Source organism: Salmo salar, chromosome ssa03, assembly GCF_905237065.1.
Source record: "Salmo salar chromosome ssa03, Ssal_v3.1, whole genome shotgun sequence".
In the NCBI taxonomy this organism is placed as follows: domain Eukaryota; kingdom Metazoa; phylum Chordata; class Actinopteri; order Salmoniformes; family Salmonidae; genus Salmo; species Salmo salar.
The window spans coordinates 54,641,417-54,702,750 of NC_059444.1; the positions used below are offsets into that span (position 1 = coordinate 54,641,417).

Here is a 61,334-nt window from a genome sequence, read left to right on the forward strand (position 1 = left end):
ATCCTAGATCTGAATGAATGAAATAATCTTATTAAATACTTTTTTCTTTACATAGTTGAATGTGCTGACAACAAAATCACACAAAAATAATCAATGGAAATCCAATTGATCAACCCATGGAGGTCTGGATTTGGAGTCACACTCAAAATTAAAGTGGAAAACCACACTACAGGCTGATCCAACTTTGATGTAATGTCCTTAAAACAAGTCAAAATGAGGCTCAGTAGTGTGTGTGGCCTCCACGTGCCTGTATGAGCTCCCTACAACGCCTGGGCATGCTCCTGATGAGGTGGCGGATGGTCTCCTGAGGGATCTCCTCCCAGATCTGGACTAAAGCATCCGCCAACTCCTGGACAGTCTGTGGTGCAACGTGGCGTTGGTGGATGGAGCGAGACAAGATGTCCCAGATGTGCTCAATTGGATTCAGGGCTGGGGAACTGGCGGGCCAGTCCATAGCATAAATGCCTTCCTCTTGCAGGAACTGCTGACACACTCCAGCCAGATGAGGTCTAGCATTGTCTTGCATTAGGAGGAACCCAGGGCCAACCGCACCAGCATATGGTCTCACAAGGGGTCTGAGGATCTCATCTCGGTACCTAATGGCAGTCAGGCTACCTCTGGCAAGCACATGGAGGGCTGTGCGGCCCCTCAAAGAAATGCCACCCCACACCATGACTGACCCACCGCCAAACCGGTTATGCTGGAGGATGTTGCAGGCAGCAGAACGTTCTCCACGGTGTCTCCAGACTCTGTCACGTCTGTCACATGTGCTCAGTGTGAACCTGCTTTCATCTGTGAAGAGCACAGGGCGCCAGTGGCGAATTTGCCAATCTTGGTGTTCTCTGGCAAATGCCAAACGTCCTGCACGGTGTTGGGCTGTAAGCACAACCCCCACCTGTGGACGTCGGGCCCTCATACCACCCTCATGGAGTCTGTTTCTGACCGTTTGAGCAGACACATGCACATTTGTGGCCTGCTGGAGGTCATTTTGCAGGGCTCTGGCAGTGCTCCTCCTGCTCCTCCTTGCACAAAGGTGGAGGTAGCGGTCCTGCTGCTGTGTTGTTGCCCTCCTACGGCCTCCTCCACGTCTACTGATGTACTGGCCTGTCTCCTGGTAGCGCCTCCATGCTCTGGACACTACGCTGACAGACACAGCAAACCTTCTTGCCACAGCTCGCATTGATGTGCCATCCTGGATGAGCTGCACTACCTGAGCCACTTTTGTGGGTTGTAGACTCCGTCTCATGCTACCACTAGAGTGAAAGCACCGCCAGCATTCAAAAGTGACCAAAACATCAGCCAGGAAGCATAGGAACTGAGAGGTGGTCTGTAGAACCACCTGCAGAACCACTCCTTTATTGGGGGTGTCTTGCTAATTGCCTATAATTTCCACCTGTTGTCTATTCCATTTGCACAACAGCATGTGACATTTATTGTCAATCAGGTTTGCTTCCTAAGTGGACAGTTTGATTTCACAGAAGTGTGATTGACTTGGACTTACATTGTGTTGTTTAAGTGTTCCCTTTATTTTTTTGAGCAGTGTATATATCTTGTATTGTAATTTGCACTGTACTATGAATTAGACCAACATATTGTGTGTATGTACTGATATGTAGGCTGTGTGTGACGTTTTAAATGTATTTATTTCAGTCCTTGACTAATAATGTTCCGTACATTGTAGTATGCCATGTTTCATGTGGACCCCAGGAAGAGCAGCTGATGCTTTTGCAGCGGCTTATGGGGATCATAAAACTGTAAATACCAAATTGTACTCTATGTATAAACAATAGAAGAAAAGTGACATTATACATAGGGACTCCCTCTACAGGTGATTTGTTGGACATGCAGGGGTGAAAGTGAAGTTGCCTGCATAAAATGGGTCAGAAAAAACACTAAACATGCAATATTGCATTATGTTATTAAGAAATGTGCAGATTTTGATAAATAGCTGGAAATCATGACCCATTCTGTCTCATAATTGTGTGGAAAAAGTGGAACAATATTAGACTTCAAATCAAAATGGTACACGTTTACAGTTCCACAAATGACCTACAGAATGAAGGGCCAGTGAAAGCTAATGAAGGTTCATACTGGTATCACGTGCATGCATCAAATTGCGTAATAGTTCAGAGAAGGGTTGCCATGATCTTAGTTTTCTTGTCAAATATGGAAACTTTGAAAATGTATTCGTCGCTAGCCGCTGGTTTTTGGCTGCAATGGCAATTCATAAAAAATATATATTTCACTGTGACCTGCTGCTGCTGACTATCAGGCAGTGAGGCAGCCTATTTCTGACAGAGAGAGTGGTTGGGAAAGAGCAGCAAGAGCGCACATCGTGACAACTTTTAACCAGTTGTACGTAGTGCTATTTAGATTATTATTATGGAGACACCTATTTCCAACCTCTTTTCCATAAAACATATTAACACGCTAAAACTGATGCGCATCAACAAATAACGATGACAAAGCACAGGAAAACTACTTCAGGCGCTCTAGAGCGCATTAGATAAATTCGCTCGGAAGGTGGTTTAAACTGCATTCTAATGTCGATTTTGCTTACAGAAAACCATATCAAGCGAAGGACTATATTTGGCTCAGCTCTTGGGTCTCGAGTGCTAAGTGGACATTTGAAATGGAAGTTGTGGAACGGGAAAAAGTCCACAGCAAAACTGACAATGATACACTTGCATCTATTGGTCATCAATTAGCCTATTCATTTACATGCCTATGTAGGCTACTGTAGCCTACCATTTTATACAATAAATATGTTGAAATTACAATATCACTGGAATCACTGCAAATCAATTTGTGCCACTTGTGTAGCCTACCTTGAGTTGGCAAACTGATTTAATCACTAGCCTATAACTTCAGTTTATTGTTGTTGTAGACTTGTGTTATTAGATCTTGTTCCAAGATGGCGTAGCAGTTGGACGTGTGTTTTGTCTTGTCCCGTCCCGTCCTGTCCTGTCCCGTGTATATATCGTTTTCTTCGTATATATTTAGTATATATTTTAATCTCACTTTCCATCTACGGACCAAATATACTCTCCTGCAACCAGTCTCACCCAATGAGGTAAGGATCTGCTATTTTTATACTTTAGAACCGGAACCCCCTTCAGAAGCTAGCCAGCTAACTAGCTACTAGCTAGTAGTCAGTTAGCCACTGCTAGCGGTCCTCACCATTAACTCGGACATCAGCCAGCCTCAGCCCGGTCAATTCCTGCCAGTCTGCACAGCGCGATATCAACCCAGAGCATATCGGACTGCTTTTTCTCTACCACATCTCCGGATTCCTACCGCAAGCTCTGAACCTTTACACCAGATCATCGCAGCTAGCTAGCTGCTATCCGAGTGGCTACTCCTGGCTAACGTCTCTGTCCCAAAGCAAGCACCAGTTAGTCTGGAGCTAGCCTCGAGCTAGGCCCTTCTCCTGGCTAGCCAAAGAGGTCCACCAGCCAATTATTGGGCTACAATACCTCTTTTGCCAATTGGCCTGGACCCTTTCCTGCCGACACGGAGCCCCGCCGATCCATCATGACTGGTCTGCCGACATAACCGTCCAAGGTGGTCTCAACAGGCTCTTCTGTTGCGACGTCGCCGGATGCCCACCTTCTAGCCCCGGCCCGCTAGCTGTCTGAATCGCCGTGTCTCCAGTTCGCCTAGCATAGCAGCGACTACGAAATTGGCTCCCTGACTCATCTTGTGCTACTCATTGGACCCTATGATCACTCGGCAACACATGCCTCTCCCGAATGTTAATATGCCTGGTCTATTGCTGTTTTGGTTTGTGATTATTGTCTTATTTCACTGTAGAGCCCCTAGCCCTGCCCAATATGCCTTAGATAGCCCTTTTGTTCCACCCCCCACACATGCGGTGACCTCTCCTGGCTTAACTGGTGCCACTTGTGACAAAACCTCTCTCATCGTCACTCAATGCCTAGGTTTACCTCCACTGTACTCACATCCTACCATACCCTTGTCTGTACATTATGCCTTGAATCTATTCTTCCTCGCCCAGAAATCTGCTCCTTTTACTCTCTGTTCTGAATGCACTAGACGACCAGTTCTTATAGCCTTTAGCCGTACCCTTATCCTACTCCTCCTCTGTTCCTCTGGTGATGTAGAGGTTAACCCAGACCCTGCAGCCCCCAGCACCACTCCCATTCCCCAGGCTCTCTCATTTGTTGACTTCTGTAACCGTAAAAGCCTTGGTGTCATGCATGTTAACATTAGAAGCCTCCTCCCTAAGTTAGTTTTATTCACTGCTTTAGCACACTCCACCAACCCTGATGTCCTAGCCGTGTCTGAATCATGGCTTAGGAAGACCACCAAAAATCCTGAAATTTCCATCCCTAACTATAACATCTTCCGACAAGATAGAACTGCCAAAGGGGGTGGAGTTGCAATCTACTGCAGAGATAGCCTGCAGAGTTCTGTCATACTATCCAGGTCTGTGCCCAAACAATTCGAGCTTCTACTTTTAAAAATCCATCTTTCCAGAAACAAGTCTCTCACAATTTCCGCTTGTTATAGAACGCCTTCAGCCCCCAGCTGTGCCCTGGACACCATATGTGAATTGATTGCCCCCCAACTATCTTCAGAGTTCCTACTGTTAGGTGACCTAAATTGGGATATGCTTAACATCCCGGCCGTCCTACAATCTAAGCTAGATGCGCTCAATCTCACACAAATTATTAAGGAACCTACCAGGTACAACCCTAAATCCGGAACCATGGGCACCCTCTTAGATATCATCCTGACCAACTTGCCCTCTAAATACACCTCTGCTGTCTTCAACCAGGATACAGCGATCACTGCCTCATTGCCTGCGTGTGGGATGGGTCCGGGGTCAAACGTCCACCCCTCGTCATTGTCAAATGCTCCCTAAAACACTTCAGCTAGCAGGCCTTTCTAATCGACCTGGTCCGGGTATCCTGGAAGGATATTGACCTAATCTCGTCAGTAGAGGATGCCTGGTTGCTCTTTAAAAGTGCTTCCAGACGCCATCTTAAATAAGCATGCCCCATTCAAAAAATGTAGAACTAAGAAGTGATATAGCCCTTGGTTCACCCAAGACTTGACTGCCCTTGACCAGCACAAAAACATCCTGTGGCGTTCTGTATTAGCATCGAACAGCCCCTGCGATATGCAACTTTTCAGGGAAGTCAGGAACCATATACTCAGTCAGTTAGGAAAGCTAAGGCTAGCTTTTTCAAACAGAAATTTGCATCCTGTAGCACTAATTCCAAAAGGTTTTGGGACACAAGTCCATGTAGAATAAGAGCACCTTCTCCCAGCTGCCCACTGCACTGAGGCTAGGAAACACTGTCACCACCGATAAATCTACGATAATCGATCATTTCAATAAGCATTTTTCAACAGCTGGCCTTGCTTTCCACCTGGCTACCCCTACCCCGGCCAACAGCTCAGCACCCCCTGCAGAAACTTGCCCAAGCCCCCCTCCCGCTTCTCCTTCACTCAAATCCAGAAATCTGATGTTCTGAAAGGGCTGCAATATCTGGATCCCTACAAATCTTCCTTAAATTATCCGCCAAAATTGTTGCAACCCCAATTACTAGCCTGTTCAACCTCTCATATCGTCTGAGATCCCCAAAGATTGGAAAGCTGCCGCGGCCATCCCCCTCTTCAAAAGGGAAGAGGGCCATCCCCCTCTTCAAAACTGTTATAGACCTGTATCTGTCCTGCCTTGCCTTCTAAAATCTTTGAAAACTAAGTTAACAAACAGATCACCGACCATTTTGAATCCCACCGTACTTCTCCACTATGCAATCTGGTTTCCGAGCTAGTCATGGGTGCACCTCAGCCACGCTCAAGGTCCTAAGCGATATCATAACCACCATCGATAAAATACAGTACTGTGAAGCCGTCTTCATCGACCTGGCCAAGGCTTTCGACTCTGTCAATCACCACATTCTTATCGGCAGACTCAACAGCCTTGGTTTCTCAAATGACTGCCTCACCTGGTTCACCAACTACTTCTCAGAGAGAGTTCAGTGTGTCAAATTGGAGGGCCTGTTGTCTGGACCTCTGGCAGTCTCTATGGGGGTGCCACAGGGTTCAATTCTCGGGCCGACTATTTTCTCTGTATATGACTTCGGCGATGTCATTTACAAAATAGCCTCCAACACTCTACTCAACAAACTGGATGTAGTCTATCATAGTGCTGCGACCACTGCGACCTGTTTGCTCTCGTTGGCTGGCCCTCACTACTTATTCGTCGCCAAACCCACTGGCTACAGGTCATCTATAAGTCTTTGCTTGGTAAAGCCCCTCCTTATCTCAGCTCACTGGTCACCATAGCAACACCCACCCATAGCACACGCTCCAGCAGATATATTTCACTGGTCATCCCCAAAGCCAACACTTCCTTTGGCCGCCTTTCCTTCCAGTTCTCGGCTGACAATGACTGGAACGAATTGCAAAATAAATAAATAAATAAAATCACTGAAGCTGGAGTCTTATATCTCCTTCACAAACTTTAAGCATCAGCTATCAGAGCAGCTTACCAATCACTGTACCTGTACACGACCAATCTGTAAATAGCACACCCAACTACCTCATCCTCATATTCTTATTTATCATCTTGCTCTTTTGCACCCCAGTATCTATATTTGCACATCATCATCTGCACATCTATCACACCAGTGTTAATGCTAAATTGTAATTATTTTGCCTCTATGGCCTATTTATTGCCTTACCTCCCTACTCTTCAACATTTGCACACACTGTACATTGATTTTTCTATTGTGTTATTGATTGTACGTTTGTTTATGTGTAACTCTGTGTTGTTGTTTTTGTCGCACTGCTTTGCTTTATCTTGGCCAGGTCCTAGTTGTAAATGAGAACTTGTTCTCAACTGGCCTACCTGGTTAAATAAAGGTGAAATACAAAAATAAAAAATGTAATTATTAATGTCCATGTTTAGTTCATGAAATTGGAAGTTATCAATTGTGATCATGGTCACAGTTCTATCGTAATTGCCGATCAGCTGTTAGAATGCATTAGATTGAAGGTAACAGTCAGCTAGATTAGGCTACAGATTTTTAAAAACCATGGCTGTTGTTGACAAGCATAGGCCTATTCAGTTCATATCCATATTATTAAAATTTGATTCAGTTATTGAAATTACGATCCCATTCTCAGTAGCCTATAATTGGGCAACAGAAGCATTTCTCACCTTGAAATCACCTCACTATTCATGTTGAGTAAATTACTGTCAATTTGAATTAAGCAAGCTGCTAAATTGTTCATTTTACATCTTGCCTCTTACATTTTACATCTGGCACATACAGCAGTCAAAACTTTGGACACACTTACTCATTCCAGGGTTTTTCTTTATTTTTACTATTTTCTACATTGTAGAATAATAGTGAAGAAGTGTGCAAAGCTGTCATCAAGGCAAAGGGTAGCTACTTTGAAGAATCTCAATATAAATTATATTTTGATTTGTTTCACACTTTTTTGGTTACTCCATGATTCCATATGTGTTATTTCATAGTTTTGACCGTCTTCACTATTATTCTACAACGTAGAAAATAGTAAAATATAGAAAAACCCTTGAATGAGTAGGTGTGTCCAAACTTTTCACTGGTACTGTATATGAAAATATACAAAGGTATCATTGATTGGAAAACTTTTTACTGGTACTGTAATAACGGCACAATTGTCAGAAATGTGTAAAAAGGGCGAATTATATTTTCTCTTGCGACATATTCCAATTCCTTTATTTAGTCACATTAGCTTGCAAGAATTATTATTTTGATGGAAAACCCAATTTTGCTTCTAAAGTTGTTAGAAGTTAAATCGAGATTCCTTCTTCGCTCGATGAAGTTGTAGGAAAATGGGTTTATTGGCTAAATGTGGCAACTCCTCTCTTTCTGGGACTACTTTTCAGGCCTTATGAGCGGGTTTTAACACGTCATAAACCAGATTTTGAAGCAGACCTGGCAACCCTGATTCAGAGTGCAAGATAAGGACAATCATGGCGGCGCAAATCCGGACGCTTGTTTCAGCCAAATGGCTTGCAGATGCGATAAAAAGCAACCTTATTGGACCGAATCTTCGAATTCTGGATACGTCCTGGTATCTAGCGAAATTAAAACGCGATGCAAATTCGGAATTTAACCAACAGCACATACCTGGAACTTCGTTCTTTGATATTGACAAATGCTCCGACAAAACTTCCTCAATGGATCATATGCTCCCAACTGCAAGCTACTTTGCAGAGTATGTGGGGGGTTTAGGTATAGGGAACGATACACATGTAGTAGTGTACGATACCAGCGATTTTGGGTCATACAGCGCACCCCGGGTGTGGTGGATGTTCCGATTATTTGGGCACAATTCTGTATCGGTACTGGACGGGGGTATGAAGAATTGGCTGGCCGAGGGGCATCCGGTCACTGCAGAATACACCAAGCCAGGACGTGCGGATTTCAAGGCGACCGCCAATCATTCTTGGGTCAAGTCGTATGAAGATGTGCTGAAAAACATCGAGACCAAACAGGTGCAAGTGATTGACGCAAGATCCCCCGGCAGGTTCCGGGGAACCGAACCAGAACCAAGAGATGGTCAGTGGGAGCACATGCAAAGATTTATTTTGGCCTCCTAGAATTGATTACATTTGATGGTATTATACATTTTTGCTAATATGATTTTTTAAATGTCAGGACATCACATTTTGCCCAAATGATTTTTTTAAAATAAAATCTCCCTTCCCTCTTTCTCTATCCCCTCTCTTTACCGCTCTTCTTATCATTTTCTTTCTTTCTCTCACACAGACATTGAGCCTGGCCACATTCCTGGTACTATCAACATGCCTTTTGCCAAGTTCATGGATGCCTCAGGCAAGGAGTTGGAGCTTGAAGTGCTGGCAAAAATGTTCAGAGAGGCAGGGGTGGACTTGGAGAAACCTTTCTGGGTAACCTGTGGGTCAGGGGTCACTGCATGCCACGTGGTTCTGGCTGCTCACCTGCTGGGACATTCAGGGTCAGTGTCTGTGTATGACGGGTCATGGTCTGAATGGTTCAAAAGAGCTGCCCCGGAGCATGTCATCTCTGAGGGCAAGGGGAAGCAAGTGTGATGTGGAGAGACGGGTAGAGATGAGCACTAAGGGAAATACTGTTGAATGAGTTGCTGATCAATAGCAGGGAGGGGACACTATGAATCACAAAGGAAGCTACAGATTGCAAAAAATATGGAGGGTTTTACTGATTTTGACTGAAGATTTTTGCAGAGTTGGATTAATGTGTCATTGTGAAAGAGGTCACCGTTCAAGAGTCCCATGAATACAGTATGCCTATGTTTATATTCAAGATGTCCAATAAAGGTGTTACAAACTATGCTATATTAATCTATTAAAAAGATTAGAAGGATAGAATGTTTGAGGTATTCGGGTTAGAATTGGATTATGGTTGAGTTGTATGCTCCTACTTAGGGGATTGCAGCCTGGCAACATTGTCTTGTAGATGTTGCCACTGCCAGACATTTTCTAAGGGACTTTTAAAACAATGAAACTTGCTCTTAATGCACCATGAAAATGTAAGGAAAATGTCATTTTCATGTAGTTGTAGTTGCCTTGGTGTGACGTTGTTATGAGATGTAGGCCCACGAAATGTCAAGGGGTTTTTCTAAGTGCAGTTCGGTTTTAGTGTTAACAGAAGTTTCTGTCAGTTCGATTGCAGGATGTCACTTTGTTTAATTTTTACAATAAAAATATGGCATCTACTGTACAAAGTTCGCAGTATTGTTTTTTTTTTTCAAAGTATAACAATTTTTACCATATACAGTAGTCCTTTGTACAGCTTTTTCTTATTCAGGGTCAATTTTTAACTTTGGTTAGACAATAAGTAAATGTGAAGACTTCAATGTCCAACATGTCTACTTTTTACATAGATGGTCATAAATCTAGTATGTGTTAGCCATATTTATGGTAACAGCATTTTAGGTTATACCACCTTTTTCTTTTCTTAACTTATTTTGGTTAGGCATTTCATGTGAGAATTCATGTGTAATTGTCAGGGGCATGTTGTGACTTCTAATTCGTATTGTCCTCACAGTTTGGGCTGGATCTTTGAACACTGTGTCCTTATGTGAATGTGACAACACTAAACCCTCACATCAGAAGAAAAAACAGACAACTGCCAAAGTAATTCAAAACACAGTTGCTGCACTGTTTAAAATTAAGTGAATCATATATAACATATAGGGTACATACACTACTGTTCAAAAGTTTGGGGTCACTTAGAAATGTCCTTGTTTTTTAAAAAGCAATTTTTTTTTGTCCATTAAAATAATTGACCAGAAGTACAGTGTAGACATTAATGTTGTAAATTACTATTGTAGTTGGAAACGGCAGATTTTTTTTAATGGAATATCTAAACTTAGCAAAAAAGAAACTGTCAACTGCGTCCTCTCACTGTCAACTGCGTTTATTTTCAGCAAACTTAACATGTGTAAATATTTGTATGAACTTAAGATTCAACAACTGAGACATAAACTGAACAAGTTCCACAGACATATGACTAACAGAAATCGAATAGTTGACCCCCCCTGAACAAAGGGGGGGTCAAAATAAAAAGTAACAGTCAGTATCTGGTGTGGCCACCAGCTGCATTAAGTACTGCAGTGCATCTCCTCCTCATGGACTGCACTAGATTTACCAGTTCTTGCTGTGAGATGTTACCCCACTCTTCCACCAAAGCACCTGCAAGTTCCCGGACATTTCTGGGGGGAATGGCCCTAGCCCTCACCCTCAGATCCAACAGGTCCCAGACGTGCTCAATGGGTTTGAGATCCGGGCTCTTCGCTGGCCATGGCAGAACACTGACATTCCTGTCTTGCAGGAAATCATGCACAGAACGAGCAGTATGGCTGGTGGCATTGTCATGCTGGAGGGTCATGTCAGGATGAGCCTGCAGGAAGGGTACCACATGAGGGAGGAGGATGTCTTCCCTGTAACACACAGTGCTGAGATTGCCTGCAATGACAACAAGCTCAGTCCGATGATGCTGTGACACATCGCCCCAGACCATGAAGGACCCTCCATCTCCAAATCGATCCTGCTCCAGAGTACAGGCCTCGGTGTAACACTCATTCCTTCGACGATAAACGCGAATCCGACCATCACCCCTGGTGAGACAAAACCGTGACTTGTCAGTGAAGAGCACTTTTTGCCTGTCCTGTCTTGTCCAGCGATGGTGGGTTTGTGCCCATTGGCGACGTTGTTGTCAGTGATGTCTGGTGAGGACCTGCCTTACAACAGGCCTACAAGCCCTCAGTCCAGCCTCTCTCAGCCTATTGCGGAGAGTCTGAGCACTGATGGAGGGATTGTGCGTTCCTGGTGTAACTCGGGCAGTTGTTGTTGCCATCCTGTACCTGTCCCGCAGGTGTGATCTTCAGATGTACCGATCCTGTGCAGGTGTTGTTACACGTGGTCTGCCACTGCGAGGATGATCAGCTGTCCATCCTGTCTCCCTGTAGCGCTGTCTTAGGCGTCTCACAGTACGGACATTCCTAAGGCACGTTCACGCAGATGAGCAGGGACCCTGGGCATCTTTCTTTTGGTGTTTTTCAGAGTCAGTAGAAAGGACTCTTTAGTGTCCTAAGTTTTCATAACCGTGGCCTTAATTGCCTACCGTCTGTAAGCTGTTAGTGTCTTAACGACCGTTCCACAGGTGCATGTTCATTAATTGTTTATGGTTCATTGAACAAGCATGGGAAACAGTGTTTAAACCCTTTACAATGAAGATCTGGGAAGTTATTTGGATTATTACAAATTATCTTTGAAAGACAGGGTCCTGAAAAGGGATGTTTCTTTTTTTGCTGAGTTAACATAGGCGTACAGAGGCCCATTATCAGAAACCATCACTCCTGTGTTCCAATGGCACGTTGTGTTAGCTAATCCAAGTTTATCATTTTAAAAGGCTAATTGATCATTAGAAAACCCTTTTGCAATTATGTTAGCACAGCTGAAAACTGTTGTTCTAATTAAAGAAGCAATAAAACTGGCCTTCTTTAGACTAGTTGAGTATCTGGAGTATCAGCATTTGTGGGTTGGATTACAGGCTCAAAATGGCCAGAAACAAAGACTTTCTTCTGAAACTCGTCAGTCTGTTCTTGTTCTGACAAATGAAGGCTATTCCTTGCGAGAAATTGCCAAGACACTGAAGATCTCGTACAACGCTGTGTACTACTCCCTTCACAGAGCAGCGTAGACTGGCTCTAACCAGACTAGAAAGAGGAGTGGGAGGCCCCGGTGCACAACTCAAGAACTGTCCCTGCCAAGAATAGACTGACGAGTTTCAGAAGAAAGATTTTGTTTCTGGCCATGAATTCAAGGCACACTTAACCAGCATAGCTACCACACCATAGTATTCTGCAGCGATACGCCATCCCATCTAGTTGGCACTTAGTGGGACTATCATTTGTTTTTCAACAGGACAATGACCCAACACACCTCCAGGCTGTGTAAGGGCTATTTGATCAAGAAGGAGAGTGATGGAGTGCTGTATCAGATGACCTGGTCTCCACAATCACCCGACCTCAACCCAATTAAGATGGTTTGGGATGAGTTGGACCGCAGAGTGAAGTAAAAGCAGCCAAAAGTGCTCAGCATATGTGGGAACTCCTTCAGGACTGTTGGAAAAGCATTCCAGGTGAAGCTGGTTGAGAAAATGCCAAGAGTGTGCATAGCTGTCATCAAGGCAAAGGGTGACTACTTTGAAGAATCTAAAATATTAAATATATTTTGATTTGTGTAACACTTTTTTGGTTACTACATGAGTCCATTTGTGTTATTTCATAGTTTATGTCTTCAACATTATTCTACAATGTAGAAAATAGTAAAAATCCTTGAATGGATAGGTGTGTCCAAACTTTTGACTGGTACTGTACAAAGAAACGAAACAAAGTTCAGCTAGTTTGCAGTGTTTCCATCTTCAGTTTGAAGAGATTGTGTTAGCTGTGTTGTTGGCTAGCTCCTCCGCTCTGAACAACAGTGTCCTGACGAGTGAGCACATTTTCAAGGAAGGGATAAGAATGATGCCAGCCAGTATGGCAATGGAACATTGAGAATGAACGACTGGGTCTCGTCCTTAGATACAGAACAAAAAGACTGAACAACTCAGTTGCGTCTCTAGCAACCGAACCGATAGAACGAACGACTAAATCCTAGATTTGTGTCCACACTACATCTTGTGGAAAGATGAAATAGTGTGGGGGCAGCCAAACCATGGCAATATATATCCTACAAACACTGGTTTTGAGGGCATTATCACTTTAATACAATGGGTTACCAACATAGTCAAATAATAATTGACATATTTTCATTAAAAACTTTATTTTGATGAACAGGTATTTTCAGGTCTCTCCAGAGATGTTAGATCGGGATCATGTCTGGGCTGTGGCTGGGCCACTCAAGGATTATCCAGAGACTTGTCCTGAAGCGCTGTCTTGGCTGTGTGCTTAGTGTCATTGTTTTGGGTCGTTGTCCTGTAGGAAGGTGAACCTTCACCCCAGTCTGAGGTGCTGAGCGCTCTGGAGAAGGTTTTCATCAAGGATCTCTCTGTACTTTTCTCCATTCATCTTTCCCTCGATCCTGACTAGTCTCCCAGTCCCTGCCACTGAAAAACATCCCCACAGTATGATGCTGCCACCACCACCATGCTTCACTGTAGGCCAAAGAGTTCAGTCTTGGTTTCATCAGACCTGAGAATCTTGTTTCTAATGGTCTAATAGTTCTTTAGGTGCCTTTGGCAAACTCCAAGCGGGCTATCATGTTCCTTTTACTGAGGAGTGACTTCCGTATGGCCACTCCACCATAAATGCCTGGTTGGTAGAGTGCTGCAGGTTCTCTGGAAGGTTCTCCCATCTTCACAGCAGAATTCTGCTCTGTCAGAGTGACCATCGGGTTCTTGGTCACCTCCCTGACCAAGGCCCTTCTCCCCCGATTGCTCAGTTTGGCCGGGCGGCCAGCTCTAGGAAGAGTCTTGGTGGTTCCAAACTTCTTCCATTTAAGAATGATGGCGGCCACTGTGACCTTCAATGCTGCAGACATTTCTTTGGTACCCTTGCTTTCAGCATTTGTTGTTTGCATATCATACCTAAGTTTGTGTTATACAGATTATCTGGTCTATAAAACATATCTGTATTTCTGCTTCTGTCTAGACAGGGAGAAGATTATCCATGCCATACTACTTCGATACATGCAATGCTGGCTTGGCTTCGGATGATGCCCATTCTACCTGTATGATGTGCCTAGGTTTAGAGCATGCCATTCAGGCTGTGGATTCCCCCTTCAGCAGCATGTATTGTGCTACTCGAAGCACGATTAGCTATAATGAATGAGACAAATGCTAGAGGTTCCGGGAGCTGCTTCAAGCATTAACAACCCTACTCAGCGGTGGGATTTCTGGATTTCAATCCACACCTACCTAAACAGCAGCCCGGGCAGAGTGTACATTCCTCAGTGCCCCAAGTTCTCCTATGAACTGCATCAATCTTGGGCTAAGGTGAACTCAAGGTTCCATGTCTCAAGCCAGTGCAAGCCTTGGACCTTCATGGCTTTTCCCGAGGAGTTGGGACTGGACCAGTACCCCATCATGGACCCCATTGTTGCAGCCATGGTCCTCCCAGACAAGGAAATCATTGGTAGGTCTCCCCGCTGTCCTCCGGGACCTCATCGGGCTGCTGACAACCACTTAAAGGACACCTTCCTGACCTTGGCCATGGTGCCTCACCTCATGAATGCGACCACTCTGCTGCAGGCATACCTGCACGGTCTGATAGCTCGTCTGTCCACTGACGGTGACCCTGAGCTGACGGCTGAAATGACTCAGGTGTCCACACTCCTCTCCCTCTTAAAACGCTGAGATGTCACGTGCTAATGGCAAAGCCTTGTCTATGGTTATCTCGTCACGCAAACCACTTTGGCTCTCACAGACAAATATGTAGGCCTCCATGAAGAAACTCTTTATGGAGCTCCCCATCTCCCCAGGTCAAGTTTTTGGTCCTGGTGTGGACGCCATTTTGGGACAAACGGCAAAGCTGCAGTCTTTCATGAGTCACACTGCCCCACGTTACCCTACCCAGAGACTATTGCAGTCTAGACCTCAGTTCTCCCCTTCCTTGAAAGGCTGCTTGAGCCCTCCCCCAAACCAGCCATGCCCTGATCAGCCACATCAACAGGCTCCGGATCAGAGTGGCGCCACCACCAGCACAGGCAGCGGCATAACAAGCACCGTCCCTCTGCTCCGAAGAAGGTCGGGCCCCCTCAGTCATCCTGATGGGTGTGGCCCCGGCGTCGGCCACATCTTCCACATCCATCAGGCAACGTGGGAGGAGCTTGTGGAGTTCCCCTGGGTGTCGGATACAAAACTACAGGGGCACAAACTCCAGTTCTGATGCCGGCCACCACAGATCAGAGGGGTTTGGTCAACTGCAACAGCCTACCCCATGAAAAGAGAAGCTCTCCAACTGGAGATTGCCTCCCTGCTTGAGAATAATTAAATCAGTCAACTTGAATCATCAGAATAGCACAGTGGGTTCTATGGAGTATTTTTCCTATAGTCCCAAAGATGGATGGCAGCTTTCGCCCCATTCTGGACTTGAGGCCTCTCAACCGGTGCTTGAAAACCCTCCCCTTCAAGATGCTATCTGTGGCCAGTGTTTCACCACTGTTGCACTAAAAGAAGCCTACTTCCATGTACCAATCCACCCAGCTCACAGGAATTTCCTACGCTGTAGCATTCAACGGGATAGCATACCAAGTGTTACCTTTCTGCCTCTCCCTGGCACCAAGAACATATACAAAACGCATGGATGGCACTCTAGCAACCCTAACATCACAAGGGATGATAGTATTAAATTGCCTAGACAATTGGCTAATCTGCACTCAGTCACGAGAACAGGCAGCAGACATAACATTTCTCCTGAAGAACATCTCAAAGATTGGCCTCAGGTTGAACATGCAAAAAAGCCACCTGGTCCCCACACAAAGTGTAATGTTTGTGGGCATGCGGACAACTCGTCTCTAATGAGGGCTCACCTCACCGAAGAGCGAGTCCAGAAAATTGTAGTTCACCTCAATCCTTTGGTCCAAAACCAGAAGGTGACTGTTCTTCAGTGTCAGAGACTGAAGGGTCTCTTCTCTTCAGCCTCTATTTTGACCCCATTGGGCCTTCTAAACTTGAGACCCCTGCAGAGGTGGTTCAATGCTCAGGGTTTACATCCCAAGGAACACAGGTATTGTCGCCTGACGGTGTCCAAGGAATGCACAAGTGCACTGGCAAGATGGCGATCCCTGAAATTCCTTTCAGGCGGGATACGCCTGGGCAAAGTCTAATGGAGGGAACAGGTTCAAACAAAAGCCTCCTTGACAGGTTGGGGAGCAGTATTGAGGGGGAGGGCGGGCAGCGGGACATGGAGCCCCAGCTGGTCCAAACTCCACATCAACATGCTGATGTTGAGCAGTCCGGCTAGCACTACTCAAATTTCTCCCACAAAGGCGGGACAAACATGTGCTGGTACAGACAGACAGCACCACAGTGGTAGCATACATTAACCACCAAGGGGGTCTGGGTTCCATCCGCCTCCTCGAGATGGCACATACAATTATTTTGTGGTCACAGAAGAATCTGGAGTCACTAAAAGCTGTACACCTTCCAGGGATCCTGAACACTGTGGTGGACATGCTGTCCAGAAAAGGCCATCCGGAAGGGGAGAAGAGACTACATCCATGAATATGAGTTGTATGTGAGGATTCTTTAGGGAAGTGGATCTGTTTGCCTAAGAGAGGAACACACAGTGCCCCCTCTGGTTCTCAATATCCAACCCCCCCGAGCCACTTGGCCTAGGTGCCCTGGCCCATGAGTGGCTGAGGAAGAGGCTATACGCCTTCCCCCCTGATCCTGCTGATTCCAGCGACTTTGGACAGAATCAGGGAAGCGGGCCACCAGGTCCTTCTACTTGCCCTGAGATAGACGAGATGCCACTGGTTAAGCACAATTCTGTCACTCTTAGCGGGGACATCATGGGAAATACCTCGGAGGCCGGACCTATTGTCACAGGTGGAGGGCACATTGTGGCATCCAAATCCCTCCCGCCTACAGCTGTGGGTCTGGCCACTAAACAGCGAAAATGGTCTGGTTTAGATCTTGAGCTCTCTGTTGTTAACAGAGAGCTCAAGAGCCCGTCTACCACGCCAACCTATGGCACAAGGTGGCGCATGTTGTGCCAGTGGTGTGGGGAGCAGGGGGTTGCTCCAAAATCTTACAGCATAAAAACTGTGATCCAGTTCTTGAGGTCTTTGGTCAATGCTGGCAGGCCTGCATCCACACACAGCAGCCATTTCAGCAGGCCACGATGAAGAGCAGAATGGTCCACTTGGCAGCCATCCGCTCATGGCAAGGTTTCTCATCAAATCAATTATATTGGTCACATACACATGATTAGCAGATGTTATTGCGAGTGTAGCGAAATGCTTGTGCTTCTAGTTCCAACAGTGCACTTTAACAGTCTGATGGTCTTGAGATATAAGCTATTTTTCAGTCTCTCTGTCCCAGCTTTGATGGACCTGTACTGACCTCACCTTCTGGATGGTAGCGGGGTGAACAGGCAGTGGCTCGGTTGGTTGTTGTCCCTGATGATCTTTTTGGCCTTCCTGTGACATCGGGTGCTGTAGGTGTCCTGGAGGGCAGGTAGTTTGCCCCCGGTGATGCGTTGTGCGGACCGCACTACCCTCTGGAGAGCCTTGCGGTTGAGGGTGGTGCAGTTGCCGTACCAGGTGGTGATACAGGCCGACAGGATGCTCTCAATTGTGCATCTGTAAAAGTTTCAGGGTTTTAGGTGACAGGCCAAATTTCTTCAGCCTCCTGAGGTTGAAGAGGCACTGTTGCGCCTTCTTCACCACACTGTCTGTGTGGGTGGACCATTTCACTTTGTCTGTGATGTGTATGCCGAGGAACTTAAAACCTTCTCCACTACTGTCCCGTCGATGTTGGTAGGGGGGTGCTCCCTCTGCTGTTTCCTGCAGTCCACAATTATATTCTTTGTTTGTTGACGTTGAGTGAGAGGCCGGTTTCCTGACACCACACGCCGAGTGCCCTCACCTCCTCCCTGTAGGCTGTCTTGTCGCAGTTGGTAATCAAGCCCACTACTGTTGTGTCATCAGCAAACTTGATGATTGTGTTGGAGGCGTGCATGGCCACGCAGTCATGGGTGAACAGGGAGTACAGCAGGGGGCTGAGCACGCACCCTTGTGGGACCCCAGTGTTGAGGATTAAAAGTGGAGATGTTCTTTCCTACCTTTACCACCTAGGGGCGGCCCCTCAGAAAGTCCAGTACCCAATTGCACAGGGCGGGGTTGAGATCCAGGGTCCCAAGCTTAATGATGAGCTTGAAGGGTACTATGGTTTTGAATGTTAAGCTGTAGTCAATGAACACCATTCTTACATAGGTATTCCTCTTGTCCAGATGGGATAATGCAGTGCAATGGCGATTGCGTCGTCTGTGGACTGTTGGGGCGGTATGAAAACTGAAGTGGGTCTAGGGTGGCAGGTAAGGTGGAGGTGATATGATCCTTGACTAGTCTCTCAAAGCACTTCATGATGACAGAAGTAAGTGCTACGGGGCGATAGTCATTTAGATTAAATATATTTGCCTTTTTAGGTACAGGAACAATGGTGGCCATCTTGAAGCAAGTGGGGATAGCAGACTGGGATAGGGAGCGATTGAATATGTCCGCAAACACACCAACCAGCTGGTCTGCGCATGCTCTGAGGACACGGATAAGGATGCCATCTGGGCCAACAGCCTTGTGAGGGTTAACACGTTTAAATGTCTTACTCACATTAGCCACGGAGAAGGAGAGGTGGGGCCCGCAGTCCTTGGTAGCGGGCCACGTCTGTGGCAATGTATTATCCTCAAAGCGGGCAAAGAAGGTGTTTAGTTTGTCTGGAAGCAAGACGCCGGTGTCCGTGACGTGGCTGGTTTTCTTTTTGTAGTCCGTAATTTCCTGTAGACCCTGCCACATATGTCTCATGTCTGAGCCATTGAATTGCGATTCCACTTTGTCCCTATACCGACATTTCTCTTGTTTGATTGCCTTGTGGAGGGAAAAACTATTCTGTTTATATTTGGCCATATTCCCAGTCATCTTTCCATGGTTAAATGCATTAGTTCGTGCTTTCAGTTTTGCGCGAATGCCACCATCTATCCACGGATTCTGATTAGGGTAGGTTTTAATAGTCACAGTGGGTACAACATATCCAATGCACTTCCTTATAAACTCACTCACCGAGTCAGCGTATAAATCGATGTGATTCTCTGAGGTTGCCCGGAACATTTCCCAGTCTGCGTGAACAAAACAATCTTGAAGCGTGGATTCCGATAGGTCAGACCAGCGTTGAATGGTTCTAGTCACGGGTACATCCTGTTTCAGTTTCTGCCTATAGGACGGTAGGAGCAAAATGGAGTTGTGGTCGGATTTGCCGAAGGGAGGGTGGGGGAGGGCCTTGTATGCATTGCGGAAGTTAGAGTAGCAGTGGTCCAGTGTATTGCCTGATCGAGTGCTGCAATCAATATGCTGATAGAATTTTGGTAGCCTTGCTCTGAAATTTGCTTTGTTAAAATCCCCAGCTACAATGCAGCGTCCTAGAGTCCAGTGAAGTTCCGTGAGGGCCGTCGTGGTATCTGCATGAAGGGGGATATACACAGCTGTGAAAATAACCAACGAGAATTCTCTTGGGAGATAATATGGTCGGCACTTGATTGTAAGGAATTCTATGTCAGGTGAACAGAAGGACTTGAGTTCCTGTATGTTGTTATGATTACACCATGAGTCGTTAATCATGAAGCATACAGCCCCGCCCTTCTTCCCAGAGAGATGTTTATTTCTGTCGGCGCGACGCATGAACAAACCCGGTGGCTGTACCGACTCCGACAACATATCCCGAGAGAGCCATGTTACTGTGAAACAGAGATTGTTACAATCTCTGATGTCTCTCTGGAAGGCAACACTTTCCCTAGTTTCTTTCACCTTTTTGTCTAGAGACTGGACATTGGTGAGTAATATACTCGGAAGCGGTGGGTGGTGTGCACGCCTTTCGAAGTCTGACCAGGAGGCCGCTCCGTCTTCCTCTTTTTCCGGCGACGTTGTTTTGGGTCAGCCTCTGGGATTTGATCCAATGTCCTGGGTGGTGGTCCGAACAAAGGATCCGCTTCGGGCAAGTCGTATTCCTGGTCATATTGTTGGTAAGTTGATGCCGCTCTTATATCCAATAGTTCTTCCTGGCCATATGTAAGAACACTTAAGATTTTCTGGAATAACCATGTAAGAAATAATACATAAAAAAACAAAATACTGCATAGTTTCCTAAGGACTCGAAGCGAGGCGACCATCTCTGTCGGCGCCATATTGCATGATCAGCGAAGGGAAGGAAGGCGGAGTGATGGTGAATCGGGTGTGAGGCAGCCTCACCGTTGCTTCCTCCTTCTCCTCAGACTGACCATAAGATGCAGACCATCAGTCCAGAAGGGAAAAAAAGCCAATTGTTATGCTCACTTAAATGTTCTGATAAGAACAACATTGGCAGGGCAATTCAAGCGTAGCCAATATGCAGTGACAATGAATTTGGCATATAGCCTACTGCACAAACCTCATTGTTAAATAACTGTTTTTAATTGGTTAATTTTGCATTGGCATACGTTTAAATAATGTTTTTTTATTTTTATTATCTGAGCTGTAGATCACGGCTTTCAAAAGGTGGGTGACCACTGCTTTAACTGATAAAAAGCTTCGATATATATCTCCCAAAAAATTGTACAACACCAGATGAAGCCAACACGACGCCACACCAAAGATGGCCGAAAAGAAAGTCCATCAAAGGTGCCCTGCGAAGTGCCTGTGGGTTATGTCGAGATAAACAAATTGAGGTCCTCTTTCTTTAGCGAGCTAACTAGCTGAATGCTATCGTTCAGGTATTCACATATGCGGTAACAGGTAAGGAAATCTCTCAATCTATAGATTTATGTAAGGGGAAATAACTTGGTCAAATTATTAGCACGAAAGTATCGTCATTAGTAAGCTGCTTTAGCTAGTTTTAATAGTAAAAAAATAAATAGGCGACGCAGCTCATTGTTTTTAGCCACCCCCTAGCTAATTTTAGGTAGCTAACGTTAGCAAACACCAACAAGCGAACGCCATCTAGACAGTATCAATTGAATTGTAAGGTAAGCAACTAACCATTTACCTATAAACGAACTTCATTATATTAGCAAACTAGGCTTACAGGTGGGTGGATGTAAGTTGGTTGGCAAGTTTGATGATTTGTTGCTAATTAGACTGCTAGCAGGGTACCTAGCCAGCTAGCTACTGGCAATATCAATAACCAGAGCCATATGTAAGGGATAATCAACTAGGGGCTATGCGTCCAATGGATAATAATGAACAAATCAAATTGTATTTGTCACATGCGTCGAATACAACAGGTGTAGACCTTACAGTGAAATGCTTACTTACAAGCCATTAACCAACAATACTTTAAGAAGTTAAGTAAAACATAGAAAATAAAAGTAACATAATTAAACTGCAGCAGTAAAATAACAGCGAGGCTATACACAGGGGGTACCGGTACAGAGTCAACGTGGAAGGTGTGTTCCGCGGTGTGGAAGTAACCTTCCTTGGAGTTGCATTATTTTCCAGAGAACGCATAGAGCTCCTAGTTGATTATCCCTGTTATACCATGGCTATAAATGAACACATTAGCTGCTAGAAATGTGTTCATTCGCAGATAGAAATGTGTTCAACACCACTGAAGTAGTTAGCAAGTTTACTTCATAGCTACTTCATAGTTTACTTCATAGCTGCCTTGGTAAATAAACAAAACAGATTTGCTAGTTTAGCTAACCTAACCATCAGTTCTAGCTTGCTAATATGGAAATCGAATTCAGCAATGCCAATAATGTTTTCAATTCGACTTTTGCTTTCAAAAGCAGCTCAAACATAACATGTAAGATTGAAATAGCCGTTTAATTCTACCATGCAATTTCGGGAAATATTACACGCTCAATACCCTTCAAGCCAATCAGAAACTAGTATTCAACAACGCCGTTGTATATATTTGGTTATAAAGTGTTCGAGCCCTGAATGTTGATTGGCTGAATGACGTGATTTTATCAGACTATTTAGTGGTTTAATTATGTTGGTAACCAGTTTATAATAGTATTTGTGGTATATGGCCAATGCAGCATCCACGTCATTGCTATCTTAAATTAATAAGGGAAAATTTGTATAGCTAGTGAAGAGGTTAATTAGCTTTCAAGTTAACTTCATGTCATAAGAATCATGGCAAGTCAACATTTTACACTTACATTTTAGTCATTTTCAGATACTCTTATCCGGAGCGATCTACACAAGCAATTGGTGTCTTGCCCAAGTGACAGATTTGTTTCACCTAGTCTTGCCCAAGTGACAGATTTTTTTCACCTAGTCTGCTCTGGGATTTGAACCAGCAACCTTTTGGTTACTGTCCCAAGGCTCTTAACCACTAGGCTACCTGACAGGCACTTTCTAAATGTAATCTGTGAATTACTAGTCCAAAATTGGAATCAGTAAAGTAACTTTTGGATTACCTAGAATCAGTAATGTAATCTGATTACTTTCAGTTTCTTTTGGATTAAGAGACATTAGAAGAAGACAAAAAGAATCCATCAAAGACATTTGGTGTGTCATCATACACATTTGGTGGGTCATAGTGGTCTCTGACTTGTGGTCAGACACGTTCAGGTGGAACAAACTAAAACTAAATTGAAAACCAAGGAGTTATAATATATTTTTTCGCAAACAATCCATCTAGTTTCAAATGTATCTGTAATCTGATTACTATATTTTCGGCTTGTAATGTAACTGATTAGTGAGTTTTTTTGTAATAGTTTTACATGTAACTGATTACATGTTATCAGTTACTCCCCAACCCTTAACCCAACTATAGTATATCTTGGACATTTCTAATAAAAATGTTAGTTAGCAAAACCACTAGAGAACAAGGATGTGTAGCTATCTAGCCATGTTAATTGAGTGTTTTTATGTCTCCCCACAGGACTGTGTTAATGAGTAGAAATGTCTGGTATCGCTCTTAGTAGACTGTCACAGGAGCGCAAAGCATGGAGGAAAGACCACCCATTTGTGAGGAGCTACCATACAAACAATGAAAATAAAATTGTTATGATGATTTGCAGAAGGCAAACTTGTTCCTCAAAACGTATTTCCTCCCTCTCTCTCTCAGGGTTTTGTTGCTGTGCCTACCAAAAATCCTGATGGCACTATGAACCTTATGAACTGGGAATGCGCCATTCCAGGGAAGAAGGGGGTATGTCAACTTACACATTCTGTAGTTTTTATTCTAACAAGACCCAACAACCACTAGCAGTCTGTCAGAATGAGTAAACAGATACCATAGTGTTTCTTATAGTACATCAAAAAATGGCCAACACAAATGCAAACTGATGTATTCTCAGTTAAAGGTGTTTTTTTTTTTTTATAGTGTGTAGGCACTCCCTCGTGAGCTGGAACAATTAATGGATGTAATGACTATATTCTTCAATTATCTAGACACTGTGGGAGGGAGGCCAATACAAACTCCGAATGCTGTTCAAAGATGACTATCCTTCCTCGCCGCCAAAATGTGAGTAATCCTGCACATGGTTACCTCAATAGGAAAGTGTTGATCGATTTCCATTTGTTGGTTGATAGATATTATGTAATAATCTTATGTGCAACAAGGAAGTGACAAATGGAAAAAAAATCTTAACATTTAAACAGCCATTTGGGGTGGGGCTTCTGTTATAAGAAAAATGCATAAAATTCGATGTGAATTCAGATGGTCTACATCGCGCTCCCTGTGGGTGGGGGAGTTGTATCATGCTGCTCTTGCTTTCAGGAGAGTGATGGTGTAGCTTGTTTTTGACCAATAGAGCTACAGCCTCCGTGTGGCAAGTTATTAGGAGATATCTAGGCTAATCAGTGGAAGATGGAATTAAAATTACATAACTAAAAGTTAAGAGAGGGACCGACTACAACACCAAGAGCCAACAGGTAGGCTGGTACTTAATAATCTGAATAGTTGCAAGGGGAGAAAGCACTGTTATGTAGTCTCAATTAGCCAAGCTACTGTTAGCTAGCTGGCTTAACTTGTTTATCTAATTTTGATGCAGTCAAGACAGGTACTATGTAATCAGATGAGGTGAAAAATAACTAGCAATAAGTTAGCAACCAAGTCGACTCGTGCTGGTAAACTCTCTCTCCCCTCCCTGTTCCCCTCGTCACTCAGACTCACACCGCAGGTCCCCTCGCCGCTGCCTGCTTGAGCTGCTACTCTCATACTGTATATACAGTCATTGATAACAGCTCCGGTTAATAAAGTAGCTTAAAAATTGTTACAGCATTGTTGCATTAGGTATTTCTTTAATATTTCTTTAATCCTCTTTGAGGATGATCGGGACCTATTAGTGGTAGTTTTGTGATAACTGCACTTTGATTAAAATTTTGTGAAAAACAAAACGGTTAAGGATTATTTTCTAAACTTTAACAATCCCAATTTAATTTTAACACCCCTGATGTGCAGTGTTTTGTTCCTAGTCATTTTTGATATCGATGATAAGGAAGTCAACAGAAATACTTTTTAATAGAAATCATCTATTCTATATCCTCTCAGGCAAGTTTGAACCGCCCATTTTCCACCCCAATGTCTACCCATCTGGCACGGTGTGTCTTTCCATCCTGGAGGAGGAGAAGGACTGGAGGCCAGCCATCACCATCAAACAGGCACACACACACACACACACACACACACACACACACACACACACACACACACAAATACATAAAGAATGGGAGAGGCATCAGTGATTTCACCGGTTTGGAGGAATGTACGACATTGGCTCAACAGGCATAAAATATACAGTAATTTGATGTGGATCAATGCATGGTATTCCCTGGTCGAGTGATTGTCTTCTCATCTACATTGTTTTGTATTTCAATCCATTCTAAAAGCTGACTTCATCTGTTTTGTATTCACAGATCCTGTTGGGTATCCAAGAGCTACTCAATGAACCCAACATCCAAGACCCAGCACAAGCAGAAGCCTATACAATTTACTGGTGAGTTTCGGTTGAGATACTTTTGTCTCTTTTTGAACGTTGTACTGTATAATTGATACAGGCAAAGGGACTCTTAGTGTGCTTTATAAGACACTTGCAAACATACACAATCCCACTTCGTTAAACTGAAAAGTATAGCCTTGTTGAGTGATACTCCATTTTATAATGGACAATTCCCCCTTTGTTTCCACTTTTAGTCAGAACAGAATGGACTATGAGAAGAGGGTGAGGGCGCAGGCCAAGAAGTTTGCCCCCACATAAAGCTCAGCTGAACATCTGCCTGAGAAGCCTGATACAACACCTGGGTACTGAACAGCAAGCAGCACTTAGAGGACCAATCCAATGATCAATCTACAATTTGATATGTTCTTCTTTACATGAGAGAAATGTAATGTAGCCTACATGAGAGCCAATTTAAAACAAGAAATAATATTTTTGTCCAAATTTCTTTTTGCCTAGTTCACTTCTAAAGCATGCTTAAATCACATGCCTAAAACACTTTCATATAATTTAATAAGACGCCGTTTGCATTTGTGATCTGTAAATCAGGAAGCTACTTTGCCTGATATTTAGTCTTATCAAATATCACTTATTTAATAACAAATCATTTGAAATTGTAGTGTCTGATACATCATTTTGAAACTGAATCTGTACTTAAATAAATTACCCCCCAAAAAGCAGACAGAAAATCACCCAAACGTAAGTGAGCCTTATTTTTCGAAATGTCTGGTCACATTGAATTTAATTGTAGATTTTTATTGGGATGCCCCTTTAATAAGATGAATGTCAGAGCTGAGAGTGTGCTGCATAGAGAGCTGAAGAGGTTTACCTCCAAAGACTTGAGTGTATGTACATAATATAAATATGTAGGTCCATATGGATCTTATGTTCTTTTCTATTGTTTTAGCAAGTTGATATTTGTGTGTGTGGTATTAAAAGTAATGAACACATTTTAAATGTAAGAATTGTGAAATAAAGTTAATTGAATGGAAAAATACAAACTGTTTGTCCTTTCTCCTTTCTTTGATAGTTGAATTTGTTATTGTCTGTGTGTGGTAAATGTACAGGATATTAGTATTTAGTAGGTAGGCTTTATTTGAACTGTTATGAGGGATTAAGGTATACACTTTATTTTCCTGTGGTGGTGTTATATTGAATAACTGAATGACCTTTAACTCTGAATATGGAGTTCAAATTTCAGGTAATGCGCTCTACTGTATCGGAGCCCCTTTTAGGATAATTGTGACATCATTATCCATTATCCTGTTACTCTTCACGCTGATTGGACGATGAGGGGGGGTTCAGAAAAATCTAATTAATTGAGGTAAGGTTAGCCGCAGGATCGCAAAAATACACAGTGACTGAGGCTCTGAATCGTAGCACAGATGTAAGTATATTTAGGCTAACTTTTCTAATAAAATAATGTAAAATATAATTCCTCACTTTCGGGAATTCTATGCCATGCACCTGACACGTGATAATTAAACGCGCCAACGATTGTTCTTGTAGCCCACCTGGCCCAGCTACAATGTATTCATGTCAGGAAAATAAGGTAGTCACATTTTTCCGGTTTGGTTCAGTTTGAGCTTTGGTTTAGGCTAAGATTTTATTTATATTTCATTTGAACGCTAATGCGGACACTAACATAATACGTTGGCCTAGTCCTTCAGCATTACTGTATTGTGTAAATTATCGATTTTGAAAGTAGACGCCCCTGTCAACTGTGCAGATGTAATCTTTTCCGCGGGAGGGCAGCCAATATAATTCTCTGTTGGGTTTAAATTAACTTTTTCAGTGCCAAATAGTCCTTTTGAAAAGCCAATACTCTGTCAAACAGTTAGTATAAATCGAGAAAAGTTTTTTTTTAATCTCTATGGATTAGCAGATGTTGATTTATGGCTCTTGGTTGCCCAAATGTTTGTGCATCAGATTTATTATAAAGGATCTTACAATGCTGCATCTTTTGATGGAACACTGGACAGTGAATGTTGACATGGGAAACCTACAGGACTGTACCAACAACAAGAACACTTGTGGTCAGACAGCGCATTCTTTAGTTCTGTTCTCTGCTTACATTACCTAGAATCCTCTTCGCCTCTTGTTTGTTAGTCAAGGCAATGACCTCCACCTGCCAGCCGGAGACAACAGTTGGAGACATGCCGCAGGTCAGTAGCGTAGGAGAGGGATGGAATAATTCAGTTTAAGTGCCAAAACTTGGTATTCCACTACAACCTATGCACACTACTGAGCTCTCAACTATGCTTTTGCAACTGTGTGTCTGCATGTGTGTGTGTGTTGAAGGTGAGAGTTTTAGCATGCCCGGAGGTTCCTCCTCTCTTTCTGCCTCACTATACTGACACAGAGTCAGCCTTCGTCCCTCCCCACTGCTCCTACCACAGCCTGGGACACTGTCTGCGCACCAACATCTTTCCAGGTCAGTGTTGCACCAGGTCACTGTTGGGCATTCCTGATTCAGTATGATACCAAAGTGAATTATCAGCACAGGCTGTGACAAATACAGTCAAGGATTACTGTTCCTCTGTCTAATGCTCATGTTCTTTTCTTTTCCTGTCCATGTTTCTATTCTATTCTTCCCAGGAGCTCCTCTGGTGTGGAAGTCCTTGGTAAAAGACTCCTACATCATTCACCCCTTGCCCGCCCCTCCTACAGACCCCCAGCGTTGGTACGGCCGCAAGACTGATGACATGGGTGGGTGACCTGCTGCTAATGCCACTTATTGCTATATCAACTATTACTACCACTACCGCTCCAAGTAGTACTATGAATACAAATAGTGCTACAATATTCATAAAATGCTTTGATAATAAGCTAGATAATAGCTAGATAATAAGCTAATAATAAACACCACTTATTTGATTACTACTACCAATGATATGACGACTAGGTCTATCCTTGCTACATCCACTTATACCCGAACTCCCTTTTCATTCTCCCTCCTTTTATTTGTTCTTTCATAGTGAAATGGACAGAAAGAAACATTGTGAACCAGAAGTTGAACAAGGCGCTAAAGGCAATGGAGAACAAAGGGTCTAAATGAGGCCATGGTGCAGTGGCCATTTCACACCCTCACCGCAGCGGCCATGCACCTTCCACATCATTTACACCTCTTTTTACACATATATCTACATTCAAGCCCTTACAAATCCTTTCTGGTACACTTGGTCACGTATGCATGCACACACACAACCATTGCCACAAACTCTCAAAACGTACAAAAACAACCCACGCAAAAACAACAATTTATATGTAGACACAAGTTCATGATCTCTCTTTTGCCGCAATAAAAGCAGAACAGCATCCTTTACTTTAGTTATCTGATGTTCTGTGTATTGTAGGGCTCATTTACTTCTGAGGGGATGTATTCATAGCTGTCATCAAAAAATTTACTCATAATACTGAAACCCACTGAAAGTGATTATATGTTAAACCTGTAATCTAATCCAGCTTCTATCGATATTCAGAAAAAACGGTAAAATGTAAATTCAGTTTTACCAACAGAAGAAGATTACATAAACCACAATTAGGTGGTTACCACATCAACCAATGTTATTTTTAGGTTGGAAAGTTGTAGTAGCGGCTTTGAAGTATTCTTCAAGTACTTTTTGCAGTAATATTGAAGAACATTTTTACTTAATCTGTGCACAAGTCTCAAATGTACATGTAAGTAGCTATAATCCCCCTGACCATATTATCAACGAAGTTGCTGAAATGACAGGAATAAGAAACGGATGGAATGAATGAAACAGGAAAGAATGAAAATGCTCAAAGGATGACAACGGTTGGAGGGGATTTTTGTCTCAGATGTCTTTTTACCATGAAGAAGTAGCAGACTAATGCAAAGTGACAGCATCACTGACGTGGTTTCAACAACAAAAAATCACAGAAACGGTATTTTTGTCACAACCTCATCTCTAGCTTTGTTGTCGTGTTCGGTCTAGAGGCTATAGAGACTATCCATGCTGGGGCTTTAGAGGATAAAAGGTGTTTTTTGAAGTTATACTGATTCACTTTACTCACTCAACAACAAGACAAACTGTCATACCGAGCCCAGTGGAAAGAATACTGAGATGTTGTTAATAATTCATCTCAAAAGATCATGTTCTCCTTTCTCCTGCTGACATTTAGTGGGGGGGTTTTGTGCATCATGTTACTGTAACATATTTCTTGACTGGTGTCAAATTAGGGAAATTCCAAATTTATGGCCACTAATATGGAATTGGTCCCCCCTTTGCTGCTATAACAGCCTCCACTCTTCTGGGAAGGCTTTTTACTAGATGTTGGAACATTGCTGCAGGGACTTGCTTCCATTCAGCCTCAAGAGCATTAGTTAGGTAGGGCACTGATGTTGGGTAATTAGGCCTGGCTCCAAGTCAGCGTTCCAATTCCTCCCAAAGGTGTTCGATGGAGTTGAGGTCAGGGCTCTGTGCAGGCCTGTCAAGTTCTTTCACACCAATCTCGACAAACCTTTTCTGTATGGTCCTCGCTTTGTGCACAGGGGCATTGTCATGCTGAAACAGGAAAGGGCCTTCCCCCAACTGTTGCCACAAAGTTGGAATCACAGAATTCTCTAGATTGTCATTGTATGCTGTAGCGTTAACATTTCCTTTCACTGGAACTAAGGGGCTTAGCCCAAACTATGAAAAACAGCCCCAGATCATTATTCCTCATCCACCAAACTTTACAGTTGGCACTATGCATTGGGGCAGGTAGCGTTCTCCCGGCACCGCCAAACCTAGATTTGTCCAAAGGATTGCCAGATGGTGAAGTGTGATTCATTACTCCAGAGATCGTGTTTCCACTGCTCCAGAGTCCAATAGCTGCAAGCTTTACACCACTCCAGCCGACGCTTGGAATTGAGCATGGTGATCTTAGGCTTCTGTGCGGCACTTGGCTATGTAAACCCATTTCATGAAGCTCCCGAAGAACAGTTATTGTGCTGACGTTGCTTCCAGGGGCAGTTTGGAACTCGGTAGTGAGTGTGGCAACCGAGGATAAACTATATTTACGCGCTACTCACTTCAGCACTCGGCGGTCCCATTCTATGAGCTTGTGTGGCCTACCACTTCGTGGCTGAGCCGTTGTTGCTCCTAGACATTTCCACTTCACAATAACAGCACTTACAGTTGACCGGAACAGCATTAGCAGGGCAGACATTTTACGAACTGACTTGTTGGAAAGGTGGCATCCTGTGATGGTGCCACGTTGAAAGTCACTGAGCTCTTCAGTAAGGCCATTCTACTGCCAATGTTTGTTTATTTTTTTATATACACTGCTCAAAAAAATAAAGGGAACACTTAAACAACACAATGTAACTCCAAGTCAATCACACTTCTGTGAAATCAAACTGTCCACTTAGGAAGCAACACTGATTGACAATAAATTTCACATGCTGTTGTGCAAATGGAATAGACAACAGGTGGAAATTATAGGCAATTAGCAAGACACCCCCAATAAAGGAGTGGTTCTGCAGGTGGGGACCACAGACCACTTCTCAGTTCCTATGCTTCCTGGCTGATGTTTTGGTCACTTTTGAATGCTGGCGATGCTTTCACTCTAGTGGTAGCATGAGACGGAGTCTACAACCCACACAAGTGGCTCAGGTAGTGCAGCTCATCCTGGATGGCACATCAATGCGAGCTGTGGCAAGAAGGTTTGCTGTGTCTGTCAGCGTAGTGTCCAGAGCATGGAGGCGCTACCAGGAGACAGGCCAGTACATCAGGAGATGTGGAAGAGGCCGTAGGAGGGCAAAAACCCAGCAGCAGGACCGCTACCTCCGCCTTTGTGCAAGGAGGAGCAGGAGAAGCACTGCCAGAGCCCTGCAAAATGACCTCCAGCAGGCCACAAATGTGCATGTGTCTGCTCAAACGGTCAGAAACAGACTCCATGAGGGTGGCATGAGGGCCCGACGTCCACAGGTGGGGGTTGTGCTTACAGCCCAACACCATGCAGGACGTTTGGCATTTGTCAGAGAACACCAAGATTGGCAAATTCGCCACTGGCGCCCTGTGCTCTTCACAGATGAAAGCAGGTTCACACTGAGCACGTGACAGACGTGACAGAGTCTGGAGACGCCGTGGAGAACGTTCTGCTGCCTGCAACATCCTCCAGCATGACCGGTTTGGCGGTGGGTCAGTCATGGTGTGGGGTGGCATTTCTTTGGGGGGCCGCACAGCCCTCCATGTGCTCGCCAGAGGTAGCCTGACTGCCATTAGGTACCGAGATGAGATCCTCAGACCCCTTGTGAGACCATATGCTGGTGCGGTTGGCCCTGGGTTCCTACTAATGCAAGACAATGCTAGACCTCATGTGGCTGGAGTGTGTCAGCAGTTCCTGCAAGAGGAAGGCATTGATGCTATGGACTGGCCTGCCCGTTCCCCAGACCTGAATCCAATTGAGCACATCTGGGACATCATGTCTTGCTCCATCCACCAACGCCACGTTGCACCACAGACTGTACAGGAGTTGGCGGATGCTTTAGTCCAGGTCTGGGAGGAGATCCCTCAGGAGACCATCCGCCACCTCATCAGGAGCATGCCCAGGCATTGTAGGGAGGTCATACAGGCACGTGGAGGCCACACACACTACTGAGCCTCATTTCGACTTGTTTTAAGGACATTACATCAAAGTTGGATCAGCCTGTAGTGTGGTTTTCCACTTTAATTTTTTAGTGTGACTCCAAATCCAGACCTCCATGGGTTGATAAATTGGATTTCCATTGATTATTTTTGTGTGATTTTGTTGTCAGCACATTCAACTATGTAAAGAAAAAAGTATTTAATAAGATTATTTCTTTCATTCAGATCTAGGATGTGTTGTTTAAGTGTTCCCTTTATTTTTTTGAGCAGTATATTTTTTGTTTCACCTTTATTTAGCCAGGTAGGCCAGTTGAGAACAAGCTCTCATTTACAAATCAAATCAAAGTTTATTTGTCACGTGCTGTCACGGGCGTCAAAAGGATTAGACCAAGGTGCAGCGTGGAATATGTTCATCTTGTATTTAATTGCCAAAAATGAACACTTTACAAATATAACAAAAATGACAGCTGACAGTTCCATCAGGTACTTACAACAAAACAGAAAGCAACTACCCACAAAAAAACAAAGGAAAAAACAGGCTGCCTAAGTATGGCTTCCAATCAGAGACAACGATAGACATCTGCCTCTGATTGGAAACCATACCCGGCCAAAACATAGAATGCCCACCCACCTATCACACTCTGGCCTAGCTAAACAGAGAAAACACAGCTCTCCTAGGTCAGAGCGTGACACGTGCGCCGAGTACAACAACAGGAATACAACCTTACAGTGAAATGCTTACTTACAGGCTCTAACCAATAGTGCATAAAAGGTATTAGATGAACAATAGGTAAGTAAAGCGGGAAAAAAACAGTGAAAAGACAGTGAAAAACAGTAGCGAGGCTATATACAGTAGCAAGGCTATAAAAGTAGCAAGGCTACATACAGATACCGGTTAGTCAGGCTGATTGAGGTAGTATGTACATGTAGATATGGTTAAAGTGACTATGCATATATGATGAACAGAGAGTAGCAGTAGCGTAAAAGAGGGGGTGGTGGGTGGCGGGACACAATGCAGATAGCCCAGTTAGCCAATATGTGGGAGCACTGGTTGGTTGGGCCAATTGAGGTAGTATGTACATGAATGTATAGTTAAAGTGACTATGCATATATGATAAACAGAGAGTAGCAGCAGCGTAAAAGAGGGGTTGGGGGGCACACAATGCAGATAATCCGGGTTGCCATTTGATTACCTGTTCAGGAGTCTTATGGCTTGGGGGTAAAAACTGTTGAGATGCATTTTTGTCCTAGACTTGGCACTCCGGTACCGCTTGCCATGCGGTAGTAGAGAGAACAGTCTATGACTGGTGTGGCTGGGGTCTTTGACAATTTTTAGGGCCTTCCTCTGACACCACCTGGTGTAGAGGTCCTTGATGGCAGGCAGCTTAGCCCCAGTGATGTACTGGGCCGTACACACTACCCTCTGTAGTGCCTTGTGGTCGGAGGCCGAGCAATTGCCGTACCAGGCAGTGATGCAACCAGTCATGTTGCAGCTGTAGAACCCTTTGAGGATCTCAGGACCCATGCCAAATCTTTTCAGTTTCCTGAGGGGGAATAGGCTTTGTCGTGTCCTCTTCATGACTGTCTTGGTGTGTTTGGACCATTCTAGTTTGTTGGTGATGTGGACACCAAGGAACTTGAAGCTCTCAACCTGCGCCACTACAGCCCCGTCGATGAGAATAGGGGCGTGCTCAGTCCTCCTTTTCCTGTAATCCACAATCATCTCCTTAGTCTTGGTAACGTTGAGGGAGAGGTTGTTATTCTGGCACAACCCGGCCAGGTCTCTGACCTCCTCCCTATAGGCTGTTTTGTCGTTATCGGTGATCAGGCCTATCACTGTTGTGTCGTCTGCAAACTTAATGATAGTGTTGGAGTCGTGCCTGGCCAAGCAGTCGTGGGTGAACAGGGAGTACAGGAGGGGACTGAGCACGCACCCCTGGGGAGCTCCAGTTGTGAGGATCAGCGTGGCAGATGTGTTGCTACCTACCCTCACCACCTGGGGGCGGCCCATTTGGTGACAAAACGGATGGCACAGTGATAGACCACATCCAGTTTGCTGAGTAGGGTGTTGGAGGCTATTTTGTAAATGACATCGCCGAAGCCAAGGATTGGTAAGATAGTCAGTTTTACGAGGGTATGTTTGGCAGCATGAGTGAAGGATGCTTTGTTATGAAATAGGAAGCCGATTCTAGATTTAATTTTGCATTAGAGAGGCTTAATGTGAGTCTGGAAGGAGAGTTTACAGTCTAACCAGACACCTAGGTATTTGTAGTTGTCCACATATTCTAAGTCATAACCGTCCAGAGTACTGATGCAAGACGGGCGGGCGGGTGCGGGCAGCGATCGGTTGAAGAGCATGCATTTAGTTTTACTTGCATTTAAGAGTAGTTGGATGCCACGGAAGGAGTGTTGTATGGCATTGAAGCTCGTCTGAAGGTTTGTTAACACTGTCCAAAGAAGGGCCAGAAGTATACAGAATGGTGTCGTCTGCGTAGAGGTGGATCAGAGAATCACCAGCAGCAAGAGCGACATCATTGATATATATACAGAGAAAAGAGTCGGCCCGAGAATTGAACCCTGTGGCACCCCCATAGAGGCTGCCAGAGATCCGGACAACAGGCCCTCCGATTTGACACACTGAACACTATCTGAGAAGTAGTTGGTGAACCAGGCGAGGCAGTCATTTGAGAAACCAAGGCTGTTGAGTCTGCCGATAAGAATGTGGTGATTGACAGAGTCGAAAGCCTTGGCCAGGTCGATGAAGATGGCTGCACATTATTGTCTTTTATCGATGGCGGTTATGATATCGTTTAGGACCTTGAGCTTGGCTGAGGTGCACCCATGACCAGCTCGGAAACCAGATTCCATAGCGGAGAAGGTACGGTGGGATTCGAAATGGTCGGTGTTCTGGGTCTTGAGTGTCTCCCCCTTTGAAGATGGAGATTGCATGGCTGTGTGCTTGATTTTATACACCTGTCAGCAACGGGTGTGGCTGAAATAGCCGAATCCACTAATTTGAAGGGGTGTCCACATACTTTTGTATATATAGTGTATCTTATTTTCAATAAGTGTGGGTGTCACAAGCACTTTCATTATGTGGCCTTGAATTAAAAGCCTTAGCCCAGCCGTAACGTTTCACTTCATTCTAAAAATAGAAAACCAATGAGTCTTCCAATTATATAATATTTCAAAAATGAAATGTTTGAACACCAAATGAGACTCATTGTGGAGTTTAGGATATGATTTCAATCTGATTAGAATGATAGAATCTGGGCCCCATTTATAGTAATTACAAAACACTTTCTACTAAGCTAACATGGAATTGTTTTAAGATGGTCATACCAATGATCATTTAGCTATTTGATTTAGAATTTTATGGCCCTTTGGGTATCTTTTTATTTAATTTCTTATTATTTGATGAAACATTGAATTTGGCCTTACTGCTACTAGCCCATAGAAATGCATTGATTAACAGATTCATACATGGACAAATACATAGTTGAAAAATACATCAAAAGTAAGTAAAGTGTTTGTCCTATATCTGAGAGATATATGAAAGATCAGGAAATTATTACATATATTTTTTGCCCATATTTAACCTTTTTTTTAGGGGCGCTAAACTACTTCCATATATTCTTCCATTATATTTTTAAACTGGTATCGGGCTATTTTCTGACGAGTCTTGTGGGCAACCCTAGAGCAAAACGGACAACACCATCGTGTTCATGAGGTAATAATAGTTTGCATGTGGTGCTTCATTTTATCGGGCGGACAACAGTCTGAAAAATAACATGTTGCACCTTAACACCCAACTTTTCGAGCAAGACCTCAAAAAGGCCTATAGTTAGCAAACTACAGAGGTGTTGTGATATGATTAGCACACCTTCTCTTTTTAAAACGATGTTCTCACCTCCTCCCATCGTACACCACAGTCCCCCCCCCCCTGTGGTCTACAGATGGAGATTGTTTTTCTTATTGCCTCTGTACACAAATTCCACATAACATTGAGGCCTAGCACCAACTTCCTGCCACAAAGCGGACTCTGACCTTTCAACAAGCGTTGTGTGTGTCACCTACACCACCCCCGCCTCTCTTCTGCAAGCCTACCAATGCTGCAGAGTGAAAAGTACTCAGCCAGAACCCATATATCTGGGGGTGTCAAAGTGCCATCATGGCCAAACCAACGCATTCACTCGCGTTCTGTGAACAAACAGGCAGTTGTTGCAACATAAGCCTGAACTTCACTTTGTTGAATTTCTCACCGTTCACAAAGAGTGTTTCTACAATGCCCTCCTGTACCAAAAGATAAAGCATGAGTTAAGATGTGCAGATACACTTCACAGGACCTGCTCATCTCAGTGTGCTAAGCATCTACTACAGCATGTATTTTGTAATGTTGTAACAAGTAGAGGTTTCAATCGGTTTCTATGATAAAAGGATGATTTTCATTTTCAATACAAATTCATTCCACTACATTGATTGATACAAAGCATTTAATGTAACCGTGTGACATAAAATAGCTATCTACCTATTGCTTATGTTGTTTTGTATGTCACATAATATGTAAGTATGTGATAGAAATCCAACAATGGAGGAAATGGGTATCATGCTGCATGACACCACAGACAAAAAATACTCCCATCTATGAGGAAAAAGCTTGTCTGTCTATGGCTACAAAATGAGATGTCCGATGACCTTTGCATTGTCATACTAACTCAGTTCATCTTTCTATTGCCATTTCTACTTCTGCATTTTATTGACTTTCACAAGGATCTTATGACTCCACTATCCATTTACTACTAGCTTGAAACCATTTTGTGATCTGACTTGCTTTCATGAGGGATCTACAGTATATTGGAAAACCTTTGTATATTTTAACACGTGTCTAACTGTAGTGTATTCACCTTACGCCTTGATCACACCGACAGTGTCATTGCGTAAATTGGGACACAGCATCATTTGGATACGTGTGCAACAAAAGTTCAATATTCACGTTCTGCTACCATTTCTGTCAAGCCGTCTACGCATACAGTTTGACGCATACGTTCGATAAATCCAATCCAACGTATGCACCACACAGAACGCACTGCAACTGCCTCTCCGACGCAATGTTACAAGGCAAATGTAGCGTTCCATTGGAAATGAATGTACTTCTGTTGTACCAAAATGCAATGACGCTGTCGGTGTGATCGAGGTGTTACTCTGCCAATCTGGTGCTGCAATTTGTGAAACCACCTGACATTTCAGTGTGAACGTGCGTCTCTGTTCTAGCCTACTTTACTGGTACTCGACTGAAACAGGATGCGGTGTATTCACTATTTTTACCTTAACACATGAAGGGGCTCAGGGGCCTAATGGCTTTGCTTGTAGAGTATGTGTTGTAGAGAAGTGTTTCTCAATCCTGGTCCTAGGAAGGGCTACCACATTTTTGTTTTGGACCAAGCACTAATGCTCTTAATTGAACTAATCAACTCATCATCAAGCCTTTAATATGAATCAGGTGTGTGGGGGCTTTGTGTCCCCAGGACCAGGGTTGATAAACACTGCTGTAGAGAATGGTAATTATAAGTTGTTTTTTTATCTTCAGGGTTTTGTGTGGCTTCCTGCAAGACACAGGCAAATGTCAGCCTTAGCAAGAGGTTGTGGTTACGTGTGTCACCATGAAATGTCATTGGGCACTTCAATCGAGAGGGAGAGAGAGAGAGAGCGAGAGAGAAAGAGAGAGCGGTAGGAAGCAGGAGAGAACGATAGAGACAGAGTGAGAGAGCGCTAGAGGCACAGAGAGAGACAGTCACAAAGGGAGAGACAGACAGACAGACAGACAGAGACCTACCTGAGACTAAGGAGACAGAGAGGAGAGAGCATCTGCAAAAGTCAAATAGTAAAAACAGAGCAAAGTAAGTAGGAGAACAGAATGAGGACTGTGCTGACACTTCGACTCTGACTAAGAGGGTAAGTCTGACGAGGTAGAGTACCAATTTGTTTGCATGAGCACTTACTCTTTGTAAGATTCAACTTAGATTTCAATTTTATAAAAAAAAAAAAACGTATCATTGAGTATCATTCTTGTTATCATCTAGATGTCAGCCGCATCATCGTAATATGTAGTAATTTAAATCTAATCCTTAGGGCGGCAGGTAGCCTAGTGGTTAGAGTGTTGAGCCACCACGAAGGTCGCTAGTTTGAATACCCAAGCCAACAAGGTGAAAAATCTGTTGATGTGCCATTGAGCAAGGCACTTAACCCTAATTTGCTTGATATTACTATGGCTGACCCTGTAAAACAACACATTTCGCTGCACCTATCTGGCGTGTGACAATACATCAATAGTGTATATATATATATATCTATCCACGTTTTTTACATCTAGGCCAACCTGGTGAGTCTGTCTAACAAGCACTCAAGAGGATAGTGTTTAGACTGTCTAGTTTTTTATCAGTCTATTGGTGCAAACAAACTTGAACATCAGCCTATTCAGAGGAGACAAGGGTACAAAAGGTTTTCTCATTGAGAGTTCAACATTAGGTCATGCAGTATTCAGCAGTCTCTGGATGAATGTGTATTCTGCACATATATCAATTCAAGACGAGTTTCCCTTGCTGCCTTTAGAGTGCCTACCAAAACTCTTGGGCCTGTGACGGAAAGATTTTAATGTCGAATACAATCAAGTCAGGACGTCCCTTATCAGTGTCATGTATTTGCTGCTGTTCTATGCAACTGTTACTCAGGATTTGTACTGTCTAAATGTTTCTGGTGTTCCAATGCTCTGTTATAACAGCCTCTTCATCTTTAGTTTTCATCATCTTTGTTTTACATTTAAGCAGTGGTGGTAATGGCCAAGACTCTGTAAGTGACAGTTTCTTAATCTATGTCATCTTTTGTTTTCCAGTTAGACAGTGGTGGTAATGATGTGGTCCGTGCTTCACCTGCTGTTCCTGCTCTCTGTTCCAACAGGCTTCACTCACAACCTCCAAGGTAACTAGTCACTTCATGTTACTCTCAGCCTACTCATTCAGATAAGATCTGTGAAAAACAAACAGTACTTGCACCTTGTGGAGAAACACAATTTATTGATTGAATTGGCCCCCCTCCTGCAAAATGTAAGTCAGATTTGTGAAGTTGGTGAGTTTGTGGATTTTAAAATGATGTGTTACTATACAGTAATAATATTTTTGGTTTACCTTTGCTGACTTTCCCTCCAAGGACTGTTTTGTGTGAATGACTACATCAACAATATCACCTGTGTGTGGAACAGCTCGGCAATAGATCCAGACGTGGCCTGCCAGCTCCTCGGTACAAATGAAAACTTTAAGAGAAATCTTTGGTAAGGAATATTTTTTTGTCTGTCTTTATTATTACTGCAATACAGAAAATGACGGCATTGTGTTTTGAGGTATAAATGCATCCCTGTGTAATATTGAGAGTTTTACTTTTCATTTATTTTGTTTTGTATAGCAATAGTAGTTGCGATCTCAAACCCATCGATATGCCGGGGCAAGGTCATTCTTTCAGAGGCTGCAGTATTGTCTTTGAGGGCCATGTAAGTTTTTCCTGATATCAGAATCAGAATTATATACAGTATGTAATTCTCCATATATATATTATTGTTCATATATGTTATTGTACATATCAATTTCATTGTTTTCTGTAAATCTATCAATTCCTATTTTATTTTTCAAGTATATTTTTTATAAAACTGCTTGTGAAAATGAGAATTTTCACACAAATGTAGAACAGATGCTAGGAGTTCTTACTTTAATAAACATGCCATCTGCTTTCTGACTTTTTCTCTACAGTATTTCAGTTCAGCCGAGCACCTCCCCAGCATTAAGGTGAGGTGTAACGGGTCTGAGGCGGTAAACCTCAGAAGATACAAACCTATCAACCACAGTGAGTGTCCACTTTTTCAGTGTTCTCTTTTGTCTAGTGTACCTGCGAGAGTAGCCTCTCACTAAATAGCCGTTCTTCCTCACTGGTTCATTTTAGAGTTTGATTCTTGCATGGATACATACATATTCAATACTGAATGTATGTACCACTATCAATTAAAATTTTGCTTCTGAAAGCATCTGCTAAATGACAACATTATTAAGTCTTCAGGTCTCAGACAAGATTACCCATCACCTGACTGTAGTTCACCAAACCGCCTCCTCTATATTTCCACTTCATGGTATTAGATGACTGTGACATTTCCCACTGTTTCCTTACAGTTAAGATGCATCCTCCTGGTAACCCGGTCATCATCAATGGGACTAATGCCACCTGGAGTGCTGGTAGTCCGCTGTCTAAGAAGATCTTTGAATATGAGTTCCAGGTGAAGGTGAAGAGGGAAGACCAGCTATGGGAGGTGAGTGAGACAGACAAACCATTGTGTGGGTGGGTGTGAAAGTGTGTGGTATTGGCTGAACGCAGTATTCCTGCTGAATGAGTTATAGTGAATCTAATTAGTGGGTATAATACCGGCGCCTGAGTATTTGGCTGTGATTTTTGGCGGATTCTTCGCTTCCACAGACAGCAAAGCATGATGTGTGTACATTTGAGTTATCTAGAGGAGAAAAAAAATGCACACCTATTTAGGTGAGGTGCTGGCTAGCGGAGTGGAAAACTTGAAAATAAAGGAGAGCTGCACACTCTAGGAGCTCAGATGCAAAAATGTAATGTCCACCGTTTCGACAGGCAAGCTGTCTTCATCAGGGTATAATACCCTGATGAAGACAGCTTGCCTGTCGAAACGTTGGACATTACATTTTTGCATCTGAGCTCCTAGAGTGTGCAGCTCTCCTTTATGTACATTTGAGTTACACACACTCATCTCAAATCAGGATTTCAGCCTAAATAGTTTGAGAGTCTTGTAGCTTTGTAGTGATTATGCTTATTTTTGTTTACCTGTCTGTCTCTGTCAGGAGGCCCAGAGTTTGACCAGACTAAAGCAGGAACCGTGGATAGAGCTAGATGTGGAGGAGAGTGGGATTCATCACATCAGGCTGAGAGTCAAGCCGACCCGACCCGCCTCTAGCCACTGGAGTGAGTGGAGCCCCACTGCCTCCTGGACATCAGAGGGCGAGGTCTCACCAACCTTTGGTACGTTTGATGCCATGCCATGCCACAAACTAAAACCTTACATCTACTATATGTTCAGTCATGCAGAAGACTCTCTTTCCCATCCAGAAAAACTGACAGTCGGTGCGTAGTGAAGTTCATGCGGCCCATACAGGAATAAAATTAATTTTCTGGTCTCAAAAATTGTGTTTAACGACCCGTGTTAATTGCATTAAATGCATCCAGATGCATTACGGAGACCTATATTCCAACCGTGCTCCCATTCTCTGGTGTTTCAGTGGACACAGTGGAGTCCCCGGACCTGACTTTGTGGCTGGTGTTAAGTGGTGCGTTTTTCACTCTCATCGTTGTCATGTTGCTGGTCTTCTACAAAACTCATACAAACAATAGGTGAGTAATGCGTAAAGGTGGATTATATGCGTACGTGTATGTATTGTTGGGTCAGATCAGAGTGAGACCTACAACCTTTGGCTCAGTGAGTTAATTTGGTCTTGTGCCGTCTTGATGTTGGGGGCTTGATTTTATCATTGGTTACATAATCCAATATGAAGCAAATTTTGCGTTCAGGACCTTAGGCCTGTTTGGGTATGTAGTGTCAAGTTAATTCTGGGACAGACCCAAGATGGCTTGTTAAAATCCATGTTGTTTTGGTGCACTATAGGAAACACCAGTATGTGCCTGACCCCGCCAAGTACTTCCAGCCACTTAACTCTGTCCACCGTGGAAACTTTCAGGTACCTGGAAAATACTCCAACTTCCTGCTAAACTTGAAACCTGTTGAACCAATAAAATTCTGTGTATGTGGTTTTATTCACTAGCGTGAATGTTTTCTTGATATGAAAACCTAGTGGACGGCCTAATATAATATTCTGGAACCTGGTTGAGTGGATATATCCGCATTTATGTCCATATTTAACTTGACTTACTACTTACTTACATTTGATGCTTAGAGTTGGGAACAGTCTCTTTAGTTGCCAGTAAAAGGATAGTGCCCAGCCACAGTAAAAACCAAAGGGAAACGTTAGTCATGAGCACAGTCCCCTTGGTGTGGATTCTCTGATGGTTTGAATTCCTTGCATTAACAGTTAGATGCAGAAATAGACACGCTCTCTCTACCACACGCACACATTAACACACCAATAAACTCACACATGCACTCCTTTTAGACTTACGAACAAGCACACACTGATCTTGCAGCAACTTTCAAAACTTGATACTTGCCAGTGTAGATGCAGTAACATATTTATCCTTTGTCATTTTGCCTAAGTATCAGCATAACTTTCAATTTCACCAATAACTGTGACACTGTACAGAGCTGTGTATACTGATGTGTCTCTGGCCCTCCCCATGCAGAAATGGCTGAGCCCCTTGTTTGCTCCAGAGTCCTTCATCACCGCCCAGCCCTGCGATGACATCTCCCCTGTGGAGGTGTCTGGAACAGAAGTCTGGGACGTCACCGACTCCACCAGCTCCACCACCGCTGCCTTTCTCCTAAACTCGGACCCCAACACTCCCTCTGATGGCTGGAACAGCAGCGGCCAGTCCTCCTGCTTCTCCAACATCGGCTACTTCTACCCGAAATACCCCAGCAGCCTCTTCATTGAGTCTTGCCCCGTCTACTTCACCTACCAGGGGGACCACAGCTCTCTCTCCGCCACATCCTCCTCCTATGAGTGCCTGGAGCGTCTTGGTCGGCTGCAGAGCCAGCCCCTGAGCCCAGACTCTGGATTCGGCATGGAGAGCCTAGCGGGGGAGGACCAGGTGGAAGAGGAAGGAAAGGGTAAGAAGGAGAGGAATGTGGTTTCAGTTGCCCCTCCTCTTGTCCTACCAGTCTCCCTGCCTGCTCGGATCCCTCCAGGCCCTCACCATCCCCTGAGTCTCCCCCAACTCCCCCTTCATAATCCTGAGTCAAACCCTGCCATGGCGTCTAGCGGCAGTTACAATGCCTGGCCAGTAGAGGCTGCTCTAGGCAGATCCTCCTCAATGACAGTGGAACCCAGTTGTAGTGGCTATTTGACCATTAAAGAGCTGCAGAATACCTACAGCAACAAGTCTATTTGAACAATCCATTTTTCACTCAATTTGCATTTTAGTTAAGCTGTTGAACTTATTCTTTGTGCAAGCTATGACACAAGGCCCAGATAATGCAGGTACAAAGTGCCAACCAATGATTTTTTACATGGAAAGTATTGTAGAGTTTTAAGTATGTAGCTTATTCGTATTTTATATACATTTTGTATATTACTTGTACTACTATTGAGGCAGCTGGTTTGCCAATGCATTGTTACTTTATCTCAGATAGTTAGTGCTGCTAGTTGTTTTTGTCTTTAAATGTGTTCACTGACAGCTTGTTTGTATGAAGACCTGAATAAAATCTCTGACAGAAGAGAAGTGGGTCAGCCTTAAACTTCCTGTGTTTGTGGCCTTTGGTTGCAGTGAGGAGTGGGCAAGTGGTCCTGCTGTGTGTGTTCGTGTATGCATGTGTGTGTGTTTGCGTGCGTGTGCATCAGTGGCGGTCGGTTCCGTTTAAGATGAGGGAGGACCATTTTAAAAAATGTATGAGCATGGCCATATTTCTATTACAGCATATTGGATGACTGTCATTCATATTCATTTCACCCAGTTCAATGTAACATCGATAGGTTTATGCTACTACATGATGCTAAAATTTTCTCTATACCCATCATGAGGTTGTTACAACCTAGCCTATGAATGAAAGTTTACAACGTAGGGGCACACAGGTCGAGAGAAAAATTAAAGATGACAGACAGTGACACATTGACAGACAGTGACACATTCAATCCCGTCTTGCACACTCTTGCCTGCATCTATCTGATCTAGGGTGTAGTCATTGAGAGTTTCTATTGTACAAATTCAGGTATTTTTTTTTTATCTCCGTTCGGTTCCGTTTAAGAAACATTTTAACAGAATCGGTGGAATGAATACACCCTTGATCACGTGTAAACACAGTTCACTTTCATAGCAGCCACGTTGCATTCCTTCTTGCATCTATGCACTCTCCTCCTCTCACCTTTTCCCTTCGCTTTTGGACTTCAATGTACAACACATCAGCTGCATGTGACCATGTGAAAAAACCTTTCCAAGACAAACGATATCATACCCGCTACACACAGCCTACATCATTGTCACCATATTAGCTAAAGTAACGTCATAGTCAACATAGCAAATAGAACCTTCTAACGCGTTAGTAAACCCACTACAGTCATGCAGTAACGTTACAGTGTTCAGTCAGTAAGCAGTTTAGAACTTGCCCTGGTGGCAATACATTTGTAAAACCAAAAGCTTACCTTGAATTGGAAGTGTTCCAATGTTGTGTTGACTAGTCATAGCTAGCATCCCTCTGTTTGAGCAGGGTGTTTGAGTGCTAAACTAGCTAGCTGCATTTGCTAGCTAAGTAAGTGAAACTGGAAAAACAATCTCTCTCTTTCTCTCTTGCTTCTTCATTTTGGAAGAAATGAATTTGTTCAAAACTGTTCAACTATTGTCTTTCTCTCTCTTTGAGTCAACTACTCACCACATTTTATGCACTGCAGTGCTACCTGTAGCTTATGCTTTCGGTACTAAATTCATTCTCTGATTCTTTGATTGGGTGGACAACATGTCAGTTCATGCAAGAGCTCTGATAGGGTGGAGGACATCCTCCGGAAGTTGTCATAATTACTGTGTAAGTCTATGGAAGGGGTTGAGGACCATGAGCCTCCTAGGTTTTGTATTAAAGTCAATGTAATGATAACTAACAAACTTCCGTACTTGACAGTGTTCCGTACACGTGACCATATTTTAGCGCCCCAAAAAATTCATACTTCCAGGTCAAATGTAATATGAATACCATTGTAAAGCACAATTTCTCCACTTTCCAGCAAAACCAATAACGCGACCTTCATGCTGCCCGTCTCTGCATGATTGAAGAAGCAATGGAGGTCCACCCGGTCTTTTGAAAAATTGCGGTGGGGGAAGCGAAAACTACTGAGTAGTAGTGAAAGGGGGAGAGATGTGTGGGGAAACTACTTTTTTCACCCGATTTGTCCAATTTATCACCTCTAAAATTTCTATAAAACAATATAAAGAGTTTATATAATGTCATTATTTTTTTAATAGGGTTTTTAGGGCGGCGCTAAAGTTATCTTCACAAGTAAACTGCGGCTGTCTCGCGGCTTTTGAGAGTCATGATGGTTTGCAGAGATGATGTGAAAAATGTATGCATTCAGTTGTACAATTGACTAGGTATCCTCCTTTCCCTGCCACTTTCACCTTCTTGTTTTTAATCTGCAAGAGAAGCTCTACCCCTGGTGGAAAGACACTGTATGTCACTCAATGTGTTGCATAATGCGTGCCGTACGATACGTCATAATGTATTGTGCAGCGTTAGAAGGGTCAGTTTTTTCAACTTTTCTCAAATACATTTGCTCTATTACCATGTCAATTAAAGCTGGAAGAGAAAAGCAGTTTACACCCCGGATTTTGATGCCAACACAATCGCTACAGTCCCATTAGTTTTCATCGCAGCCTCGTTTGAAAGCTGCGGTACGCAAAACCTGTACGGAACTGTGTTAGCTATCGTTACCCAGAGGAGGACGGAAACTAGCGGTCCTCCGTCTACACCATGGTGCTACCCTACAGAGTGCTGTTGAGGCTATTGTAGACCTTCATTGCAACACAGTATGTTTGAATGAATTATTTGGTGACGTGAATATATTTAGTATAGTTTTATAAAAAAAATCTAACTTTTGAACTGTTTTACCATTTAAAAAAATGAAATTCACTGAGGATGGTCCTCCCCTTCCTCTTCTGAGGAGCCTCCACTGGTGTGTATGTACAGTTGAAGTCAGAAGTTTACATACACCTTAACAAAATACATTTCAACTCAGTTTTTCACAAAAAGGTCATTTAGGTCATTTAGGATCACCACTTTATTTTAAGAATGTGAAATGTCAGAATAATAGTTGAGAGTGATTTATTTCAGCTTTTATTTATTTCATCACATTCCCAGTGGGTCAGAAGATGACATACACTCAATTAGTATTTGGTAGCATTGCCTTTAAATTGATTAACTTGGGTCAAACGTTTCAGGTAGCCTTTCACAAGCTTCCCGCAATAAGTTTGGTGAATTTCGACCCATTCCTCCTGACAGAGCTGGTGTAACTGAGTCAGGTTTGTAGGCCTCCTTGCTCGCACACGCTTTTTCAGTTCTGCCCACACATTTTCTATGGGAATGAGGTCAGGGCTTTGTGATGGCCACTCCAATACCTTGACTTTGTTGTCCTCAAGCCATTTTGCCACAACTTTGTAAGTATGCTCGGGGTTATTGTCCATTTGGAAGACCCATTTGCGACCAAGCTTTAACTTCCTGACTGATGTCTTGAGATGTTGCTTCAATATATCGACATAATTTTCTTTCCTCATGATGCCATCTATTTTGTGAAGTGCACCCGTCCCTCCTGCAGCAAAGCACCCCCACAACATGATGCTGCCACCCCCGTGCTTCACGGTTGGGATGGTGTTCTTAACTTTGGAAGCCTCCCCCTTTTCCTCCAAACATAACGATGGTCATTATGGCCAAACAGTTCTATTTTTGTTTCATTAGACCAGGGGATACCTCTCCAAAAAGTACCACATTTGTCCCCATGTAGTCTGGCTTTTTTATGGCGGTTTTTAGCAATTGCTTCTTCCTTGCTGAGCGGCCTTTCAGGTTATGTCGATATAGGACATAGATAATTTTGTACCTGTTTCCTCCAGCATCTTCACAAGGTCCTTTGCTGTTGTTCTGGGATTGATTTGCATTTTCGCACAAAAGTACGTTAATCTCTAGGAGACAGAACGCATCTCCTTCCTGAGTGGTATAACGGCTGCGTGGTCCTATGGTGTTTATACTTGCGTACTATTGTTTGTACAGATGAACGTGGTACCTTCAGGCGTTTGGAAATTGCTCCCAAGGATGAACCAGACTCGTGGAGGTCTTCAAATAATCTGTTTTTAAACAATTGTTGGAAAAATTACTTGTGTCATGCATAATGTAGATGTCCTAAACCGACTTTCCAAAACTATAGTTTGTTAACAAGAAATTGGTGGAGTGGTTGAAAAACAAATTTGAATGACAACCTAAGTGTATGTAAATTTCCGACTTCAACTGAAGGAGTGTATATGTTTGTGTGTGTATGTGTGCATGTTTGTGTGTGCGTTTGCCTGTGAGTTGTTTGGCAGAGGTGTTCTGATTTGAGAGTGTATTTGTGTAACAGATCTAAGGGTGGTTGTGGCTTATGAAAGCTGTGGTGTGAAATTAGGTCCGTTTGTGCATTTGTGTGTGTAAACATGTCCTGTCAGGTGTATGTGAATTTGTGTATTAGTATGTGGTCTGACATTTAACTGTGACACCACCCACTGCTGACTTTCACTCTCTTGAAAAAGTTGTTTTACTTGTCATTGCCAAATCAAATGAAATTGTATTAGTTACTTGCGCCGAATACAACAGGTGTAGACCTTACAGTGAAATGCTTACTTACGAGCCTCTAACCGACAGTGCAGTTTCAAAAAAATATGGATAAGCATAAGAGATAAAAGTAACAAGTAATTAAAGAGGAGCAGTAAAAAATAACAATATATACAGGAGGGTGCCGGTACAGAGTCAATGTGCGGGGGCACCGGTTAGTGGAGGTAGTATGTACATGTAGGTAGAGTTAATTAAAGTGACTATGCATAGATGGCAACAGAGAGTGGCAGTGGGAGGCAATGTGAATAGTCTGGGTAGCCATTTGACCAGATGTTCATGAGTCATATGGCTTGGGGGTAGAAGCTGTTTAGAAGCCTCTTGGACCTAGACTTGGTGCTCCGGTACCGCTTGCCGTGTGGTAGCAGAGAGAACAGTCTATGACTAGGATGGCTGGAGTCTTTGACAATTTTCCTCTGACACCGCCTGGTATAGAGGTCCTGGATGGCAGGAAGCTTGGCCCCAGTGATGTACTGGGCCGCTCCTACTACCCTCTGTAGTGCCTTGCGGTCGGAGGCCGAGCAGTTGCCATACCAGGCAGTGATGCAACCAGTCAGGATGCTCTCGATGGTGCAGCTGTAGAACCTTTTTTAGGATCTGAGGACCCATGCCAAATCTTTTCAGTCTCCTGAGGGGGAGTAGGTTTTGTCGTGCCCGCTTCACGACTGTCATGGTGTGCTTCGACCATGTTAGTTTGTTGGTGATGTGGACACCAAGGAACTTGAAGCCCTCAACCTGCTCCAATGCAGCCCCATCGATGAGAATGGGGGCGTGCTCGGTCCTCTTTTTCCTGTAGTCCACAATCATCTCCTTTGTCTTGATCACCTTGAGGGAGAGGTTGTTATCCTGGCACCGCACGGCCAGGTCTCTGACCACCTCCTTATAGGCTGTCTCATTGTTGTCCATGATCAGGCCTACCACTGTTGTGTCATCGGCAAATTTAATGATGGTGTTTAATGATGATGGAGTTGTGCCGGGCCGTGCAGTCATGAGTGAACAAGGAGTACAGGAGGGGGCTGAGCACGCACCTCTGAGGGGCCCCTGTGTTGAGGATCATTGTGGCGGATGTGTTGTTACCTACCCTCACCACCTGGGGGCGGCCCGTCAGGAAGTCCAGGATCCAGTTGCAGAGGGAGGGGTTTAGTCCCAGGGTCCTTAGCTTATTGACAAGCTTTGAGGGCACTATGGTGTTGAACGCTGAGCTGTAGTCAATGAATAGCATTCTCACATAGGTGTTCCTTTTGTCCAGGTGGGAAAGGGCAGTGTGGAGTGCAATAGAGACTGCATCATCTGTGGATCTGTTGGGGCGGTATGCAAATTGGAGTGGGTCTTGGGTTTTTATGGATGATGGTGTTGATGTGAGCCATGACCAGCCTTTCAAAGCACTTCATGGCTACAGACGTGAGTGCTATGGGTCGGTAGTCATTTACGGAGGTTACTGTAGTGTTCTTGGGCACAAGCACTATGGTGGTCTGCTTAACCTGTTAGGGCTAGGGGGCAGTATTTACACGGCCGGATAAAAAACGTACCCGATTTAATCTGGTTATTACTACTGCCCAGAAACTAGAATATGCATATAATTATTGGCTTTGGATAGAAAACACCCTAAAGTTTCTAAAACTGTTTGAATGGTGTCTGTGAGTATAACAGAACTCATATGGCAGGCAAAAACCTGAGAAGATTCTGGATAGGAAGTGCCCTCTCTGACCATTCCTTGAGCTTCTTGACTCTTTTTATTGAAAACTTAGGATCTTTGCTGTAACGTGACACTTCCTACGGCTCCCATAGGCTCTCAGAACCCGGGAAAAATCTGAATGATGTCGAGGCAGCCCCTGGCTGAAAAACATTAGCGCGTTTGGATAGTGGTCGGTCAGAGTACTATGAGACTGAGGCGCGTGCACGAGACGACCCCATGTTTTTATTTTCTCTCTCTTTGTACTAAAACACAGATTCCCGGTCGGAATATTATCTTTTTTTTTTACGAGAAAAATGGCATAAAAATTGATTTTAAACAGCGGTTGACATGCTTCGAAGAACGGTAATGGAATATTTAGAATTTTTTTGTCACGAAACGCGTCGTGCGCGTCACCCTTCTTTACACTTCGGATAGTGTCTTTAACGCACGAACAAAACAGAGGATATTTGAACATAACCTGTTGGGGATCTGATCCCGGTATTGGGATTTATTGTCAAGAGACCATGGCGGGAAATTCAAAACTGCAAGAATCTAATAATTTCAATTTCTCAAACAATCAACAATTTTTCACCATTTGAAAGATAAACATCTCCTAAATCCAACCACATTGTCCGATTTCAAAGAGGCTTTTCGGCGAAAGCATAAAGTTAGGTTATGTTAGGAGAGTACATTGAAAATAGCTGTGTGTAATGTTTTGTCAATTCAAAGACAGGTGTCACCAAAAGCAGATAACCAGCTAAAATTATGCACTAACCTTTGACAATCTTCCTCAGATGACACTCCTAGGACATTATGTTATACAATACATGCATTTTTTGTTCCATCAAGTTCATATTTATATCCAAAAACAGCATTTTACAGTAGCGGTGAAATTCCGAATTTTTTCCCCCTCAAATGCTTCCGGTGAATCAACGTTACAATTTACAAAATTACTATTCGAAAACATTGGTAAATTATAATATTGTCATTCAAAGAATTATAGTTTAACATTTCGTAAATGCTACTGCATTGCCAGATTTCAAAAGAACTTTACTGGGAAATCACACTTTGCAATAAACGGGGTGCTGTGTTAAGAACAATAGGCTAGGATATACAGGTTAGCACCATCTTGTAACCATCTAATATCAATAATACTATTGTCAATAATCCCTTACCTTTGATTATCTTCATCCATTGGCACTTCCAGGAATCCCAGGTCCACAACAAATGTGGTTTCTTTCGACAAAGTTCATAATTTATGTCCAAATAACTCCAAGTTGTTCCATGTTGTTAGCGCTTCGGTAGGCTACTCAAAAGTAGGGCGGGGGGGGGAAGTCACGACAAAAAGTAAAAAAAATAATCTATTTACGTTCGTTCAAACATGTCAAACGTTGTTTAGCATCAATCTTTAGGGCCATTTTTTAACGTGAAACATCAGTAATGTTTCAACCCGACCTCTCCTGTGTCTTGAAAAACGTTTTTGAAAAATGTCTCGCCTCACATGAACTCACATGAATGCGCAGGTGCGCGCAATAATGAAGTGACGACATCCCAGGGACGTCAACTTCTCTTCCTTGTCATCCGGTCTCTGTTCATCATAGACGCTTCAAACAACTTTATAAAGATCGTTGACATCTAGTGGAAGCCGTAGGAAGTGCGAAATGAATCCTTTGTCACTGTGTGATCTATTAGCAATGACTCGAAAATAGTACAGCCACAAAATTCTCATTTCCTGGTTGTATTTTTCTCAGGTCCTTGCCTGACATATGAGTTTTGTTATACTTACAGACACCATTCAAACAGTTTTAGAAAATTCAGAGTATTTTCTATCCAAATCTGTTAATAATATGCATATCCTAGCTTCTGAGTTGGTGTAGGAGGCAGTTAAAAATGGGCACATATTTTTTTCAAAATTCTCAATACTGCCCCCTAGCCCCAACAGGATAACTATGGATTATTTTGAACCAAACCAACCTTTGTTATTGAAGTAGAAGTCCTGGGAGTGCATTCTGACGAAGAACAGCAAAGGTAATAACATTTTTCTTATAGTAAATCTGACTTTGGTGAGGGCTAAACTTGGTGGGTGTCTAAATAGCTAGCCCTGTGATGCCGGGCTATCTACTTAGAATATTGCAAAATGTGCTTTCAGCCGAAAAGCTATTTTAAAATCGGACATAGCGAGTGCATAGAGGAGTTCTGTATCTATAATTCTTAAAATAATTGTTATGTTTCTTGTGAACGTTTATCGTGAGTAATTTAGTAAATTCACCGGAAGTTTGCTAGTTCTGAAGTATGCTAGTTCTGATCGTCACATGCTAATGTAAAAAGCTGGTTTTTGATATAAATATGAACTTGATTGAACAAAACATGCATGTATTGTATAACATAATGCCCTAGGTGTGTCATCTGATGAAGATCATCAAAGGTTAGTGCTGCATTTAGCTGTGGTTTGGGTTTATGTGACATTATATGCTAGCTTGAAAAATGGGTGTCTGATTATTTCTGGCTGGGTACTCTGCTGACATAATCTAATGTTTTACTTTCGTTGTAAAGCCTTTTTGAAATCGGACAGTGTGGTTAGATTAACGAGAGTCTTGTCTTTAAAATGGTGTAAAATAGTCATATGTTTGAGAAATTGAAGTAATAGCATTTCTAAGGTATTTGAATAATGCGCCACAGGATTCCACTGGCTGTTACGTAGGTGGGACGATTACCGACCCTAGAGAGGTTAAAACATGTTGGTATTACAGACTCGGACAGAGAGAGGTTGAAAATGTCAGTGAAGACACTTGCTAGTTGGTCAGCGCATGCTCGCAGTATTCGTCCTGGTAATCTGTTTGGCCCTGAGGCCTTGTGAATGTTGACCTGTCTAAAGGTCTTACTCACATCGGCTGCGGATAGCGTGATCATACAGTCTTCCGGTACAGCTGGTGCTCTCATGCATGTTAAAGTGTTATTTGCCTCGAAGCGATCATAGAAGTAGTTTAGTAGGCTCGTGTCACTGGGCAACTCTCAGCTGTCCTTCTCTTTGTAGTCTGTAATGGTTTGTAGGCCCTGCCACATCCAACTAGCATCAATCTTAGTCTTGTATTGATGCTTTGCAGGTTTGATGGTTCGTCGGAGGGCATAACGGGATTTCCTATATGCTTCCAGGTTAGAGTCCCGCTCCTTGAGAGCGGCAGCTCTAGCCTTTAGCTCAGTGCGGATGCTGCCTGTAATCCATGGTTTCTGGTTGGGGTATGTACGTACGGTCACTGTGGGGACGATGTCATCGATGCACTTGTTGATGAAGCCAATGACAGATGTGGTGTACTCCTTAATGCCTTTGGAGGAATCCCGGAACATATTCCAGTCTTTGCTAGCAAAACAGTCCTGTAGCTTAGCATCTGCTTTATCTGAACACTTTTTTATTGATCGAGTCACTGGTGCTTCCTGCTTTCATTTTTGCTTGTAATCAGGAATCAGGAGGATAGAATTATGGTCAGATTTGCCAAATTGAGGGTGAGGGAGAGCTTTGTATGCATCTCTGTGTGTGGAGTATAGGTGGTCCAGAGTTCTTTTCCCTTTGGTTGCACATTTGACATGTTGATAGAAATTAGGTAAAACTGATTTAAGTTTCCCTGCATTAACCTCTATGGGCTAGGCGGGACGTAATCGTCCCACCTACGTAACAGCCAGTGTAATCCAGTGGCGCGATTTTCAAATACCTTAAAAATCCTATTACTTAAATTTCTCAAACATATGACTATTTTACAGCTATTTAAAGACAAGACTCTCGTTAACTTCTTGGGGCTCTGTGGGACGCTAGCGTGCCACCCGTGGTGCACCCTATCAACAGCAGGTGTATTTCAAGAGCGGCAAAATTGAAACCAAATTTTTCAAACATACAACTATCTTACACCCTTTGAAAGATAAACATCTCCTTAATCTAACCACGTTGTCCGATTTCCAAAAGGTTTTACGGCGAACGCATAAAGTTAGATTATGTTAGGAGAGTACATTGACAATAGCTGTGTGTAATGTTTTGTCAATTCAAAGACAGGGTCACCAAAACCATAAAACCAGCTAAAATGATGCACTAACCTTTTACAATCTCCATCAGATGACACTCCTAGGACATTATGTTAGACAATGCATGCATTTTTAGTTCTATCAAGTTCATATTTATATCCAAAAACAGCGTTTTACTATGGCATTGATGTTGAGGAAATCGTTTCCCTCCAATAACCGGCAGTCAAGTCAACACCACAAATTAAATAATTAAAATTAGAAAACATTGATAAAATATTATATTGTCATTTAAAGAATTATAGATTTACATCTCTTGAACGCAATCAACTTGCCAGATTTAAAAATAACCTTACTGGGAAATCACACTTTGCAATAATCTGAGCACTGCGCCCAGAAAAATATGCTTTGCTATACAGACAAACGGCCATGTTGGAGAGATCTAAAATCGAAAATACTATGTAAATAACCCATTACCTTTGATTCTCTTCATCAGATGTCACTTCCCGGCATCCCAGGTCCATAACGAATGTAGTTTTGTTCAAAAAAGCTCATCATTTATATCCAAAAAGATCCGTGTTGTTAGCACATGATCTAAGCCAGCCGGACTTCTCGTCATGAACGAGGGGAAAAAATATATTTACGTTCGTTCAAACATGTCAAACGTTGTATAGCATAAATCATTAGTGCCTTTTTTAACCAGAACATGAATAATATTCAAGGTGGACGAATGCATTCTCTTTTATAACGTATTGGAACGAGGGTACCCAACATGAACTTGCGCGCCAGAGTCTAATCGGCCATCACCGTTCCATGGCTCTTGTTCGGTCAGATCTCACAGTAAAAGACTCAAAACACTTTGTAAAGGCTGGTGACATCTAGTGGAAGCAATAGGAAGTGCCAAAACATTAATCAACCCCTGTGTGTTTCAATGGCATAGGCTTAAAGGTAATTCAACACATCAGGTATCCACTTCCTGTCAGAAAATGTCTCAGGGTTTTGCCTGCCAAATGAGTTCTGTTATACTCACAGACACCATTCAAACAGTTTTAGAAACTTTAGGGTGTTTTCTATCCATATATAATAAGTATATGCATATTCTAGTTACTGGGTAGGATTAGTAACCAGATTAAATCGGGTATGTTTTTTTATCCAGCCGTGAAAATACTGCCCCCTAGCCCCAACAGGTTAATCTAACCACACTGTCCGATTTCAAAAAGGCTTTACAACGAAAGGAAAACATTAGATTATGTCAGCAGAGTACCCAGCCAGAAATAATCAGACACCCATTTTTCAAGCTAGCATATAATGTCACAAAAACCCAGAAGACAGCTAAATGCAGCACTAACCTTTGATGATCTTCATCAGATGACAACCCTAGGACATTATGTTATACAATACATGCATGTTTTGTTCAATCAAGTTCATATTTATATTAAAAAAAAAGCTTTTTACATTAGCATGTGACGTTCAGAACTAGCATACCCCCCGCAAACTTCCGGGGAATTTACTAACAATTTACTAAATTACTCACGATAAACGTTCACAAAAAGCATAACAATTATTTTAAGAATTATAGATACAGAACTCCTCTATGCACTCGATATGTCCGATTTTAAAATAGCTTTTTGGTGAAAGCACATTTTGCAATATTCTAAGTACATAGCCCAGCCATCACGGGCTAGCTATTTAGACACCCGGCAAGTTTAGCCTTCACCAAAATCAGATTTACTATTATAAAAGTTTGATTACCTTTTGTTGTCTTCGTCAGAATGCACTCCCAGGACTGCTACTTCAATAACAAATGTTGGTTTGGTCCAAAATAATCCATCGTTATATCCGAATAGCGGCGTTTTGTTCGTGCGTCCCAGACACTATCCGAAATGGTAAATCAGGGTCACGCACATGGCGCAATTCATGACAAAAAAAATCGAAATATTCCAATACCGTACCTCGAAGCATGTCAACCGCTGTTTAAAATCAATTTTTATGCAATTTATCTCGTAAAAAAGCGATAATATTCCGACCGGGAATCTCCTTTTCGTTAAACAGAGGAAAAAACACAAAGACGGGGGCAACCAGTGCACGCGCCTAAGCCCACAGTCCCTTGATCGGCCACTTGAGAAAGGCGATAATGTGTTTCAGCCTGGGGCTGAAATGACGACATTCAGGTTTTTCCCGGGCTCTGAGAGCCTATTGGAGCTGTGGGAATTGTCACGTTACCGCAGAGATCCTTTGTAATTGAATGAGATGTCAAAGAAAGACAATAAATGGTCAGACAGGCCACTTCCTGTAAAGGAATCGCTCAGGTTTTGACCTGCCATTTGAGTTCTGTTATACTCACAGACACCGTTCAAACAGTTTTAGAAACTTTGGAGTATTTTCTATCCAAAGCCACTAATTATATGCATATTCTAGTTACTGGGCAGGAGTAGTAACCAGATTAAATCGGGTACGTTTTTTATCCAGCCGTGTCAATACTGCCCCCTAGCCCTAACAGGTTAAAGTCCCTGGCTACTAGGAGCGCCTGCTCTGGGAGTGTGTTTTCTTATGGCGGAATACAGCTCATTCAATGCTATCTTAGTGCCAGCCTCTGACTGTGGTGGTATGTAAACAGCTGCAAAGAATATAGATGAAAACTCTCTCGGTAGGTAATGTGGTCTGCAGCTTATCATGAGAAACTCTACCTCAGGTGTGCAAATCTTGAGACTTCCTTAGATATCATGCACCAGCTGTTGTTTACAAAAATACATAGACCGCCGCCCCTTGTCTTACCAGACGCCGCTGTTCTATCCTGTCGGTACATCGTATAACCAGCCAGCTGTGTGTTGATATTGTCGTCGTTCAGCCATGGCTCCGTGAAGCATAAGATGTTTCAGTTTTTAATGTCCCGTTGCAAGTTTAGTCTTCCCAATAACTCGTCCATTTTATTGTCCAAAGATTGCATGTTTGCTAGCTGAATTGAGGGTAGTGGGGGTTCATTCAATCGCCTCCTACTCCTCAGAAGGCAGCCTGCCCTCCGGCCTCTCTTTCTCCGCTTCCTCTTCACACAGATCACTGGGGTCAGGGCCTGTTCCCGAGGGAGCCGTATATCCTGCGCCTCGGGCTCGTCAAAGTCGTGAAAGAAGAAAAGGGATTCTGCTAGTCCATGGTGAGCAATCGCTGTCCGATATCTAGAAGTTATTTTCGGTCATAAGAGATGGTAGTGGCAACATTATGAACAAAAATAGTACAAAAATAAGCTACAAACAACGCAGATAAACAACCAAAAAACACAAACGTCTGCCTTCTACTCCGACGACATTTTTACCTGCTATGATGAAAAGAAAAATGCATTTGAGCTTGGGGTGGGGGGTCAGTGAATGAACTGAGAGAAAAGCATGCAGGGCATTCTATGCCATTAAGAAACTAATTCAAATTGAAATACCTAATACCACATTTGAAATAGCTATTAAAATGTGTCTAAAGCTAATTGAATATGTCATTGTACCAATTGCACTTTATGGCAGCGAGGTGTTGGGTCCACTTGCAAAACAAGATTTCACCCAATGGGACAAACACCCCCATTGAAACCTTACAGAGTTCTGTAAGATTCTCTTACATGCCCAGAGGAAAACTACAAACAATGCATGCAAGGCAGAATTAGGCCAATATCCACTAATAATAAAAAGTCAAAAAAGAGCAATTAAGTTTTTGAAACATCTACAACACAGTGACCCCCTCTCATATCATTACCAAGCAAAGAAAAGTCCCCTCGTCCAGCTGGTACTGGGGCTGAGTTCACAAAAATTTTCTACTAACACACTTGAAGCCTCAGGACCCAAACATCAAATCAATCAGAATAAACCAAATTACAACACAGACAACTAAACTACATTACCTATGGGGAAACACAAACAGAAACACAAAGCAAAATGTAATGCTATCTGGCCCTAAATCGACAGTATACCAAGGCAAACTATTCAAATCAAATCCAAATCAAATGTTATTTAACCATGGTTACAAAAACAAAGTACAGGCTCAGTGAGCACAGCCTTGACATTGAGAAGGCTAGACACAGGAAAACCTGGCTCCGAGTAGAGGAAAGGCTGTGGAACCACTTCACCACAGCAGAACCCGAGTCAGAGCTGCATTTCCTGACAAGCATTTTGCTTGGATTGTCTGGTAGTGGTCTGAGTAAGGAGGAGAAAACTTAAAACTAGCTGTTGTTGGCAGAGACGTTCGGACCTCTGTTTGTTAGTGGTCTACTAACCAATTTACCGCATAGTAATATCACCATGGAAAGCCAAAACTCCCACCCATGCAAACCTGCTGATTAGAAGGTCCTGTGCAGATTGTTTTTTCAACCAGCAACTATCAGGAAGTAACACTAATACATTTTTTCACACTTTAACAGTGTTAGTTGTGATACAAAACACAGGAAAAACGGAATTTTAAACAGTTTTAGTGTGGGGTCAGCTTTTTACCACCAGGTGGCACTAGAATAAATACTAAAGAATAACTCCTCTGCCTTGTAATGTACAACCAAGGAAACAATAACAGACCCAAAACACTGATTGGCTTACCTTAAAAGGGCATTCTGCAGTTGTTACATAGATATTTTTACTTTTAGATTAATGATATATACCCATTGATTCTTGAAGAATATAACTTATAAATATCTTATAAGCTTAGCCTCTATGGGCTAGGTGGGACGCAACAGCCACTGGCAGCCTGTGGCGCGATTTTCAAAACGTTAAAAATCCTATTACTTCAATTTCTCAAACATATGACTATTTTACAGCTATTTAAAGACAAGACTCTCGTTAATCTAACCACACTGTCCGATTTCAAAAAGGCTTTACAACGAAAGCAAAACATTAGATTATGTCAGCAGAGTACCAAGCCAGAAATAATCAGACACCCATTTTTCAAGCCAGCATATAATGTCACCAAAACCCAGAAGACAGCTAAATGCAGCACTCACCTTTGATGATCTTCATCAGATGACAACCCTAGGACATTATGTTATACAATACATGCATGTTTTGTTCAATCAAGTTCATATTTATATCAAAAACCAGCTTTTTACATTAGCATGTGACGTTCAGAACTAGCATACTTCCGGGGAATTCGCTAACATTTTACTAAATTACTCACGATAAACGTTCACAAAAAGCATAACAATTATTTTAAGAATTATAGATACAGACCTCCTCTATGCACTCGATATGTCCGATTTTAAAATAGCTTTTTGGTGAAAGCACATTTTGCAATATTCTAAGTACATAGCCCAGGCATCACGGGCTCGCTTATTTAGACACCCGGCAAGTTTAGCACTCACCATAATCATATTTACTATTATAAAAGTTTGATTACCTTTTGTTGTCTTCGTCAGAATGCACACCCAGGACTGCTACTTCAATAACAAATGTTGGTTTGGTCCAAAATAATCCATCGTTATATCCGAATAGCGGCGTTTTGTTCGTATGCGTTCCAGACACTATCCGAAATAGTAAAGAAGTGTCGCGCGCATGGCGCAATTCGTGACAATAAAATTCTAAATATTCCATTACCGTACTTCGAAGCATGTCAACCGCTGTTTAAAATCAATTTTTACGCCATTTTTCTCGTAGAAAAGCGATAATATTCCGACAGGGAATCTCCTTTTCGGCAAACAGAGGAAAAAATCCCAAAGGCGGGGGCGGTCGGGTCACGCGCATAAGCCCAGTGTCCCTTGATCGGCCACTTGAGAAAGGCGATAATATGTTTCAGCCTGGGGCTGGAATGACGACATTCTGTTTTTTCCCGGGCTCTGAGCGCCTATGGACGACGTGGGAAGTGTCACGTTAGAGCAGAGATCCTTAGTAAATGATAGAGATGGAAAAGAAGTTCAAGAAATGGTCAGACAGGCCACTTCCTGTAAAGGAATCTCTCAGGTTTTGACCTGCCATTTGAGTTCTGTTATACTCACAGACACCATTCAAACAGTTTTAGAAAATTTAGGGTGTTTTCTATCCATATGTAATAAGTATATGCATATTCTAGTTACTGGGTAGGAGTGGTAACCAGATTAAATCGGGTATGTTTTTTATCCAGCCGTGTCAATACTGCCCCCTAGCCCTAACAGGTTAACTCAACTGTTTCTTACCCCACCAAAACCCCAAATATATGCTTGTTCTTCTCCAATGTTTGTAAACAACGTAATTGTAAAGAAACACCGAATATGCCTCAGAACATGGTTAAAACCATAATTTTGATCTCATGGATTGTCAGTCCTTGCACCCATAGTTCTGTCTATGAATTTTATAGTAGTTACATTTCTCCAGCCCCATCCCTTAGCTATTTACAGTTGAAGTCGGAAGTTTACATACACTTAGGTTATATTGAAGCAACATCTCAAGACATCAGTCAGGAAGTTAAAGCTTGGTCGCAAATGGGTCTTCCAAATGGACAATGACCCCAAGCATACTTCCAAAGTTGTGGAAAAATGGCTTAAGGACAACAAAGTCAAGGTATTAGAGTGGCCATCACAAAGCCCTCAATCCGATAGAACATTTGTGGGCAGAACTGAAAAAGCGTGTGCGAACAAGGAGGCCTACAAACCTGACTCAGTTACACCAGCTCTGTCAGGAGGAATGGGACAAAATTCACCCAACTTATTGTGGGAAGCTTGTGGAAGGCTAACCGAAACGTTTGACCCAAGTTAAACAATTTGAAGACAATGCTACCAAATACTAATTGAGTGTATGTAAACTTCTGACCCACTGGGAATGTGATGAAAGAAATAAAAGCTGAAATAGATTATTCTCTCTGTTATTATTCTGACATTTCACATTCTTAAAATAAAGTGGTGATCTTAACTGACCTAAGACGGGGAATTGTTACTTGGATTAATTGTCAGGAATTGCGAAAAACTGAGTTTAAATGCATTTGGCTAAGGTGTATGTAAACGTCCGACTTCAACTGTATATAAACAGTGTCAGGGTGCACCGCTTTGATATTGTTTGAACCACAGATTGCCACTTTAAATTCCAAAGACTAGAATGGAAGGAGCCCTATTGTTTTGTAACCATAACAGTAAGTCTGTTATGACAAGCCAACTTCACAGAGCCTATATGTTATGACATCTTCGAAGAGTTCACACTGCTGGTAAATCTACAATGGATTCCCTGACCTTTTCAGCTGCTCACGAAATGTTTTCATACTCCCGTGTGTTATGCTACGACTTCTCTTTAACTAAGAAGAATGAGTGTCTTCAAGGAGAAATGATAAGACAAGAGGTTGTATCAAGTGATCAAATTATTAGAGATACAAGACTACTGAATGTCTAACTAAATAAGACTCCCACATCAATCTCGAAAGCAGAAGGTCACTTTGAACTTCGCTGCCATACAAGTTGTCTTACTACCTTTTTTTCTGTAGATTTTGTGTCATTTTCCATGTATACCATATGAATTCAGGAAGAATTCTCCATTGAATTCTCCACTGAATTCTCTATTGAATTCTCCATTGATATTTACATATTGTCCTCAGCCAAAGTCCTAACATTGCACTTGTATAAGACTCTGGTACCTGGGCAATGGAGCGCGTGTGAGTCTCGGTCTGTTTGAGGCTCCCCTGCCTGCCTGCCTGTCTGTCTGTCTGTTTTTCACCTTCCTCCTCAGCTTGTGCCCAAATGGTTGATGAAGCTACAATGAGAGAGAGAGAGAGAGAGAGACAGAGGGAGAGAGAGGGAAATTAAAAAACTTAACCAGCATACAGTAATTCTACAAATGCTGAGCTTGTCTTGGAACAGGTCCACCCTGGAATCGGAGGATGTGGGGCCAAGTCAAGTGTGTCTGTCCTCTTTATTTGTGTGGATTAGAACCAGAGCCCGGAGGAAAGGGTTGACAACACTGTAATCGTAACCAAGATACAAACTAGCCTAAATGAGAGGGAGGAAACATATGGAAGCACTTCTATTTGAGGCAATAGGGATAACCAGTGTCATGACTTTGCCCTGTTGGGTGAGGGCCAAAACACCCACTTTCTCTCTCTCCTCCCACCGGTTTCTCTCTCTCCCCCTCCCATAAATACCGAAACTCTCCCTCTCCACTCTACAGAATGGACTTTTGGAAAGCCCTTTGTTACCACATGTCACGTTGATGTAAAGGGATCGGGAGACAGGTGCAGGAATGCGTAGTAGGGGTTTTTATTGACCCAAATCACACGGTGCCATGTAAAGGCACGGGTACGAAGACCACACAAACATGTATACAAAACACAGGGTTGAAACCCAAACAAAAGAGCGAGGAGTTCCTCTAATAAATACACCGGGGCAAGACCTGTAACA

At 43.0% G+C, this 61,334-nt stretch overlaps 4 protein-coding genes across 8 annotated transcripts; all 4 read left to right on the forward strand.

The window, feature by feature from the left end:
• Positions 1-7,956: 7,956 nt before the first annotated feature.
• On the forward strand, positions 7,957-9,752 carry LOC106600884 (3-mercaptopyruvate sulfurtransferase). The gene is made up of 2 exons (XM_014192634.2): positions 7,957-8,591; positions 8,802-9,752. The coding sequence occupies exons 1-2, from the start codon at positions 8,003-8,005 to the stop codon at positions 9,101-9,103; spliced, it is 891 nt and encodes a 296-aa protein (XP_014048109.1). The 5' UTR covers positions 7,957-8,002; the 3' UTR covers positions 9,104-9,752.
• An 11,120-nt stretch (positions 9,753-20,872) lies between these two features.
• On the forward strand, positions 20,873-26,177 carry LOC106600883 (SUMO-conjugating enzyme UBC9). Its single transcript, XM_014192633.2, has 7 exons — positions 20,873-21,019; positions 23,118-23,203; positions 23,304-23,387; positions 23,630-23,702; positions 24,732-24,841; positions 25,097-25,176; positions 25,374-26,177. Exons 2-7 carry the CDS (start codon positions 23,138-23,140, stop codon positions 25,435-25,437), a joined length of 477 nt encoding a protein of 158 aa, XP_014048108.1. The 5' UTR covers positions 20,873-21,019; positions 23,118-23,137; the 3' UTR covers positions 25,438-26,177.
• A 303-nt stretch (positions 26,178-26,480) lies between these two features.
• cimip4 (ciliary microtubule inner protein 4) lies at positions 26,481-28,488 on the forward strand. 3 transcript variants are annotated; one of them, XM_014192783.2, is made up of 5 exons: positions 26,481-26,563; positions 27,286-27,341; positions 27,478-27,610; positions 27,775-27,885; positions 28,155-28,488. In XM_014192783.2, the coding sequence occupies exons 2-5, from the start codon at positions 27,294-27,296 to the stop codon at positions 28,232-28,234; spliced, it is 372 nt and encodes a 123-aa protein (XP_014048258.1). In that variant the 5' UTR covers positions 26,481-26,563; positions 27,286-27,293; the 3' UTR covers positions 28,235-28,488. The 3 variants fall into 3 exon arrangements, with proteins under 3 accessions (XP_014048258.1, XP_014048259.1, XP_014048261.1); XM_014192784.2 differs by having other exon boundaries at positions 26,506-26,563; positions 27,260-27,341; XM_014192786.2 differs by lacking the exon at positions 26,481-26,563 and adding an exon at positions 26,606-26,728.
• Positions 28,489-37,334: 8,846 nt separating this feature from the next.
• On the forward strand, positions 37,335-43,220 carry il2rb (interleukin 2 receptor, beta). 3 transcript variants are annotated; one of them, XM_014192422.2, is made up of 10 exons: positions 37,335-37,738; positions 38,662-38,747; positions 38,976-39,096; positions 39,228-39,312; positions 39,569-39,662; positions 39,983-40,119; positions 40,676-40,853; positions 41,111-41,222; positions 41,494-41,566; positions 42,186-43,220. In XM_014192422.2, the coding sequence occupies exons 2-10, from the start codon at positions 38,678-38,680 to the stop codon at positions 42,891-42,893; spliced, it is 1,578 nt and encodes a 525-aa protein (XP_014047897.1). In that variant the 5' UTR covers positions 37,335-37,738; positions 38,662-38,677; the 3' UTR covers positions 42,894-43,220. The 3 variants fall into 3 exon arrangements, with proteins under 3 accessions (XP_014047897.1, XP_014047896.1, NP_001134020.1); XM_014192421.2 differs by having other exon boundaries at positions 37,336-37,724; positions 38,666-38,747; NM_001140548.1 differs by having other exon boundaries at positions 37,485-37,724; positions 42,186-43,218.
• Positions 43,221-61,334: the final 18,114 nt, after the last annotated feature.

What these genes read in the sequence shown, in the direction of transcription:
- LOC106600884 (XM_014192634.2), top strand. Translation starts at nt 8,003, where the DNA reads ATGGCGGCGCAAATCCGGACGCTTGTTTCAGCCAAATGGCTTGCAGAT. An exon ending in CGAACCAGAACCAAGAGATG is followed by an intron (nt 8,592 to 8,801) that starts GTCAGTGGGAGC and finishes TCTCTCACACAG; the next exon opens with ACATTGAGCCTGGCCACATT.
- LOC106600883 (XM_014192633.2), top strand. Translation starts at nt 23,138, where the DNA reads ATGTCTGGTATCGCTCTTAGTAGACTGTCACAGGAGCGCAAAGCATGG. An exon ending in CCATTCCAGGGAAGAAGGGG is followed by an intron (nt 23,388 to 23,629) that starts GTATGTCAACTT and finishes TCAATTATCTAG; the next exon opens with ACACTGTGGGAGGGAGGCCA. An exon ending in GAAGCCTATACAATTTACTG is followed by an intron (nt 25,177 to 25,373) that starts GTGAGTTTCGGT and finishes TTCCACTTTTAG; the next exon opens with TCAGAACAGAATGGACTATG.
- cimip4 (XM_014192783.2), top strand. Translation starts at nt 27,294, where the DNA reads ATGACCTCCACCTGCCAGCCGGAGACAACAGTTGGAGACATGCCGCAG. An exon ending in CAGTTGGAGACATGCCGCAG is followed by an intron (nt 27,342 to 27,477) that starts GTCAGTAGCGTA and finishes TGTGTGTTGAAG; the next exon opens with GTGAGAGTTTTAGCATGCCC. An exon ending in CCGCAAGACTGATGACATGG is followed by an intron (nt 27,886 to 28,154) that starts GTGGGTGACCTG and finishes GTTCTTTCATAG; the next exon opens with TGAAATGGACAGAAAGAAAC.
- il2rb (XM_014192422.2), top strand. Translation starts at nt 38,678, where the DNA reads ATGATGTGGTCCGTGCTTCACCTGCTGTTCCTGCTCTCTGTTCCAACA. An exon ending in AACTTTAAGAGAAATCTTTG is followed by an intron (nt 39,097 to 39,227) that starts GTAAGGAATATT and finishes TGTTTTGTATAG; the next exon opens with CAATAGTAGTTGCGATCTCA. An exon ending in TCCACCGTGGAAACTTTCAG is followed by an intron (nt 41,567 to 42,185) that starts GTACCTGGAAAA and finishes CTCCCCATGCAG; the next exon opens with AAATGGCTGAGCCCCTTGTT.